Raw genomic sequence first — 72,089 nt, 5'->3', positions numbered from 1 at the left:
ATATGACCAGAAGGAAAAAAAAGATTGTTTTGAGGAGGGGAGGAGATTTGCATTTTTGATTAAAGCTTATGAGGACAAATTATAAAAAAATGCTCACAGATAAGTCATTTGTAAAAAAAATCTAAAATTTTGTTTCATGTGCTCACGTGAAACTTTCATTTGCTCACGCACGTCCGCATATGCAGATTTTTTTTCGTGTAGTTTCGCGTGTGCACGTGAAACTTTTGCGTGCGCACTTGAAACTTTCGCATGCGCACTTGAAACTATAATGCGATAGTTTCACGTGCGCACCCGAAACGAAACACAATAGTTTCATGTGTGCACGCAAAATTAAACTTAATTACATTTTTTCTCCATGTCCCCTTAGAGTCTCCCTTATTTTCATACCGACATTAACATATATTTTAAAATGTATTTCAGGGTCAACAAATACATTTCATTTTACAACCTATACTGCAAAAAAATATTTTTCCAGTATAAAATATAGAAGTATATTTTCGTAGTTGAAAATATATTTTAATTTAACCTTTTTAAACCTGTTATGTTTACAGGTTTGTCACATAAAAATGTTTTCTTCCAATGCGACCTGAATATAAATGCTTTAAAAATATTTATTTAAAAATATATTTTGCAATATACAAAATCAATTGGTAAAAAATATATGTTTGTAAATATATTTAAAAAAATATTTTAGCATTTTTTTTTTTTTGCTGCATGGGTTACCCTACATGATTACCTATTGTCTCTTTAGTGTCCTATTTAATTAAAGTTAAAAAGACCCAAAAGTTACTCTTTTTGTAACTTTTTAACGCCGAAAAAACACCTCTGTAACTAGCATTATGGTAGATCACCCAGAACCCCTCCGCAACATTCTAGCAGTCACTACTCCCCAACTTAAAATCACTTTGCTAACTCCCTACATATTTCTGCAAGGTATTTCAACACCAAAGCTGTTTCAGTTTTAATGCATTGGCCTATGACGCATTCCCCATTAAAACTGATGTTTGAATGAAAGCAAACATTATTATTATTATACATTTTTTCTGGGCACTAACGTGTCACTGTGATTTCTGCCATAACTTCCTGAAGCCTGATGCTTGTTTTCCTGTTAGCGATGGATAGTGCAGTGCACGTGTCAGCTGAGGAAGCATGCCTTTCCTTTTGATTAAGATTTCACTGTCAATTGCAGTGTGAAATGTGTAATTTGTGTCACTTTGGCTGTCTGTAATCCACATCTCTTAGAGGGATTTAAGTATTTAACACAAATAAACACGGCGGTCAATGACGAATAAAAAAGAGGACCGTTTATTCGCAACAAATGAAGATGACGGCGTCATGTACTTCTTAATCGAGTGTATAAATTGGTAACCACAGTGATGTCTCTTTTTCTATGTAGACTGTATTGAATTTTTGCCACACAGCAATTGTTGCCTAAATGACTTCATTAGGGATCGATAATAATGAATTATTTGAAAGAAAATGGAGCAAAAAAGTGCCAATCGGTCTTCTCTCCGTTTCATGCAATTGTCAGTCCAGTCGTTTTCATGTACATGTGAATCACTGTATCATTTCTTGCTTGCGTATTTCGTCTCGAACCTCTGGCAGTGTAATTTCATCTAATTAAAGATAAGGTGGCGTGTGAGCTATTGCTCCTGCGAAACGATAAGCTTGTGCCGCAGATAACCTGAGGAATTATTGTGTAACTCTCCACGGGCTTTGTGTGCGAAAAATCAAAATAAAGGAGGATTTACAATATAGCCCGAAGGGTAGAACGCAGAAGAGTTTAATCCTTTAATTATCGCAATTCAAACACCAACACACTTTAAATAAAGATGAAAACGTAACATGCATTGTGCGTAAATGGTTTGCGGCTATTTTTCTTAACGGCCACTTTAATTTAACCCGCGCATTCTCTTAACTCTCAACTCGGTTCATCTCGCCATCACGCCTGTCATCCAAGCAGACGTTTATTAGCAAGAGGTGGGGATCTTCGGCAACAGACAGCTGGTGATTAAACCATATTACGATTTTCATGGTTCATGATGCTGTGTAATTATAAATATGATCCATGTCCCTCGGTTGTAATTGATGCCTCTTGGTCGATTTCTGGCTTTCGATGTTGAAACAAGTTTTTCTTTCACCTTTTTCTGAAAACTAAGCATTTCCTGCAAAGGTAAACAGAAGGGTTACACAAAATGTAAGGAGATAAAGGGTCGAATTGTTCGAATCCATTTTTTGGCTTTACAATGTAAACATGGGCATTTGAGCGTATAACACCTTTGCACCTGTAATCATAACTACATTTTGATGGCAAGTTCCAGCTTATGGCGTAAGTACTCAACTCGATGATATCCATCAAAGACTTCATTCATTAATTTCCATAATAACGCGTGCCTGAATTAGCCGCCAGGACCGTCTAATTAGTTCGCGATCAGAAGCTTAACGCAAACGAAGCGTGGGACGATTTCTCAAAACGGCAGAATTCAAAGCCAATCATCCTCTGGCTTCGCACCAAGGGGTGTCGGGGAATAAAGTGCTTCCCTGTACCGTGCCGGCACCTGTCACTCCCTCCCGAGTTTCTCCCCGGATTAAGGTGACATCATCGCTTAGCAACCAAGTTTGGGATGTGGGGGGGAAGGCGGTGTTGCTAAATTAGAATGTGCTTTCCTTTAGTGCATGAATAATGCATGGTGCGAAGACGGACGTGAATTATTAAGGAGGTGGTAACGAGCTGAGCCAGGAGCCGAGTTTCAGAGGTAAAGGGTTGAGAACTCTACGCTCAAATGCACTGATGTGGGATCAGGAGGCATTTGGTCGTCTTCTTGGTCTTATTGAAAAATAAAGAAGGAGAATAATTTAAAAAAACTAGAATTAACTACACTGCCTGTTTAAAAAAAATGCTAAGGTGAGAGGTTGCTAAGGTGTTACTATATGGTTGACGTTGCCAAAAAGGTGTGACGATACATTTACGCATTTAACAGATTATTTTATCTTATTACGCGGTTTGTCGGAATGCTTAATTTTAACTGGCCAGTTGCGACATTTGCAGGTTTGTTATTAACCGCCTAAAACTAATAACACACGGTAACCCCATCCTGCAAATCATTTTGACAGGTACAAAAAACAATAATGTCTGCAATTATAAAAATTAAATATAAATATGTCTTTTAATAACATATATGACATTATATTAACAAATAATTAAACCAAATAGTGTTTTTATGACATTTAAACGTCTTATCTTAAAAGCGAAAGTAAACAAGTTTTCTTCACGGAAGGTCTGCATTCGTTAATAAATAGCAAATAAAATATTTTAAATGAATATTTAAAATCCTCACCTTACTAATGAGGTAAATAGCCATGTAATAAGCAGGATAATGTACAGGCAGACAGCTGTTATCGCGAAACATGCCCCTATAGTGTGATACAAGACCTTCGGCTTCGTGTCTGGTCGTGATCCTATTGTCTGGGCTTATTTCTGCGATAAAAACCAGCTGCATGTATACATTTTTCCTTAAGGGCTCAATATAGTTTTGCGTAGGTCCTACGGCGTATCCTAAATGGATATGTGTCGGTTTTCATATATACTTTTGCGTTGGCGTCCGTGCTGACGTGCAATTACAGATGCAGACCACTAGTAGGCAGTACCCATGTGTGTAACCAACTATGAAACAGGCAAAGAAGAAAAGGCTTGGCCAGTAAACCCACAAACAAAGAAGAAGAAACTGGTTTAGCTTAGCTCTTAGCCTTAAGTTTTTACCATCGCAATTTGAAATGCGTGAAGAAATGCAACGCACACGTTGTTACATTTTTGGCAAGGTGTGCATCAGGCTACGCACAGCCTATGCATAACCTACAGTGGTGTAACGAACGACTTTAAATTACATTTTGCATAGCAATATATGGTGCATTCAATCGATGTATATGTTTAATCAGTACGTGTATTCCCTAGGAAATTAACCCATGACCTTTGCAATGCTAACACAATCCTCTTCCGGCTAAGCTACAGAAACACAATTGAGCAACAGGAAGAATAAAAACCTGATTCGCAACAAGACAAGTCTGCTTCTGGTAACCAAGCAAAGGTTCACCGGTTTACGTCAGCAAGCCAACTCTTCTGAAACATAAAAATAGTTCTTGATATTCTTGAGTTTGCAGCCTACCACATTATATAAAACCGGCTGCTTCAAGGGCTGCTTCTTCATCAATGATGGTATATTTCTACCCTATGTTTTTCCTGTAATGGAAAGTCGGGCCATTAAATTAATGATTTAATGTGTTGATATGGAGAGATGGGCCTTGTCTATGCTATTAGTTTGATATGATCATTTACTGAGCTCCCTGCTCACAAAAATACATTGGAAGAGAGAAAGACACACACACACATATATAACATATTATAATAGTGAGTTGGCACGTAGCACTCAGCATTGATTTAACATTTAGCACTTGTTCTTACACAGGAAACAGATTATTTGAAGCTAATCTGAAGTTCAGTTCATACAGGAGTTCAACTACAATAACAATTCACTGTTTATTGCTAAGTTATAAAGTAGTTACACAACAGTCTGGCAAACTTTTTCACACTGTCTTATTTGATCTACAAACAAAAGCTGAATAGGAAAGAGCATTTTGACAACCATCCAACTTTGCGAAAATATAATCACGTCAGATTATTCGGCATGTGTGTCATAGTGTGAGGTATAAAACACAGGGTGAACACTGAGAAGGTTTTTCAGCACAACACGGCCTTGGGGGTCAACCTGACCCAATCAATTAGGATCCAACCGGGCAGAATAAAATCACAAGGTCAATTTTCAGCATAGGGGACCCACTTTTAGTTCAACCCAATGCTTTCACCTGGAAAACCCAAACCGCAATCCACGATGAAGTCGCAATTTTGTTTACACCTGCCTGAATGAAAAAGGTATTTGAGAATAAATTGCTTTTCGTAACCTTTTCATTGTGCTCTCTGCATTTTGTGCTGTTGAAATCCTCGTAATTGTGTGGTGCTTTGTGTGAACGGGCTACAGGCGGCAAAGCTGCAATCAAAACAGCTCTCGACGCAATTTAGTCTGTATAATATAAACCCTGAGAGAAGTGTTATTAAAATAGATATTAAAAGAATAACAGTGCAGCCATGTCGCTAGGTGGTTTTAGCGTTAGCTTTAGCAGCTGTGCGACAGGATGTTGTATGTTTTGTGACAGATGTTCAACCATTTTGCCCCATGTAACTAAAACGGGCTCTCTGGAAAGATTCCCACACAGATGATAATTATTCCTCATTTCAAAACCTTGCTGCAGAATAAACCCATCAATTAAAATCTCTCTTGCTTGAAATAAACTCGCACGATAGCATTGCTTAGCATTAGCTTTGGATTTTTTTCTGTGTAAATGGGCGGTCACACTATACTTTTTGTTTCATTGCCTTCAATATATACGGGAAACACAAGCTTGTGCGAAGATATTTAGCATTTTGCTACGTACCAAAGTTCAAGTCTGGTGATCTCGGCGTGATCTGTCTCTATACTAAAAAGCCAAGATTGATGGAAAATTTTTCAGAGGCCCCACTGACTTAGGAAGTAAGAATACTATGGGAGTCAATGGGAAAGAATTTGGGGAAAAAAAATCTGTTTTGGGTGACTATTCCTTTAAGAGCTCCTATTATCACACTGGTTACTTTTGGACTTATTTGTAAATGGTCTACTTCTGACGCAAACTGGATTTGAACCTGTAACTCCCATAGGAAACACCAACGCTAAACATGTCCTGACCACGTACGCCAACCGCTAGGTCAGAGCTCTGACAAGCATTTACGTTTGAACAAAACCGAACTGCGAGGGAGTTTGGAAGCGGCGACTGTTTGGCGCTCTGCATTCAGGCAGATCCGAGCATCGGTAGCCAGCAGAATTTGGCCTGCATTCCTTCACTATGGAGAACATCCATATCTCCCTGTGTGTTTCTTTGTCTTCAAACTCTTCCTCATTCCCACCAGTCGCTTAACAACACCCCTCAGTAGCTCTATAATCTGACACACGCGCTAACGAAATGATAAAATGGTCCAATATTCCGGCAGCGGCGGCGCATTGAGGAAATCCCCCACCGCAACCTGTCTGCATTTTTTTGTTTTATTGTTGTTATTTCAAAGTAATTCAGAGCACCGCTGACATCTGCAAATCCTGTTAGAGGTGAGGAGAAAACAATAACGTCTGTCACAAGCATCCAGATCTGCTGCTTGTTTTACTGCTGTGTTGTGAGACGCTGGGGATAGACATCATTGAGATGTTATTGAGAACATTATACCGAGCTTAATGACATCTCAGGAGTTTTACGCTGCCGTTCACGTTGAATATTTTCTGTTACTGCCTTTGTTTTACAATACATTTATCTTAACAAAAACACACATAAAGAATATTTAAAGAGTCTTGAACTTTGGTTGGAAATGGATTTGCTATATCATTAATAGCAATGAGACGCAATGGAGACTTACTGTAGGATTGGTTAACCCCCAAAATTAAAATTTGTAGTCATCTACACAACCTTATCTTGTTTCAAACTCGTATACATTTCTTTCTTCTGTGGAAGACAAAAATGATAATTTAATGTAAATTTGCTTTGGTTTATTGAATATATTATTAGAAAATTATAAGTAAAGATCAAATGACGGTGAGAAAATCATAGCTCATAAATCTCTTTTGGTGAAAAAATTATCTGGTCAAAAATTATCATCTCACACAGTCATCCCTCGAGCTTCAGGAGGAACCTAAACCATCTGTCCATCAATCTTAAACTCAAATGATCCAGTGTCCACATCAATCGGTGGTATTTTTTGTCAGTTTAAGCTGCACAAAAAGCTATAGACCTCCTGTTGCAGTCTAATGTGAAGCTACATAAAACTGCCTTGGCAGAAGGTTAAAGGGGAGGGGCTAAAAATATAAGGGCTTGGTGATGTCACCTGAAAAAAAAAATCATTTTACAGTCGATTCAGTTTTCGTCATGAGCTACAAAAGTGGATCTCTGAGCAATAAATGTATTTTCTATGTAATACTGTAGCTATATATGAAAAGTTTGGTTCCAAAACGCGATAACTTTTTTGTGCATTTCAAAAATACAGCTGAGTAGCACAATAAAACAAAATCTTTTGACAAAAAAAATTATCTAATTTTGGAACCAAACTCTTCATATGTGTAAGTATAAACTATGTATACATATCAATATGAGAGATTATTATAAAAAACTTTACTGTTTATGCACACTGCTGCAATTTCTATATTTAAAACTTAATCCGATTATGGAGGGGTTCGTCAATAATTGCGTAACGCAAACGAGTCAGCATGCGTTTTTTTACGTGCGTTAAGTATTTTGAGAGTCTCGTCGAGAAAGCAGCTCTCAAAATTCATACACCACGAGATATCCATTTAAAATAATTACACATTACCTCTGTCAAGGGACGAGCCATTATTTAAGAGAGGAATTTACAAATCCTTGGGAACTTTTGAAGATAATGTAAGCTGCATAAAATACAGTATTATACTGTAAATCAACTTAAATATACCGTATATCACACTGCGCAAGTGGTTTTTGGATATTTTATTACATAAATCTTACATTTTGTGGCTTTAAAGGGGACATATCATGAAAAACTGACTTTTTCCATGTTTAAGTGCTATAATTGGGTCACCAGTGCTGTTAGCAACCTAGAACATGTAAAAAAGATCAACCGAGTAACTTAGTTTTGGTAAACCATTATCATGTAAAAATAGGTCAATGATATTTGTCTCCCCTTGTGATGTCAGAAGGGGATAATAATGCCCCTTAACCTGCACTATACAAACACAGCACTGTTATTTAGTGCAGATATCAGCTCATTAGCATTTTAAAGGACACACCCAAAACCATTTTTGCTCACACCTACAAAGTGGCAATTTTAACATCATATAATAAATTATGATATTTTGAGCTCACATACATAGATTTATTTGACACTGAAGATTTATATGACATTTTTAAAAAGTCTTCTGAAATGGTCTCTATAACTAAAAGTCATTATTAGAGTTTAGAAATGAATAACATAATTTATCACTTAAAATGCTGTGTTGTTTCATTGGGTGGGTAAAATATGCAAAAACCCTACCAATGTTTTATATTAATCGAATGTGCATACCATGGGTTGAAACATCCCAGCATAGGATAATTTAAACCCAGCACTTAATGAATTATAAAATATTATGCAATTTAAAATGTGGGGTTGGTTGACCCAAATATGGATTGTGTTTTTTTTTATTTAGATGACACATCTAAAATCATCTGTTTTGTTGACCTGTTTTTGACTTTTTGTGGATAGACTGTGCCAAATTAATTATTTATGAAGAAATCCAATGTATTTGGGTCAACAATTTCTCTGCATTCATTCATGAAATATCGCCCGCTTTGTGAACTGCATTCTGGATTCATCCAGAAGTCTTCAGTGGTACAAACAACAATAATACACATACAACTCCGCTTTGCCTTCACATTTCTGATTGGTTTCATTCTCTTCATGGCCAACAGTTTTCGAAATCTCTAGTGTTTGCTTTAAATGCACAAAACGATTGATGACAGGGCATACGCACAATAGAAACATTTCTTTGGTTATTCACAAGAATGCTTTGTTAACACAATGCACTATGGGTATTTTTAAGAAACAAGGTCTCTGAGATATTTTTCTTCCATCTCTTTTGTTCGTCTTTTTCTCTCTTGTCCTTCAACTGTTAAGTTGAAATAAATTACTCGTTAGGCCAAAATCATATCAGAAAACAGGTTTAATTGTAATATACGCATGTCTGTTTCCAGCCGCAGTCTCACTATTGCAGTCGAATGCCAAACTATTGCAACTGAAAAGGAAATCAATGGTTTCCATTCAAATAGTAAATGAAGTACACGGTCCAGCGTGAATGACCTAATATTGACCTAACCTTACATAAGCCCCTTTCAAACAGATATTACGGAAAAACAAGGAAAATGCATGCAGGATTTGTCCAGGATCTTTTGATTTTTGTTTCATTCACTCTGCCAATGGTCGACTTATCTGACAAACACAGAAAGCATATGGACAGGTGAAGTTGAAACTTTTATGTAAAAGTTATTAAACAAAATATCCATATAAGCCCTCACTGTAGAGGAACAAATACCTCAGGCTCGATCGCTTTTAATTACGGAATATTTGGCCGTCTAATGAGCTGTTAAAAATTCCTTGGCTGGCTAAAGTTAGAGATGTAAATACAGTACGACTTCAAAGGAAATTTAGCATCAGTGATAATGAGAGATGTTTCAGTCGAGGTTTTAATAGGCAAACATCTAAGCCTGAACTGTCCTTCACTGACACAGTGACCTATAACCAGTTAATGAACATAAACTCAAATATTTTTTATATTGGGTTAAAGGCACATGTTAATACCGAGTGGCAACCTTCCGGTCTCTCTGATGAAGCCAATATAAAAATGAGTTAAACTGCAATTCATCGACTGCTGCTAGAGACTGGCCCCAAAAGGGAGTCAATCCCCATAGACCCACATGTTAAAATGCCAACTTTATACAAACTTGGTACAAAAAGTGTTTTTGGTCTATATAAATCATTTTGCCGTTTATGACAGCTGGGAGGAGGTGAATTTTTTTTATAACTCATCCATTTAAATGATATTAAACCTTACAATTCTGCATAATTAACACGGTTCCCACACCTAGTTAACTTCAAATTCAAGGACTTTCCAGGTCCAATACCCTCAAATTCAAGGACTAAATGTGGGGACACATTTCAAGTGAGAGCAAGGTTACATCGTGTTACCTTTTAAGATACATTGTTACAGTTCCCTTTCGAGGGAACTCACGCTGCGTCACTGCGGTGACACTTTGGGGACGCCTCCAGGGGTAAGTGCGTCTGAATGTGTATATCAAAATCAACCAATGGTGAGGCTTAACGACAAAGACAGGGTGACGCGGGAGTCAGGAAGTATATCGCTATCTGAAATATTGCCAAAGACGACGTTACAGGGACGCAGGAAGTATGGCAAGGGAGACATTTCACTCGAATATACGTCACCCCCAAGGGAAACCAAGACAATTGCTAATTCCGTTTCATGCCGACTTTAATTGACCTTGTCTTTACAGTAGCGAGGATGCTAATATACAGTAGCAGTGTCCTGTACAGGTGTGTGATCGAACAGCGGATGGATGTTTATCAATCTTTGCATCCTGTTGATAAAAGCAGAGATGCTTCAGAGAAGCTGGACGGATCGATAGGAAAACACAGCACTCCACACGATTCAACCAATCAATAAACAGATGTCAACTTGACTTGTATGCACCATTTTATAAAAACTACAGTAACACAGGAGAGTGGTTTAACTGAAAAATGGTTTATTATTAATGGTTACATACACTTAATAATGACAGATGATTTTTTTGCACTTCTTTCTCAAATACGTATTACAGATTTCCACTTAGTAAAATAAAAACTTTAGTACATTTCTTCTGTTTATATATATATATATATATATGTATACTGTAAAAGTGCTGGGTTATTTTCAACACAGTGTTGGGTCAAAAAGGGGAAATGGATAAATTGACATTATTGATATTGGCAAATATGCTTTACAATTTTAATAATATTTTTTTTGTCAGCGAATGAAAATTAGAATGTTTACAGTATGAGGATAATTGTGCTTCAATAAAATTCTGTAAAATAATGTCTCAACGAAGGTCAAAAATCTTTTTTAATTTAATTTTAAGGTAAATGTGACACAGACATCTTCTCAAAAGTTTTTGTGAGATTCACACCGAAACGGTCTACATAATTAAGATTTTTCCACTTACATAAAACACAAAAGCCAGAAACATAAATGTATCTTGACAGTGTAAAGGCTCCTGTTTATAATGTGCTGTAACAATTACAAAAAGTAACACTGGTTTACAGTTAAAACAAAAAAACATGGTTTTGCTTATAGTAATCAATACACCAAAAATCCATGGTTACTACACTTTTAAAACATGGTTAATGGGTTAGCTAAAACAAAGTGCTGTGTATCTCATAATGCTGAATAATAACATAATAACCACCTGAAAATAATGCCAGCGAGCCTCTGATGTCTCCCTTCAGTCCACCCATGAATGTGTATTGAATTCCAACCAAAATCCGACCAAAATCCAACGTCAGATTCTGACCAAAATCTGACCAAAATCCAACGTCAGATTTCAAACTAAAATCCAACGTCAAATTCTGACCAAATTCCAACCAAAATCCAACATCAGATTCAGACCAAAATCCAACGTCAGATTCCGACCAAAATCCAACGTCAGATTCTGACCAAAATCCAACCAAAATCCAATGTCAGATTCTGACCAAATCCGACCAAAATCCAACGTCTTTTCAAAAGTTTTTGTGAGATTTACGCCAAAACGGTCTACATAATTTAGATTTTTCCACTTACATAAAACACAAATGCTAGAAACATAAATGTATCTTGACAGTGTCAAGGCTCCTGTTTATAATTACAAAAATTAACCATGGTTTTACAGTAAAAACAAAAACCATTGTTTTGCTTATAATAATCAATACACCAAAAATCCATGGTTACTACACTTTTAAAACATGGTTAAGGGAAGCTCAAACAATGTGCTGTGTATCTCATAATGCTGTCTGACCACCTGAAAATAATGCCAGCGAGCCTCTGATGTCTCCCTTCAGTCTACCCATGAATGTGTATCGACCGCTGCTGGTTCAGAGTTACGCCCCTCATTCGGTGAGTCTGGTACCTGCCTGCTCGTGTGCACACAATCCAAGATGACAGATTAAGTGCGTTTCCTTTGTGCTGGTTAATACGACAGGTCAGATTCCTCTTCTGCAAGGAGCAGGCCGGTAAATGTTAGTGACCGTTTCAGAGACTGCACAGAACAGTGTGTTAAACTCAAATAATCAATCAACTTAAAGGTACAGTTTGTCGAAAATACTCAGGAATAAATTAAAAAAAGAATCAAATCTTTACTAACTGAATTGAACACAAAGGTGCACCATTAAAAATGTCTGTAACAGTATTACTGCCAGCTGTTTGCCAGTAACTTACTGTAAACTAAAAAAAAATCATTTTTGGTTCCCAGAATGCATTGCATGATGTTTTATTCTGTTAAAATAAGACTTGTTAATGTTTAATGTTCATTTAACTTTTAACAATCTGTAAATAACATAAATTTAAATCTACAGTAAGTTTACTGTAACTACAGCAAATTACCGTTACTCAGCAAAACTATTTTGGCCTTTTATGCTTCCAATACCAACATCATATTTTCTGGATTCTTCCACAGAGCCTCCATCCCTCAATCAAAGCTTAGACAGCTTCAATCTTACCAGAATTCAGTTAAAGAAAGCCAAAGAGCAGGTCAAACACAAAGCAAACACTTGTACGGACGCATTTGTCTGGACGCTTTGACAGTCGATGCCTGGGAGACTCCATCACCTTGACGGTTGGGCTTCACAGTAGAGGAGCTAATTGCTATGGGACTGGCATGCTTTCAGTATCCGTCAAAACATCCTACTCACTCCATCCGCCTCCAGCATCACCCGACGCTCTCTTCCGAGACCCTGATGAATAACCTTCAAAACAAGGCTGACGCCCATTTTTTGGCTTCAAAGCAGGGCACCTTAATAATGTCTCACAAGTTTTAAAAGTCCTTATCAAAACCTTCACTGAACTCACTGTGCATTCTATTTGCAAGCATGAAAAGTTTGTTAAAAAATGTTGGTTACCCTAAGTTATATATATTCAGTGTTTTGGAAATTAAAGTCATCTTGAATATTACAATTTATTCTATTAATTTGTTGTAAATAGCTTGTCAATTAAAAACTTTATTCATTATTCATGTGTGATTTTGCAGGTCATGAATTCCTGATGCCACACAAATCAAAAGATCGCACTGTAATTGAATTTTTTTAGCTCTTCGAAAAAAAACCTCAAGGAAATAAACTCGGGATCGTAATGACAAAAGCTGGATAAGATGGACGACAAACACGGCGAGTCTGTTCTGTCCTCTCATTCAGAAACAAGCCCACGCACCAGACTGCAGCATGGAGTCCCAGCATGGCGCATGTGCCCGTCAGACTGGGAAACACACTCTTCTTTTTATTAAAAAATACGTTCCCCTGCTGGTGCGCTAACAGACCTCCGTGATCTCACTTCCATCAGCTTCTGCGAGCGAGACATCCGGGTTTGTCAGGAGAACATAGCAAATGTTTCTCGGCTACGAGAGGCACCCCGAAGCACATTCTTTTCACCGGACGAAGTGAACTTTAGAGTGAGATTTATCTTCTCCAAATGATTGTTTTATATAATGATTTAAAAGAAATAACAACATATTAGCATTTGGTATGAATCAACAATTTATTTAAAGGGGTCATAGAACGTTTCTAAAAAGAAAATTATTTTGTGTATTTGGTGTTATGCAATGTGTTCACGCATTTAAGTTTAAGTTCCTTTATTTTGTACCCGTAGGTAAATTAGGTTTCAGTAAACAAATTCAGACAGTTCCTCATACATATAATAGAAAATAAAAACAACACTTAAAAGATAATTTTGAATATTTTTTTTTTTTTTTGAAAAGTTGGCCGCCAGCATTTTTTGTAATTTTCACAAAAGTTTCCAAAAAAAAACTTCCAGGAAAATTTTCTTCTAAAATTATATAAACAGACAAATATATCAAATGAAAGAACAGACCCTCTGCTTAATCATGCTATCTATTTTTTTTCTGCTTATAAACAATTAAATATGGGTATTTTTCTTGAAAATATTTTTTTAGCAAAAAAAGCTGAAATATTTGCATTTTTGTGAATTTTTTTGTTAGATATCAGATTCAGAACGATTATCAAAATATACACAGAGTTTAAAATTAATAAATAATGTTTTCATTTTTTTAAAATTAAAAACACCAAGCCAATGTTTTCTCTTAAATGACGAGATGTCTCGTCAATCGGCTGGGAAATAGTTAAAGGGGTCATATAATGCGATTTTATGTTTAACTTTGTCTTTGGAGTGTTAAAAGCTTTTCATGCATATAGAAGATTCGTAAAGATTAAAGTCTCAAACCCAAAGAGATATTCTTTCTAAAAGTGAAGGTTCATCCTAAAACACCTCATTTAAACAAATCTACATCACTGTGTGGATAGATTTGCATATTGCCGCCCAAATGTATATGCAAAAAAAGAAGACATAACGTTTATTCTCACTTCACTATTGTTGCCACCGCCGCAAAAATGTATCGTTCTGAAAAGCATGGTGTGCTCTGATTGGCAAGCTACCCTGTGTGTTGTGATTAGCCGAATACCTCAAGCGTCTGACAGAAATATGGTAAGGGGCGTAACCCTTACCATATTTGGAAAATCATCTTACAAAGCACAGCGTCTCCACAACATGGCGGCGGCGGCAACAATACGGGCGGTCTTTCTTTGTGCAGTGGTCTCCAACGTGGTGCATAGGGTCACAGGTGTTTGAGTTGCCTGGCAAAGCACATTTTATTAAAAGCCTCAATTTTAATATTTATTACATTTTTTATATTAGCTTGTCTTCTTTTATATATGTGTATATTTCAAACAATGATAAAACATACAGTATCAACAAGTCCCCGGCTATAGCGAGAATTAAAGATACGCCTTCTTTCTTTGTGCATACATTTGGGCGACATTATGCAAATTTTCCCACATAGTGATGTAGATATGAAGGGGCGTGTTTGAATGAGGCGTTTTAAGAAAAAATTGATCAACCTTCGCTCTTTGGGAGAGTTTATTGATCTTCCATATGCATGACCAGCTTTAAACACTCCAAAGACAAAGGAAAAAATGAAATTGCATCATACGACCCCTTTAAGATCCAATATTGACATCGTACAGTAACATTGCACCTCACATTGGTTCCTCCAGACCTGCTGGGGGCAGCAGAAAGACACATGTAGTTTTTTTATTTCTAGATTTATTTTTGGCGCTTTATTTTCTTTTAATATCTGAATGTAAGTGAGAAGAAAAACATTTAGATATTAATCTCCACATGTAATAGACATCGGTTATACTCATCTTTGGTAACTCCTTATAAGGCATCCTCAGTAAAACAGCAAATACTGTACAAAAACCTGAATGATGCAACTTGTATTGCAGAACATGGATTAAAACAGGCCGTATAATCATAAAACTACATCACTAAATGAATTTCTACATTCCTGCCCCAAAGCTCATGCGTGCAGGTCATCATCTACATTAATTACATTAACCACTCATGTAAAGATGTCCACGGCTTCACCCCCCGGCAGCCGAGCTTCCCCATAACCTTAAAGAGCTCGTATCGCAGTTATTATCTTTATTAATTTACTACTGATCCCAATTTTTAATACTAATTACCCCATGCAATATCTAGAAACCAAGGACAACAGCAAGATTTATCATTCACGGTGACTTTCTGATAGATCTGTCATTTACGAGTTAAGCGCATGCGTTGAATACCAATGAGGGGCTAATGATGCACCACTTCACTGTAGTCTTACAGATGATCGAACCCTGATGCCAATTGGGATGCGTACATATGCGGCCGAAAATATTTACTTGATTATTTTTTGCTTTAAAATCGTATAGTCACAGCAGCAATCTCACCGTTCTGCTTTTGATCAAGAGATGATATCAGATTTATTCGATAAAACCTTCTGATCTCAAACTCTATTAATGAAGACAGATACTTGCTATACAATCACATTTGGTACCAGCTAGATTAGAGAAAATCTCATTATCTTCACCCACATTTTACTTCTCAGACATTCACAGGTTGTATCCAACTGATTTAAAATGTAATTTAATTCGGTCTCGCTAAAAACCGTCTTCTGTGTTGTAATGAAATCTTATGATTTACTTTTCACAAGTCGCAGTGGTATTACTTTGTTAGAGCTTAGTAAGTTATATGTCATTTAAACTACTTACATCATAGGACAAATGGATTTCGTATAATTAAAAAAACAAATTTGAATTTGAATTTCGAAGTTAACGTGAAAGAAACTAAACCAAAAAATTGACAATATTTTTAGGCCTAATCAAACTGGCTGTACAATAGATTTTTAACTTGCTGTTTAATAAATTTAATTTGTGAGTTGCTCGCATGTATATATGTATATGTATGTATATGTATATGTATGTATATATATATATATATATATATATATATATATATATATATATATATATATATATATATATATATATATATATATATATATATATATATATATATATATATAAATAAATATATACACACACACACATGTATACCTACCCAGTCTCACATAGATGCGTATACGTATATATAAATAGCACGAAATGTAAAAATCGTGCAATACATACTCCAAATTCCCCTTATGATACACCAGTCCTTCCCATTCACTTAAACGGCACATCTTTTTTGTCATTTTATTTATTGGTTTCTCTTTTTTTTTTTCAGTTTTTTAAACAATTTTCTCTTGGGTTTAGGGTAAGATTTCAGATTTGCTTAAAGAGGTTATTTAATATACAGGTTTCTCCATGTTTTTGTCTATATTTAAGCCATTGTCGCTTGGAGTTGGGTTAGAATTGGGGTTCGCAAAAAAATAGCAAAAACCAATAAATAAAACGACAAAAAAGACGTGATTCAAACATGGATTCTTCTGATTGGACATCAGCGATGCATTTAACTCCCAAGCCCCGCCCCCTGAGCTGCAAAGGCTTGATAAAAGCTCAGACTGTCCTAACAGCCCTTTATCTTTAGCCATCTTTGTTGTCCTGATGTATTCTCTAAATAAACCAGTTCCTTTCCAGCTGATACCATCAGAAAAGATGGAACCAGCCAGATAGAGCAGATACCTCGCTGAAGCGAGCATCCCGGGACTCCGGCCAAATCATTCTTTCATCAAACTAAAGAAAAAACCTCATTCCTGGTAATGCTTACCCCTCCCTCCTCTCCCCCTCTCTTTATTTATCAACACAAATCCAGATGAACAGCAGCGTATTGAGACCGGAGGTCAGGCGCTGTCATGTTCGCGCCACTCGCCCGCATCGATACTAATTCCTGATTGGTCGATGGCCGGGGCTCGGGAGATCAGATGGGTCACGTTGATTCGAGGACTTGGAGAAATGCTCTTAGGCTGGAACATCAAACCTGCTTTTTTTCTAGGTACCTGCTGAAGAAAAGCCAGGGAGAGAGTCATACAAGGGTACGGGCCTTTTAACCTGCGTCACGGGGAGACGGAGAAAGACAAGCGGCGGATACCTGCAGTTCAGGGGATGGAGGTCTAATGCACTTTAAAAGCCAAAAAATAGCTCGGGAGAGATCTTTAGATGCCGCCGTCGGAAACATTCGTTTGACAGACGTTCACTATTTGTCAATTTGCACCGGTTTAAAAGTGATAAAGACACTGGCCACTCGTCTCGAGCGCACATTTACTTAACGTTCTCGGCAAACGTGGCATTTAGGCCTGACTGAGAGCCGGCCGGATTTGTTAATTGGATTGTAAACATTCGGACGTGAGCTTGCTAAACATCCAGCCACGCGGGCTCATCTCACACACCAGGCCTCTGGAAGGCAACTTAATTGCCGACTCCAAATGTTAATTGGATTTCATTAAGTGTAATTTGGGTAGTTTTAGTCGAGGGAATCTGTAATAAAGAAGGACGGTGAACACCACTGAGAAGCGGCTGTGATTATTTCGCAATTTGTGAGGTGGTCGGGTGCCAACCACCTCAATCGACCAACATTTAAAACCAGTTTCAGTTAGATACGATAGATCAAAACCAATTAAGAGGTAAACAAATGTTTAATATCAGACAGCATGGCCACACCATACTGTAGCAACCACCCTAACAATTCTTTGAAACACCCTAGTAACAAATATAAGCTGTGTCCCAATTCGAAGGATGTGACCTCCTCCAAAGGCCGCATTCTCAGAACGGTTGCGTCACCGCAGTGCAACTAAAGAATAGTAAGTGTTGGTTAGTTTAATCTACATCGACGTCTCTGCTGTGTCCCGCTAACAGGCGCCATTGGCACGTACAGCAGGTGATGCAAATTATGGATCCTCCAAAGACTAGATCGTCTAATTTCAGTTTTCTTCGTGAACTTCGCAGGCTGCGACCTTCAAAGACCAAGTGCTTGCCTTCTGAGGTTGTGTCCTCAGAAGGTTGCAGCCTTCGAATTAGGAGCTATAACCCCCGGTCCCAAATGGTGCACTTCACGTGGACTTCCGGTCTCATGTCCTTAAATTGTGCGTGCTGGCTTAGTCTACGAGTCCGTAGGGTGTCCAATCTGTCATTTTACACTCTGAAGTGAGCTCATCAGCGCCCCCTTTGCACCCTTAATGCGCTCTTCGGCGAATCCCACACTGCTGGAGCCTTCGCAAACTTTACGAACACAAAAGTCCTTGTGAAAGAGCAATGAGATGACGGATGGGAGGAGTTCACACTGATGGGCAACTACTATTCCAATTTCCATAATACGCCTCTGGTGCACCCTCGTGGACTCGTGTCAAGGGTCCCTAAGGTGATGATGTCATCAAAGTGTTGACTCAAGAAGTCCACAAGTCCGGAGTGTGCCATTTGGGACAGGGCCATAGACGATACTTTAAACTTTTACAACTGGATTTGTCTCTCTGCTGCCCCCAACAGCTCTGGAAGAGCTACGATGAGATACAATGGGATGACTGGCTCGAATCTCAATCTCTAAACAAAACCAGCAAAAGTCTGTCTATGCAGAATTAATGTGACTTTTTATCCACAGAATGGATAAAAAATTACTCACATTCTTTGTTTCTTTACACCACACAATGTAATATAGATATAAAAACAGGTAAGATACTCTCACATCCACATGTCTGTGTGGCCTCTATATCTCGACTGAGTCACAATCCACCTTGCCAACTCCTTGACGTCTCTCTTTTGTCTTCGTGACAGAATTATTGTAGCTTCACTAACAGCGCTGAAACGTTTGGCGACAAAGACAAATCAAGAAAAGTGGGAAGTTAAAACACTCGTCACCTCAGCCATATGAGGTACCACGTAATGGTATAAGAGTGTAAAGAACGAGTTTGTATGCCTTTCTGTATACCATATGATTTTACAACAGACGCATCTCTCTCTCTCTCTCTCTCTCTCTCTCTTTCTTTCTCTCTCTCTCTCTCTCTCTCTCTGTGCAAACATCACATTTGCTATTTAGAATCGATTTCAGACAGGTATTATTAGTATGAATTGTCCCAGTCCTATTTAAGTGTATTGTTTAAGTCAATATTGTGCCAAAAATTTGAATCACGTTGTTGTCTTTGTTATCGATTGACGTCACAAGGTCATGCAATTCTGCATCGTAAGACGTCGCTCTTTGAATTCCTCGGATGTCTTTCATGTGCGGTGAGTGCCAGACAGAAATCGAGAAATCACATTCACATCAGACGTCGACTTCATTCTCTCCTCTTCAAAGCAACAGAGCTCTATAAATAACAGCAGTGTACTACAAAGAACCAACATAGACTCCCGTTCCCATCTTTGACATCGACAAACACAGTCAATCTAGCATGGGCATACATACACGTCGCCTGTCCATTGAAATTAAAAGTCTCATTAATATCTCAAATGTTTCACTTAGACAGCAATCTAATGAGATTAGCTGTGGTACTTGGAGAAGCGTCAGGTACAACGCTGTTCAAAAACGAGCACACCACAATAAAATATGAACGACGTTAGGGAGACAATTTGGGGTGAATGTGTTTCCAAGCGTGAACTATATTAGCAAGTATGATTTTCTCAATTTCTCAGAAACTCCTGAACTGAATTGCCGGGTATTTGAAGTTGCTGCTAAATTAAACATCAAGAACAACTTGAGCTAGATTTTAACATCTTATGAAGAATGTGTTAGTGGTGCAAAATTAGCATGCTAGCATGTTGCAAATGGTTGGAGAAGCGTTGATATTGCGTTGAAAATGTGTTTACTAGACAAACCAATGATCCAAATCCCCCGAGATGATAATCTGTGGCCTAAATATGACTTAGGTCTTATCTTTAATGTAAATCTATCAGATTTTACTATGCACAGGGTAAAAGTCTGGCTGTTTGGCAACACAATCTCAATGAATTTATAATCTAATTACCGAAGATGGCCTTAAAAGCCAAAGATTATAAAGAGAAAGACACCATCTTAAAAGATACTGCAGATTGTGTTTGGTTGGTAAACTCAGGATGTTTGTGGACAACTCACAGACCAGAAGGTCCCGACATTCAAGTGTCAAAGTCTTGTGTTGTCCATGACCCATTTTCTCAAAGGCACAAACACTCCACAATAAACACTGAAAAAACAAAGAGTTTAGCCGAAGTTACAAAAATGTGAGAGTTCACTATTATTCATGAGGAACCAATGTATTGATGTACAATTTATTCAATTCTTCGTCTCTTCAAACAGTTCAGGACTTCAATAACATTGTTATCCTCACAATTACAGAACATTAGATACAATGACAGAAGACACGTGCCCTTCAGTTTTAACTGTGGAATAGCTGATGGAATCTGGCGTGATATCCGGGGCAGCTGCACCTAACCGACCTATTTGATCTGGTAATTGACTCAAGAGGTGATAAGAACGACAACAGAACGGGAGGAAAAGCATGGGGTGGATTTGAAATTAGAGGGATTTGGTTACTTGTAAGGCTCAGCTTGTTGTAACTTTCAGGTAAAACCTGCAGCAAAATAAATCATGTTGTAGGAATCATCACAGCTTTAAGATTTCTGCACCAAACATGGGACCAAAATTCATTTGTTGCAGAAAAGTAAACCAAAATCTATGTTATTTAAAAAGCTTTTAACTCTTTTCCTGCCATTGACGAGTTAACTTGACAAGAAAATGCTTCCCTGCCAATGACGAGTATTTCCTGCTTTCCACGATACAGCTATTATCCACCCAGTGGTGCTCTTCTGCCCTGGGGCAGAAAGTCTGGAAGGGAATGGTCTTTATCAAAATGGTCCTTATCTGCATCTGATCTTTATCAAAAGTCCTTCATAAAATGGAATTTAGTGCTCAAAATTTGGTGTTTTTGAAGAAACCTACCCATATTTGAGAGGTGATAAAAAGAGAATTAATGAAGGCAGGAAAAAACTTTTTTTTGTTTGAAAGCAGAGGGTCTGTTCTTTCATTTAAAAAACAATATTTATATATTTAAAGAAGAACAATTCCTGGAAGGCATTAAACTTTTGAGAAAATCATGAAAAATGCTGCCGTTGGCTGGCAACTTTTTTAAAACGCTGGCGGGAAAGAGTTAAGTAAAAGTGCCAGACTAAAATTTATGTTTAAACCAGCTTATCCCCCACTGGTTTTAGCTCATCTCTTTGGTAGGGATGTCCAGGAAAAAGTGTATTTTTAATGCAGCAATCTGTAATTGTTTGGCTCTCTATCGCCACCTCTGTTTGAAAAGTAAAATTGCAAGTTACTTTCTAAAATTGCATTTTCTTCAATATGGGTTGAAGTAAAATAAAGTCAAACTGACAATCATACTTTTATTTTTCAGTAAAAATTTCTAAACGACCCAAGAAAATAAGTCTAGTTTTAAGACCAAAAATATCAAATTAAGTGATTTTGTGCATAAAACAAGCAAAAAATAATAATAATAAAGAAAAAAAACTTTTCATGAATTTAGTTTTTAAGAAAAATTTTCAAGATTTTTTGCTTACCCCGTTGGGAGATTTTCTTGCTTGTTTTATGCACAAAATCACTTAAATTTAATATTTATCGGCTCGTTTTGCTCATCAAGAAAAAGCATCTTAATTTAAGCATCTTAAATTTTTAGATATTTTTACTGAAAACAAGACAAAAATATTAAGAATTTTTTTCTTTAAAATCATTTTTTTGCAGTGTGCACAAGAACACTATTTTTTATTTTAATGCGCACTAATTTTAAATTATTTTTTAACCAAAAAAGTAACCTTTTTTTCAGATTAATCAAAACTTCAATATTTATTTATTTATTTATTATGCATTTGGCAGACACTTTTATCCAAAGCGACTTACAGTGCATTACAAGGTACACATTTCTAATTACAGTACTGTAGTATGTGTGTTTCCTGGGTTCAAACCCATGACATTTTGTGCTGCTAACGCAATGCTCTACAGACTGAGCTATACAGGAAATATGTCGAAACAGAGAAGAAAGCTGTATCTGTAAAACATAAAAATTTCTTAAAATTAACATCATTACAACATTAGCATGAACTGTAAACACAAAAGGGTTACGTTCCATATCCAGATTTTCACCAGCTATGATATTAGCTAATGCAAAACTCCACCTGTTGGGATTATTTTCCGAATTAATGAAGAAAAACATTTGCATGATTCCGCGCCAGGCGTCCTTCCAGAATAGCCTGGAGTTAATTACACGACTGTGCTAACTGCCGAGCGCTTGACATCGCGCATTGTTTCAGGTAATGGATTCTAATTGGTCGTCATGACGATTTCAAAGAGCATCCCTCACATCCGAATGCTTTCATTGGTACTGATGAATGTCGTTTGACATGTTTCATTACAGTTTACTGCAGGTAAGAGTGTTTATGAGGACTCTTGTGGATTTGTCCTTGTCATGTGTTTATTTCATTGTAGTCGCACTGTGAGCCAAATCACAATTATGAAGCGGATTGTTCTGGTTATGAAATCTGATCTGATTAATTTGCCAAGTTTGCCAAATTGTTATTGTACATTTGTGCCAATCACTAGGGTCTCTTGTTGTAAGAATGTAGATCAGTGATTTAGAAAGAATGAATATGAGGTGGTGAATAACAGTGGTAAAAACAGCAGTGAAGGTTTATATGGGTGAACTGCATCATTAGGTTTTCTCAGTTATTGGGTCACAGATGTGATTTAGGATACGTCTCATCTTTAATGATCCTCGTGTGTATCGCTAAATTCTCAGTATTCAGAGAGAAAGAGAGAGTAGTAAGCGCAGGGCTGCTCGAGAACAAATTATCACTTGACTGTTCCCAGCACAGCCAGTCAGAGACACCAGCTGATGAGTCTCCATTTTAACACTTTTTTTTTAAACTCAGAGTGGAGAGGAAGCTCTTCTTGTCCGTCTCTCCATTTATCATATGTTGTTTTTCTGTTCATCTTTTCTTTCTGTCTGTTTATTGTACATCTGTCTGCTTATTTATCTGTGTCTTTCTGTCTGTCTGTCTGTGTGTGTGTTTATCATATATTGTATCTCTGTCTATCTATAAATCTCTCTATTGTACATTTTTCTGTCTGTCTACCCGTCTGTCCGTCCATCTATTTTATCCATCCATTCATCCATCCATCATTGTCTGTCTATCCTACTTTCTAGATCTATCTATCTATCTATCTATCTATCTATCTATCTATCTATCTATCTATCTATCTATCGTTCGTTCGTTGTCTGTCTATTTGCCGATCTATCTGTCTATCAAATATTGGTTGTCTATCTGTCTGTCTGTCTGTCTGTCTGTCTGTCTATCTATCTATCTATCTATCTATCTATCTATCTATCTATCTATCTATCCATCTATCGTTCGTTCGTTCGTTCATTTGTTTACTGTCTGTCTGCCTGCCCGCCCGTCCATCCATCTATCTTATCTATCCATCCATCCATCCATCCATCATTGTCTGTCTATCCTACATTCTATATCTGCCTGCCTGTTATTATATCTATCATACATTGTCTGTCTGTCTGTCTGTCTGTCTGTCTGTCTATCCATCTATCTATCTATCTATCTATCTATCTATCTATCTATCTATCTATCTATCTATCTATCTATCTATCTATCTATCGTTCGTTCGTTCGTTCGTTCGTTGTCTGTCTATTTGCCGATCTATCTGTCTATCAAATATTGGTTGTCTCTCTGTCTGTCTGTCTTATCTGTCTGTCTGTCTGTCTGTCTGTCTGTCTATCTATCTATCTATCTATCTATCTATCTATCTATCTATCTATCTATCTATCTATCGTTCGTTCGTTCGTTCGTTCGTTCGTTCGTTCGTTTGTTCGTTGTCTGTCTGTTTGCCGATCTATCTGTCTATCATATATTGGTTGTCCATCTGTCTGTCTCTCTTATCTATCTGTCTGTCTGTCTTATCTATATGTCTGTCTGTCTGTCCGTCTATCTGTCTATCTATCGTTCGTTCGTTCGTTCGTTCGTTCACTGTCTGTCTGCCTGTCAGCCCGTCCATCCATCTATCCTATCTATCCATCCATTTTTCCATCCAACATTGTCTGTCTATCTAGATCTGCCTGTTATTATATCTATCATACATTTTCTGTCTGTCTGTCTGTCTATCTATCCATCCATCTATCGTTCGTTCGTTGTCTGTCTGTCTGTTTGTCTGCTGATATATCTGTCTATTATATTGGTTGTCTATCTATCTGTCTGTCTTATCTATCTATCTATCTGTCTGTCTTATCTATCTATCTATCTGTCTGTCTATGCTGTCTGTCTGCCTGCCTGCCTGCCTATCCATCCCTCCATCGTTCGTTCGTTCGTTGTCTGCCCATCTATCTAACCTATGGTCTATGTCTTTATGTCTGTCTATCTAATGTGCATTGTCTATCTGTCTTTCTGTCTATCTATCATATATTGTCTGCCGATCGATCTGTCTATCATATATTGTCTGTCTAACTGTCTGTCAGTCTGTCAGTCAGTCAGTCAGTCAGTCAGTCAGTCATGCAGTCAGTCACTCAGTCAGTCACTCAGTCAGTCAGTCTTTCTTTAACTTGTCTGTTTGTCTGCGTGCATCATGTCTATATATCTATCATCTGTCTGTCTGTCTGTCTGTCTACTTAAGTTCTATGTCTGTCTATCTATCCTAAAAGAAATCCAAAGTAAATCAAAACTGTTATATAATTGCCTTTCCTTCATAATATAATACAATTCAACATTTTTTTCTTCTTTTTTTGTGCAATGAACCACATTAATAAGTTGGCACAATTCCATTTTTCTCCATGTAACTTATCCACGCATCCATCGAGTGAAACTTTTCTACTTTTCAGAATGGTTTGCCATCTTGCACTTGTTCAGCGCTGTGAAAGTCTTCTGAAAGGCCATCGCTTTGGATTCGTCCTTCACACCTTCACCCTGCCCTCTAATTTATGACTTGCTGTTGCACCAATTAGCGGTGTGGGCCGCGCGGCGTCGTGCAGGTGGCCCGGCTCATGTGCGCGCTGAAGAGAAGAACACGTTAATGACTGTCTCACTGCACTGTGGAGATGACATCGACGTCGTGGGAGTTCACGCAGCACCGAGAAAACATGCATGCCGAGAAGGATCCAAGGGACTGAGAGGAGGTCTGGGCTGAAGGCCTGGTCGTTCCATTGGTGATTCAAGAACCAGTTAACCTTTGGCAGGGTTTGGGGTGTACATTACGTCATACAGGATGTACGTTATAGATTACATATGTGTGTTCTTCAAGAAAAAGCTCATATTGAATAACATGCAATTACTGGTGACGCAGATACAATTATGCATTTCATATTTGACATAGACTTGTTTGGTGATGCCACTTGCTGTGCTTTTTGTAATCTAATGGAATACCGTTTACACATTTTCGCATGTAATTTCATGGTCCAATATGATAAAAAGTGAAAAAAAACCTCAGCAACATGACCTCATACTCCCATCGTCAACAATACCGTCAGTCCATCTCTCCTGTGCTGACTTCAGCAGAATCTAAAAAGTCCAGCTGTGTTGAAAGCAGAAGACCCACAGGTAAACACACACACACGCAGGTTTCAATCTGAACCCCAAGACCTGCCCTTAATGAACCCCGCCGACGAACCGAGGAGGAACACTTGAGCGAAAGCGAACTTCTCCTCCCCGTCAGCCCCTCGATTCGAGACTCGATCTCTTGCATTTTTAACGAGTTGGAAATGTTATCATCTGTCATGGTGGTATCTCTCCTCCGGGCATCGAGCTGACGAAGTGTTTAATATTGGAAATGTAATATTAAAAACCGCTAGGTTTGGAAGTATCCATTAAACCCGAGAGAACGACTGCTGTCACGCCTGGCAAAGCCACTTAACCGGCGAATTCATAAAACAGACACATCGACTCGCCGATTCTCAATCAAACTCCGAGACTTCAACAGAGGAGCAGAGCTTCATTACGACGTATGAAAATGTTAACATTAAAAGTGCTTTTCCCTACAGGTGCAAGATGGGTTTAGTAGATCAAGTTAAACATATCAAGAACAACAGTAGAAAATTGGCAATCTGATTGTTACATTTATACAGCGGTAAAGACGATCTTTTTTTACTTATAATGTCAAAGTTTGGGTTCTGATGCCGGTCTTATTATGTTATAAACAGGGCTGTCACAGCAAAAAAAAAAATGTAATTAATTACATTATGTGACAATTAATTAATCTAATTAATCGCACATAAATATTTGAATGTAAATGGAGAAGTTACAAAAAAATTATGAAATAAACAGTGCTTTTCATGTTTTTTCAGGTTGGTTTGTGATTTAAAGTAGCCTACAGAAATTGAATTGAAGTAATCAAATGTAAAATAATCAGACTGATCCCACCGAAAGTCGTGTTATAGGTTCTTAATTTATTCGTGTCCATGGCACAAAATCGTGTCATTGACATGAAAAACTATTTATAGAAATTGTGACATGAAAAAGACATTCGTGCTCAAGGCACAAAAAGCAGAATTTTGTGCCATGGACACAAATAAATTAATCATTAATTTGTGACTATAACACGACAAAGTTATTTAAACATACATTTTTTATGTTATTATTAAAGAACCACACTTTTTAATCTATAATCTACATTACATAAATTGAAGACTATTACATATCTATCACCACTGACTATATAAGCACCAGTAACAGATCAGCACTGGTTTGGGTGCTGTGCACAAACTCTGAAGTCTTATCTCTCGCTTTCAGCAAATCCCAACTGTCTCTGCGATCGTTTCTGACCGCTAGCATGGGACGGGATGACATGCTAGCATTTGTCGCTGGCTAGCCGGACCTCAGGAACAATGGCTGTTCTCATCCTCAGAGGTCCGAAGACGCCCCAAGCATGGCCCGCGGCAGCTCGCGTTGGCACCCGTGTGAGGATGAGAGCCTATCGGTGGAGGCAGACATGAAGGGACAATTCCTACGGTCCCCACAGAGGGACATACGGCACAAAAACAGAGCTTGAGTTCTGAAGACCTTTGAAGATGGTTCAGGTTATCTGAAATGAAAAAAAACACCAAATTTGCGGATTTTGGATGACCTGTTGCTTTGTTTGCAACAGCAGCTTCTTCATGATTAATAGCTTCATTTTTTAACACTTTTGAAGAAACTTCAAGTGACCCTCGATAACACTTGCTGGCAATCTAGTTACAGCAAAGTTCACACAAAGTTCTTTGACTTTCACGAACACATTAACCAACACTCACCAAATATTATCCAGCTGCACCATGATGCATTATGGGTAAGGATCGGCCATTCCCCCATCTGACGGACCAACAGCAGGAGCCACACAGGGAAGGTCGTGAAAACTCAACCATCCTCTCAAGCACCAAATAATTTTTTATGGCTGCGATATATCATAAGCGGCTCATATTTCTCCTCCAGCCATCTGGAACGTTTCAGGACTTAGAAAGACGGCAGAACATCTGGCGTGTAGCGGCAGTTTATGCAATTAAGCTTTGAATAATTGTGACCCCAAATCATCTGGGAAGTCAGACTGCGACCGTCCGAAAAATCTCACAGTTTTCACTGATATGGTCAGGGCAAGATTGCAGAGGTTCATCTTTATGCTATATACACTGCAAAAAATTATAGTATTTTTGTCTTGTTTTCAGTAAAAATATCTGAAAATATTCTTAAATTAAGATGCTTTGTATTGATGAGCAAAACGACCCAAGAAAATAAGTCTAGTTTTTAGACCAAAAATATCAAATTTAAGTGATTTTGTGCATAAAACAAGCAAAAAATCTGCAAATTTTTCTTGAATTTTCTTGAATTTAGTGTTTCAGAAAAAAATCACGATTTTTTTGCTTACCCCATTGGCAGATTTTTTGCAACAAAAATACTAAAAAGTTTTTTTTGAAAATCATTTTTTGCAGTGTAATGGCAATTTGTACACTGCAAAAAATGTCTTTCTTACTTAGTATTTTTGTCTTGTTTTCAGTACAATTTTAATTAAAAATGGTTTTTGTTGAAGACCAAAATTACCTAAGAAAATAAGTCTAGTTTAAAAAACAAAACAAAAAAAATTTAGTAAATTTGTGTTTAAAACGAGCAAAAATATCTGCCAATGGGGTGAGAAAAAAAATCTTGAAATAAGTTTACTTTTTTCTTAAACACTTAATTCAAGAAAACATTTCTCACCCGATTCGCAGATATTTTTTTCTTGTTTTAAGCATGAATATTATTACACTTAAAATTGTATAGTTTTGCTCTACAAACTAGACTTATTTTCTTAGGTCATTTTGCTCATCAAGAAAATAAATCTTGATTTAAGAATTTTTTGATATTTGGGCTAAAAATAAGACCAAAATACTAAGTCATGTTTTGCAGTGTATGCATTTTACAAGGTGGCTAATTCGTATTAATTTGTATGATCCATATTTGTACGATTTTGCCCATGTGACAGTAAGATTTGGGGCGGGGTGTTGTTATTGTTTTTTTATGATGATTGTATATTTTTGTACGATTCACTTCATACAAATTCATGCGAATTAGCCAACTTGTAAAATACTTACAAAATTTTGTGACCTCATGCTGTTCATTATTCGCATTTTCACATTTAGACTCGTAAGAGATGACACAAAGTTTGAATACATGACTCCGCCTTTAAGGATGCTTTGTGTATGTGCTGCTGGGATTGCAAATCAGTGGTTGAATTGAGGAGGGGCTGGGGTGGTCCCGGACCCCCTATAAAGCACAAAAATATAAATTGGGGGATCCCCTGGTTTTTATTCAAATTAAAATACTACACAAATTGAAAATTCTTATGCTGCACTGTATTAAAGCAATGCTGTCCATTATTTGTCCCAATTTCACAATAAACTAATCTAAAATATTTCTTTCTAAAAAAATTTAACTTTCAAGTGCACCTCAAGCTGGTTTCTGTAGGAATTGACAGATTGTTGAATTTATATTTAGGATGGGGTTCAGGCTTTTAAAATTTCACAATAAATTAAGTAAAAAATGGTTAGGGTTTGAGTTAAGGGTAATTTGGGGTTTCTTTGTTTAAAACTGAACAAAAAATGTTGATCCAGCATCACATCTTACTTTGTCAAATCACAGTGACCTTATAATGAAGGGGGGCTTGGCCCCCTTGTGAACCCCCTTATAATCTTTCACATAATTTGAACACTGTTGCATATTACAATCTTATATAATGAGGATTTTGAGGATTGTCGCCGCCACAAACCAAATTCCCAGTGTTCATAGCTCAGAGTGACTCACCATCACCATTAAAATTTAAAAGCACTCAGCTTAAGAATTTCATTGCCGATAACAGCGGTTGTCAATAAAACACAAAGACTTGACTTTCTTTTCAGTTCACAGACTGTGAGACCCTTAAACGAAACAGAAATTCAAATATTATTTTCTATGCATCCCACAATCCCCAGCTTCGACATCCACAGGGGTGATAGACAGCACAGTAGGTACCATAAAGAAATCGTCTGAATGAACAAAGGGCAACTGGTCACCACAACCTCTTCAAACACAAAACCCTAAAGAGAAATAAGATAAAGAGAGAGAGAGTAAATTTGTCTTTCGTCTACAATGTCTTGAACGACAGCAGATTTTATTTACCTAAATCTCTCATAATGAAAGCTTTAGTGATTGGAGCTTTAATTCAGCCAATTGTGCACCTAATGAGGTCATTTACAGCTCAAATGAAGCACATCTTCACAAATACAGATTGTGAACGGTCCAACGCCTCAAATCCATGAGCTAATGAAAACTACATGGAGTACTGTAGGTCAAGCTCAACAAAACATCCAGTACATTTTTCACTCCCTTTACTACAGTTAAAAAAAACATGATTACTGTAGTAAAATCATGGTACTAATCAATACGCCAAAAAAAAACTGGTAAATTTTTGTAATGCCCAAACTGCCAATGTTGGACTACAATGAGTTTTATTGGTCACACAACCATACATTGTAAGACATACTGTATAGTCAAATGCTTGGTACGACTTTTCCCCCTTGTTATTATAGGAAATTATATAAAAATTAAAAATTAATTACAAATTAAAAAAATCGAAAGAAATCAAGCAGTTTTGGAAAATACTATGGGAGTAAATGACAATCCAATAAATAAATAAACAAACAAATAAATAAATAAATTATGTATTATTATATATATGTGTGTTTAAATATAATGCCACGTTGCAAAAAGAAAATCTAGCATCCCTTTCCTCTTGTATCGTTTTGCTCTCATGAGATGCACACTTTTGTGTATCCATTGTTATGTATATACAGAACATAATGTTGCATGTGGGGTTATAAGGTTATTGTGCATTTTTATGCTTGAATATCAAAGTTTTATTCGTTTCATCTTTCAGGCGGCTCGCTCAGGTGCTCGCAAGCGCTCAGGAGCTTCGGTTAATGAATGCGTGACTCAAAATTAAAATTCTGTTACATTACGTTCAGGTCACAGCAAAGCAGCGCTTCATAAATAAAACATACAGCGCTGTTTCCATGGCAACGGCTTTCTGACATCAACACCGTCGTGTACAAGATATAAGTATACAATAATAAAGTACAATGCCAATTAAATCCTAATATATAGCTTACTTCAGCATTCAAAATTATCATCCTGAATAAATATTTTATTTAAATAATCTCTGCATTTTTATTTGAACTTTTTGAATGTTTTCTCATCTGCAATACGTCATATAGACATTTAGAAGATGTCTGTAGATGTTTTTACACAGGAGATCTCCAGATATGGGAGTACCTGTGCCATCCGGGTTGGTTGTAATAAAAGACAGAAATGATTTGCATGTTAAAATTGTGAGGGAGGCTCACCAAAAAGCCAATAATTTTTTCCCATTTGGACTTTTGGATTATTGCAAAAAAATTAGGTAAAAGTTTATGGCACTTACACGCTTTGTCCAAGACAATCTTTACATCTTTTATGAATTTTGAAATCTAAATGCATTTAGTAGAAATGTAAAGCTAACCTTAGGCTACAAGCGAACTACACCAGCTGTCTCTCGACTTCAACGTCATCACCACCAGGCTTCCGACAGCTCTTTCAAACTTTATTAAACACATCATTACAAAACTTGATTTGGTATTTTGATGTACCGTACCACGCAAGACCATTCAACAGTTGCCATGGACACTACACAGTACCGCTGTGAATATATTCAGTTAACCAGCTGTTAACATGTTGACAGCAGCTCAGTGAGAGTTTACGTCTGCTTGTGTTACGTCTGTAACACAAAAAATGCATGTACTTAAAAATGCATGTCATCTATCTGCCCTCAAAACACTTTCTAGGTAGACTTCTGGTTAACTTTTGTAAAAGAAGCTAAAGAAGTGAAAAAAAATCCTACTCCCCCATAAAAGCCCTCAGGCAGATTTTCAATAATCCATTACTGTGTGCATAACTTCTTAACGTCTATAAAAGCTCTTCAGACTCTCTATCAATGCGAAAGAGTGAAAGACGTAAGAGACTACATTTGCTTTGACGCTGATGAATTCAGAACAGCTCAATTTGCCTGATTATAAAAATGTATATTCAAAACATTGAAACTTGATTGTATGATGAAGATTCTTTACAAGGTCAATAGTCTTATTGAAGATCAAGTGGGCTGCCAATCTCTAAAGCAAAGACGCAGCCAGACACTCACTAGATAATGAATATTTACCACAAACCCAAGGTAAAGCCATACAAATACTCTTCTCAAGCCCAAACAAAGCTTTCGCTAACAACCAAATGTAAATTTATTGAAAGGAACATCCAGTCCACTACTATAGCTATACTTCACAGTAAATACAGATAAAGACCATTTCAACTGTATCTGTGTATCTATATCTGTCAGACTTCTTAAATTCTCAAATATTTTTCAGTGCAAAATTGTTGATAATGAGGTAAAGCTGCAGCGGAGAGCTAAATGTTAAGCACTTGTGTTTCAAAAGCAAGGAAAAGCTGAAGCTTTTTCTCCTCATTCGCCCTGTCACGGCATGGACTTAATTACGACGGTTTTCACCCAGCCGTCAGACCGATGCATGCTCGGGATGCTGATCTGGGATCTGCACTTGGCACGGGAAAACTCGCACTGACAGACCGCATGGCTTGAAGCTGGTTCAATGGCCTGCGGCTCTCGCACCTCTGACGGGAATCCTAACACAACCCGGAAACATCAGCCACTGAAAGTGACCTTCGTACAGAGAAGAAGCAGAGTACGCTTTACTGAGATTATCACGGTTGATGAGAGAAAAGAGGAATGATTCATTTAGTGCTATTACTGGTAATCCTTTAACTTCTGTGATGAACTATTCCTTTATCTTTTGGGGTGGACTATTCCATTAACTTTTGTTGTGAACCATTCATTTAGCTTTTGGTTTAAACTAATCCTTTAACTTTTGTGGGTGAACTATTCCATTAACTTGTGTTGTGAACCATTCATTTAACTTTTGGGGTGAACTATTCATTTAACTGTTTGGGTGAACTATTCCTTTAAGTTTTCGGGTGAACTATTCATTTAACTTTTGGGGTGAACTATTCATTTAGCTTTTGGTTTGAACTAATCCATTAACTTTTGTTGTGAACTATTCATTTAACTTTTGGGGTGAACTATTCATTTAACTGTTTGGGTGAACTATTCATTTAGCTTTTGGGGCGAACTATTCCTTTAATTTTTTAGGGGAACTATTTCTTTAACTTTTGTGGGTGAACAACTAATTTAACTTTTGGGATGATCTATCTCTTTAACTTTTGGGATGAACTATCTCTTTAACTTTTGGGGTAAACTTCTCTTTAACTTTTAAGGGAACTATTCCTTTAACTTTTGGGGTGAACCATTTCTTTAACTTTTGGGGTGAACCATTTCTTTAACTTTTGGAGTGAACTATTCCTTTAACTTTTAACTTTTGGAGTGAACTATTCCTTTAACTTTTGTGGGTGAACTATTCCATTAACTTTTGTTGTGAACTATTCATTTAACTTTTGGGGTGAACTATTCATTTAACTGTTTGGGTGAACTATTCATTTAGCTTTTGGGGCGAACTATTCCTTTAATTTTTTAGGGGAACTATTTCTTTAACTTTTGTGGGTGAACAACTAATTTAACTTTTGGGATGATCTATCTCTTTAACTTTTGGGATGAACTATCTCTTTAACTTTTGGGGTAAACTTCTCTTTAACTTTTAAGGGAACTATTCCTTTAACTTTTGGGGTGAACCATTTCTTTAACTTTTGGGGTGAACCATTTCTTTAACTTTTGGAGTGAACTATTCCTTTAACTTTTAACTTTTGGAGTGAACTATTCCTTTAACTTTTGTGGGTGAACTATTCCTTTAACTTTTGTGGGTGAACTATTCCTTTAACTTTTGGGGTAACCTACGCCTTTAACTTTTGGGATGAACTATCTCTTTAACTTTTGGGGTGAACTATTCTTTAACTTTTAGGGGAACTATTCCTTTAACTTTGGGAGTAAACTATTCCTTTAACTTTTGGGGTGAACTATTCTTTAACTTTTAGGGGAACTATTCCTTTAGCTTTGGGAGTAAACTATTCCTTCAACTTTTTGGATGAACTACCTCTTTAACTTTTGGGGTGAACTATTATTTAACTTTTATGGGAACTATTCCTTTAACTTTGGGAGTAAACTATTCCTTTAACTTTTGGGGTGAACCATTTCTTTAACTTTTGGGGTGAACCATTTCTTTAACTTTTGGGGTAAACTATTCCTTTAACTTTTGAGGATGAACTATTCCTTTAACTTTTAACTTTTGGAGTGAACTATTCCTTTAGTTTTTGGGGGTGAACTATTCCTTTAACTTTTGTGGGTGAAATATTCCTTTAACATTTGTGGGTGAACTATTCCTTTAACTTTTGGGGTAACCTACGCCTTTAACTTTTGGGATGAACTATCTCTTTAACTTTTGGGGTGAACTATTCCTTTAACTTTTGTGGGTGAACTATTCCTTTAACTTTGGGAGTAAACTATTCCTTTAACTTTTGGGGTGAACTATTCTTTAACTTTTAGGGGAACTATTCCTTTAGCTTTGGGAGTAAACTATTCCTTCAACTTTTTGGATGAACTACCTCTTTAACTTTTGGGGTGAACTATTATTTAACTTTTATGGGAACTATTCCTTTAACTTTGGGAGTAAACTATTCCTTTAACTTTTGGGGTGAACCATTTCTTTAACTTTTGGGGTGAACCATTTCTTTAACTTTTGGGGTAAACTATTCCTTTAACTTTTGAGGATGAACTATTCCTTTAACTTTTAACTTTTGGAGTGAACTATTCCTTTAGTTTTTGGGGGTGAACTATTCCTTTAACTTTTGTGGGTGAAATATTCCTTTAACATTTGTGGGTGAACTATTCCTTTAACTTTTGGGGTAACCTACGCCTTTAACTTTTGGGATGAACTATCTCTTTAACTTTTGGGGTGAACTATTCCTTTAACTTTTGTGGGTGAACTATTCCTTTAACTTTGGGAGTAAACTATTCCTTTAACTTTTGGGGTGAACTATTCTTTAACTTTTAGGGGAACTATTCCTTTAGCTTTGGGAGTAAACTATTCCTTCAACTTTTTGGATGAACTACCTCTTTAACTTTTGGGGTGAACTATTATTTAACTTTTATGGGAACTATTCCTTTAACTTTGGGAGTAAACTATTCCTTTAACTTTTGGGGTGAACCATTTCTTTAACTTTTGGGGTGAACCATTTCTTTAACTTTTGGGGTAAACTATTCCTTTAACTTTTGAGGATGAACTATTCCTTTAACTTTTAACTTTTGGAGTGAACTATTCCTTTAGTTTTTGGGGGTGAACTATTCCTTTAACTTTTGTGGGTGAAATATTCCTTTAACTTTTGTGGGTGAACTATTCCTTTAACTTTTGGGGTAACCTACGCCTTTAACTTTTGGGATGAACTATCTCTTTAACTTTTGGGGTGAACTATTCCTTTAACTTTTGTGGGTGAAATATTCCTTTAACTTTTGGGGTAACCTACGCCTTTATCTTTGGGGATGAACTATTCCTTAAAGTTTTCGGATGAACTATTCCTTTAACTTTGGGAATGAACTATTCCTTTAACTTTTAGGGTGAACTATTCCTTGAAGTTTCTGGGTGAACTATTCCTTTAACTTTGGGAATGAACTATTCCTTTAAATTTTGGGAATGAACTATTCCTTTAACGTTTGAGGTGAACTATTCCTTTAAATTTTGGTCCGAACTATCTCGTTAACATTTGGGTGGAACTATTATTTTAAATTTTGAGGTGAACTATTCCTTTAAATTTTGGTCCGAACTATCTCTTTAACATTTGGGTGGAACTATTATTTTAAATTTTGAGGTGAACTATTCCTTTAAATTTTGGTCTGAACTATCTCTTTAACTTTTGGGATGATACATCTCTTTAACATTTGAGGGGAACTATTATTTTAACTTTTTGGGTGAACTACTCCTTTAACTTTTGGGGGTGAACTATTCCTTTAACTTTTGGGGTGAACGGTCTCTTTAACATTTGGGAGGAACTATTCCTTTAACGTTTGGGGTGAACCATTCATTCAATTTTTGAGGTGAATTTTTTCTTAAACCTTTGACAGCCCCATTAAACAATCAAATAGCCGAAAGTCACTTCCAGTTGTTTTCAATGCTTTTTAGGATATTTGACTTCACAAACAACTCTAAGGTAGAAATAATGTGGTGAGCTGTGTCTTACCGCACTAGAACGGTACTCCATCATGACCTGTACCGGGTGTCCGAGAGGGTTAATCTCATGAACACTTGAAAGGAAGGAAAGGAACGTTACTGTACTTCCGTCTGTAAGCGAACGTGTCAACCAGGTTCCATTACCCCTCTGACGGTCGTATCTATGAAATATAAAAAGCTTTAATGCATGGCTCTGCCCACAGGCAGCACAAAGACCCCAAGCACAGAGAAGTACAAGAGCTCGATTGTTAATGGTGCTGTTAAAAGCTGAGCGTGACCCACTTCAATGTGATACATGAACCGGACATTAAAACTAGACAAATACACACAGACCTACAGATCTCTATCACTCTCTCTCTCTCTCTCTCTCTCTCTCTCTCTCTCTCTCTCTCTCTCTCTCTCTCTCTCAATCTGTCTCTCCCCTTATGAAAATTACCTACAAAATGAAACATATACAGTATAATTAAACCATGGTTACCACAAAAATGTAAGGGTTCCTCTCTCTCTCTCTCTCTCTCTCTCTCTCTCTCTCTCTCTATCTCTCTCTCTCTCTTTACTTTTCTTCAGATGAAGACTTTATTTTAAAGCAGTTAACACTTATCTGTGTTTCTATTACCTGACTGCCTCACGCTGGTCGACGTAATTGCTGTGAAAACACGTTTAGTGTTCCCCTTGAAACTCAACCGTGCTATCCACTATTTCCTTTATAACCAAAGGTGACAACCGCTCATTTGCATACATGTTTATTTAAATGAATAAATCAACACTGAAGTATGTACAATACCCAGCCATTGTGTGATTATTGCTGACAATGTTTGCATTTTAAAGAACGCAAACAAAGGATTATGGGGACAGGGTTTAGATCAATCCAGGACTAGACTTTAGGACATGTAAGTAGTTTTTACAAACAAACCTTACAAAAAACAAGACTGGTGTGCATCTTGAGACAAAACAATCGCGATGAAATATGTTAAGATGTGTCAGTACAAGATGTTTTTAAGTTAAGGCAGTTCTTAGTCTGGGACGAGGATAAGCCCTGTCTGGGAAACCGCCCCAATGTGTATTTTAGAAAACAGGTGCCAGAAAATGTTTACATGCACGAATATCCTTAAAATGGCATCAGCTCACCTAAAGGATGCTGGGAAATAATTGCGTGACGCATCGCCCAAATGTTGACACAAATGTCCGGGTGTACTGTATCTCTAATGAATAAACAGTGTTGAGTTTATCTTCAGCTGTCTGCTATTATCGTCCATGTCTTACTAACAACCTGAGGTGCCACCATCTTCAGTGTTTGTTGACAGCAGCATCTCACCAAATCACACCCATACAGTACGCTGTAGGTGACGTGTTGTGCCAAGAATGGGAAATTGTTAATGTTAAACTTAGTGCCAAACTTTGAAACGAAAAGCAACTTTGGAGAAACGGGTGGACATCTTTAGGAAGTGCAGGAAAAGAAGACAAATCAGCGTTGTGCTTTTAAATATTAAAGTGTAATATTAGTCTCCTGTTTATTTATTAATTTCCAATTAATATCATTAATAAAATCAGACTTTTTCCATGTTTAAGTGCTATAATTTGGTCTCCAGTGCTTTTTTCAATCTAGAAAATGTGAAAAAGATCAACCCAGTAAACCGTTCTCTGCAAAAATAGGTCATTAAAATTTGGCTCCCCTTGTGATGTCAGAAGGGGATAATACTGCCCCTTAATCTGCACTCTATCCAACCACAGAGATCAGCTCATTTGCATATTAAACGAACACCCGCAACAGCAAAACAATCACCGTAACCATATCCTAAACAACATTTGCCTTGTTTAAGCCAAACTTGCTTGCTGGGTATTTCTGTAAATTTAGGAGAAACATTAAAGGCACTTCAGTGCCACCAATTAAACCTCCATAAAGTGTCTCGAGCTACAAATGTGTGCATTCGGGCTGTTTGTTTCTCCCACAGATCATGTTTAGTAATGATACCCGGGTGTCAAGCTATGGCCAAGTATTTCATCAGAATCAGCAGAAATCAAAGCTTCAGGGATGACCAGCAGGCAGACGGATTCACGGGCTTTGATGTAGAGAAGCCCAGGGGCTGCCATGACGCGGACGGCCGAGCCACTCGTTGAAATGTGTTTGAAGTGCTTTAAAGCATTTTCTGCAGGGAGCTTTCAGAGTCTTTAAAAGTGTGTACAGAATTTATAGAAATGTAAATGAATGCATTTAATAAACCCCGCCCCCGTGTCCACCCTTTTAATATCTTAATATGCATAAAAGTCTAACGCAGTTAATTTACGGCGGTGTTTATCACGCAGCGGGCCGTGACGGGGGAAGCGCCGATGGCAACGGCACTGCATTACCCAAATAGCCAAATGACTCAGCTCAATTCTCTACAGAGACCTTCCCTTGATGCAGCGGGGCAGGAGGGGGATCGGCCATTGGCGGTGTCACACTTGCATAAACTATTAAATGAGTTTTCGTAACGAGTGCGACGGTACGTCGGACATCAGCCAAGTGCAGGGTAGATTCATTCACAAAATGAAACACTCTTTCACTAAATTAAATTACTGCAGGAGAGGAATTATGAGGGCGCCGTGCACCGTACCAACCCACTGCTGGAAAGCAATACAGCTAAAAGCCTTTCAGTGGATTAATGCATGTGTCTGAAAGTAAAAACCACCCCACCAGACCACACACACACACACACACGTACGCGCACACAAACGCATCAGTGTACCTTTAGGTCTAGTGCTTAGAAATGGCAGCATCTCGATGGCATGGTAATTCATGTTTTTCTCATATCTATGGCATGCAAGTCCTTTTTTTAGCTAAAAAAACATTTTCTTTATTGTTAAAGAAACATTCAGCTACATTGCAAGCTACAGTAACACGCAGCTCAATTATACCGAATTTTGTAAAGGGATAGTTCAGCCAAAAATAAAAATTCAGTCATCATTTTGTAATCCTCATGTTGTTGTAAACCTGTTTAAATTTCTTTTGTCTGTTGAACACAAATGATGATATTTTGATAAATGAGGGTAAGCACACAGTTGGCGGTACCCAATGAATTCCAACATATTTGTTTTTCCTACTATGGAAGTCAATGGATACCATCAGTGTGTGCTTACCATCATTTATCAAAATATCTTTATTTGTGCTCATCAGAAAAAAGAAAACGACATATATATATATCATCAGGGTGGGACGATAAGTGGAGTTGAGTCTCATTCGCATAGCAGTGGTAGGAAAAGACCCAGGGATGTCATGTATATCGAAAAGAGCAGTGGTCCAAGCACGGAGCCTTGGGGCACCCCGGTATCGAGACATTGGGGTTCGGAGACGTCACCTCTCCAGGATACCCTAAATGACCTACCTGAGAGGTAAGACTTGAACCATATAGAAGTGCTGTGTCAGAGACACCCATAGCCATGAGGGTCGACAGGAGGATGTGGTGATTGACAGTGTCAAAAGCGGCAGATAGATCCAGTAAGATCAGCACAGAAGATTTGGAGGCTGCTCTTGGACTCCCTTTTCCAAAGTGTTTCTCAAAAATATTACACCCTACCTTTAAGTTATGTCAACTTATCACGTCAAAACTTAAAATAGTAGGTTGAATTAACTTGCAAAACCAAGTTATTTTAAGTTAATGCTGCATTTTTGAGTGTGACTCAATGGCTAAATCATGCGAGTCTTGGATCTTTTAAAATAAAACTTTTAATATTTAAGAGAGTTTAACAAGCCGTGAAGTTGAAGAAGTTAAACAAACCAAAATCTTTTTCTTTTCAAAAGACTTCAGATGCCTAAAGATGGAAAACGAGACAGACGTTTGTGTGCAATCATTTCTGCTTTAATAACCAGCGCGGGTACGGCAGCTGTTCTCTGCGAGATGCGTAATACAAGGACAAAACGATTCAAAGATCAATTTTTGCTTAACAACCTGTGAACAATGAGAGTAATTTTATATCTAAAGGTAAAAATATCCAGCTTTTGTGTTGGTAAGTTGTTTAGGCAGTGAAAGAGAAACATTTCTCTAATAAACAGACGTACAGTACATGAACGACGTAATGACGGCGAAACTTAAATAGACTGTTTCGATGCAGATCGGACGATTACGTGGCCTTCAAAAATTCTGTCTAGAAAAACACTTTGTGTTGTTTTTGAATTGAAAAATATTTTCTTTCATCAAAAAAGCTATATTTTTTGTTTGCTAGTGACAAAGGCAAGATATATTGTTCGTGACAGCTCATTGAAATCGCAGGTCTGGGGGAAAGATGAATGTTTGGAGTTAGCCAGACATCATCAAAGCGACCCATGAATATCAGAATAATGATAACTTGAACCGTCTGACGATCTTTAGTCTTTTGGCACACAAAGATGCTGTCGGAAACTTAAAGTCTTCAGCACTTAGACATTTTACAATAATTTTTTTATTTAAAAAAAAATCTAAAAATCTAAGGTTGTGTTAAAACAGGCAGGATTTTGGAGATAAACCATGATAAACTCATATCAAGTTAAGCAGATCTGGGGCACCATTCACTTCCATAACAGAAAAAAATAATAACTATTAATAATAATAATAATAATAATAATAATAAATTAAACTGATAATAATACATATTTGTGTAATAATAATCTTTATAATATGTATATTATGTAATAATAGTATGTACAATAATAATAGCAATAATAATTCTAGGTGCATAATAATAATAATGCTGCATTATTTTAACCCATGGTTGGATAAAATATGTTCAAAACCCAATTTTTAGGGTAAATTAACATAGAAAATGTCCATATTTGATCCATACATGGGAAAAAACAACCCATGCATTAAGCTTGCATAAGAAAATATAATTTTACAACCCTAACAAAGCTATTCTCACCATCAAAACCTCTTTATCTGTGATTAGCGTAGAAACAAAAGGATGAAGTATTTCAAATTAGCAATTATTACAATAGTCGCTCCATTTCGAAACTTTCCCGAACGCGTTTTTAAAAACTTTCTTGAGTAATTACAGATAATTGTTGCAATCACAGTCAGTTCGGCACCTGCATTATCTACGCAGGGTGATTTCAAAATCTGCAATATTGCTTTGGAGATGGATGGGAAAAAATAGATTAAATAAACGTTGCAATACGGAGAACGTCTTTGTTATGCTCTGTACCTGTGTACTTGCATAATTACACAGCGAACGGCGAGAATCATCGTGGAAAATGAGGGCCATGTAATCGCTACCCCAATCACAAGCGACATAATTGCTCTGACAATCAGGGCGGCACTTTTTGGGAAGCACGGAAGAGAGAAAAAAGCCCGGCGTGACGGCTCAGAAAGTATTTGCATGAAATTGAGTCTCTCTTCTGTGCGCGTTCTCGAAGCCAGTTTGGGTTAAATTGCTTCAAATTATACGTTTCCCGAAGCAATTAGATTATATTGTATGTTACGTAACTTTGGCTACATGAAAACAAATATTTGTAAACTTAATTATCAAGGTTTGCCGATGTTTGCTCGTAAAAGCCTATCTTGTTAAGTGCAGAACCGACTACTTAACAGCGCTGTGAGCAGGCCTACTGTAAAGATTTAATGGGTTAAATTTTATCTTTCTCTCTGGTCAGATCTTAAATCTTACTTCTTTACTTACTGTATAACCGAAGGTAACACTAACAAAAGATTTTTCAATGTCTACTGTTTGATTTCTTTTTATCCTCCTCTTCTCCTGGCGAGGTGTTTCCCATCTGCCGCGGGGAACACTGTGTTTGTATATACATTTGGAAATCTGTTTCGCGCACCTGCTGTTCTGTTCCTGACAGCGTGTCTGTGAATCTTGTTGTCTAATATAGTGGCAGCATTATATCTGTATTTCAGGATCTTCAGAGGTTTGATGTAAAACAAAGCGTACGGTTTTGCCAAAATTTACAATGAACTTGTATAAAGTGATGTGTATCAAAACAAAATTGATATCTTGTGGTAAATAGCACGTGGTTGTATGTGATCGGATATTTGAAAAGTGAGGTGTGATGTTGTTGGTTAAAAGAGATCAGAACTAAAATTATAGTAAAAACAAACAATTTAATCAATATAGTTTAATAAAAAACAGGAATCTAGAAGCAGTTTAGGAAATACGTTCAAAGAGATGTGGCCAATGACTGAATTTTGGTTCATTGGGTCGTTGCAGACCAGAGTGATCAGTGTGGTGTGAAAAGAAACCAAAACCGCTAAAAAAGCTACAATGTATAATTTTTTGCTTTTGGTCAGGACCAAATGAACCGAAATAAGATGTGAAAACATCCTAAATGTTTAATGACATAAACAAAATTGATGCGATTTTGTGCGAAAAATATAAATATTTAAAACTTTACAAAAAAATAACAAGCTTCCGGTAATGACTAGCCTGATCTCATGAGAATTCGTACATATTTTACGAGTTAGCTAATTCGTATGAATTTGTAAGCATGTACGCATTAATCGTGCAAACATGTACAATTATTCAGTTCTTTCTAGAAAAACGCAAGAGTTTTTTTGTAATTGTTGCGGGAAAAAAAACTTGATCTTGCGGCACGTTTTCATAAAAAATGTGATGGAATATGCGGTATATTTACGCAATTTTATGCGATGAAATTGCAAGAACTTGCAAAAATAATGGGAACTTGCAAAAATTGCGGGAACTTGCAAAAACTGTTTGCAGCTTTTCAGTGACGTCACTTCATAATGTTCCCATGGCAACAGGGAACATGGTTGCCCTTGTGTGAAGTAAATGCAAAATTTTTCAACTTTCTGCTAAGATATATGTGATTTTTGCTACGAAATTTAGGGATTATGAAATCATGCAAGCCTGCATATTTTGCACATGGAAATCTGCAATTTATGCTGCGAAAGTGCGGCGTATTCGAAAAAATTGCGGACTTTGGCTGATTATGCGTTGAATCATGTGATCGCATAATCACGTTTTTCTGGAGGGACTGAATTATCAAAAAAAAACAATGACCTCACCCCTAATTCAAACGTCACAGGGGTTGAAGCAAATCGTACAAGTAGTCGTACCAATTAATATGATTTAGCCACCTCTAAAAATTAGTAAGAATTGGCATGGGATAGAGCTGGGTATGACTAACGCACCAGCGTATGACGTAGGACATAGTGTCTTGTCTCTCTCATCTCATTTTCACGACGTCTCGTACGCTATGTCCTACTCTCTTGTGAACGCACGTCGGTTGTTACGGGAAGCTAGTTATTTTAGTTGGTAAAGGTTGATTTGTTTGACAAAATCGCATCGTTTGCACTTAGTAAATTTTTATTAACCCCCACTGGAGCCTTGTGGATTACTTCTGTTTCTGTGCGTTCACACCAGACGCGGAATAGACGACAAAAACAGTAGTTGGACACTTATACATTTTGAGTTTACTTGCTTTATTCGCGTGTGAAAGTGAAATTCTAGTCATTCGAGACATTCATATTGTAAATTCGGGTCATGGGAGGGGCTTATATATCAAATTGAGTAAACTTACCAGATTGTTCGACCTCCTCACTTTCTTCCAAACAAGATCCTTTTAATATTAAGTCTCGTGTAGCGATGATAATTGTCCTCCATTGCTGTTTTGTTTTTCTGCTTCCGCTCGCTTCCTGTAATCACGTCACTGCTAAAGCAAGCTCCTGATTGGTTAACATGGTGTGAAAATCCGCCAAAGTTCAACTCGTGTGGAACGCGCCATTCACGGTTACCGCGCCGGAGGATGCCTATTGGCGTCTTTGCAATGTCTTAACATGTAAATCACTCACGCTTGCTGCCTCTTCCGCATCTGGTGTGAACGCACCATGAAGGATGGATGGACTTTTGGGGTTTCAAATGAGAAGCACCATTCACTACCATTATAAAGTTGGAACAGCCAGGACATTTTCTAATATATCTACGATTGTAAAAAAAATTATTATATACAGCAAGGATGGCTTGAGGGTAAGTAAATCATGGAGTAATAAAATTTTTTGGCTGAACTATCCCTTTAAGATTTCTGCACCATACTCCATATACAGTACATTTTAATAGCCAGCTAGCATTTACCGTACCTTGTTTGGCAGTTGTGTGAAACGATGCCTGTTTGAAACAGCAGACACGGCCCCGTCTTCTTCCACTTGAGCACTTGGGTGACGTCCCCAGTCAAGTGTGACTAATAAGAGCCCATCAGCAGCGATTACAGACGAATTTGCCAGCCAGATCCCCTCCAGTTTTCTACTGGCACCGCACTACAGAAGCTGGCGAAGGGCCACAGTCATCCCCAGCCTCCTTTCTGTCGACCCCTGCAGGAACATTTTTGGGAGACAGGAAAGCACGTGGAGAACAGAGATGCTGTTATGGAAGGAAACACGTGGGAACTTAAAAAATGTAAAGGATATTTGCCCCAAAAAATTTTAAAGGTCTAAAACCACATTACTTTTTTTATATGAATTCATACCTGAACTTACCGTATATATTCTGGCCTGGTGCATGATGGGTTTTTCAATTTTCAAGGATAAAGTTCACCCAAAAATTAAAATCATCTGTCATTATTTACTCACTCTCATGTTGGTGTAAACCTGTATGAGAAGATATTTTGATAAATGAGGGTAACCACACAGTTGACGGTACCCATTGACTTCCATAGTAGGAAAAACAAATACTATGGCAGTCACTGAGAATTGCATGATGACATGATTTTCATTTTGGGGTGAACTATCCCTTTAAACCCTTAATCTCAAGCTGGTTTGCTCTTCTAAATCAGTCTAGCTTGTCTAGATGCCCCAAATCCTTAAAATACCAACAAACGATTTTGCCTCATCCTGGCAAACCAGTTAAGATTGGTTTTTAGCCATTTATCTGTAGGGGTGTCACTAAACCCTGGGCATCAGCATGAGCAACAGTTTTGTTAAGTGACATTTACAAATCAAATGAAAGCTACATAGTGCTTTATGATTAATGCATACTGTTTTGGTAAAGTGTATTTTATCTCTCAATGTCATGCTATTCTGTCATGTCAATTATCACCACATACACACACACACAGAGAGCGAGGGAGAGAATTGTGGGTAATTTATGTAAAACTTACAGATGGTCAGTTTGCCAGTGTGTTTCCTCTTGACAGTAAAATTGACACAGTAAAAGCCTAGTATTTCAACCTCGCACTGACCGGCGCTCTGCTAGCCCAACGCAGTATGCATACCAATAGGACGGTTTGCATGGAAATGACCTGTGAATAATTCACTAACATGACGGGAATGAATTCTTGCTAAGCTTACTTCATCCCACAGCTCACAGTAGCTAACATGACGCGGCTTGCATCAGTGATTACATCGTCGCCTGGATTTTCAGATACAGGCCGACATTCCTGAACCGAAAAAATTAAAGGGATAGCTCACCCAAAAATAAAAAATCTGTCATCATTTACTCAAGATATTTTGAGGAAAGTTTGTAACCAAACCGTTCGTGAGCCCTATTCACTTCCATAGTAGGAAAAAATAATAAGTTTGCTTACGAACATTTCTCAAAATATCTTCCTTTGTGTTCATCAGAAAAAAGAATTATATAGGATGTACATTCACAGGGGGCGAAAGCGTTAACTCTTGATGGAAGGCTTGTCTGAAGCGTGGCCAACAGCCAATCACAGTGGCCGCAACACATGCTCCAGTCTTACATAAACGTAATTGGCTGGCTCTTACTAGGTTATTTGCATAAGGCAATCTGATTGGCTGACGCACACGTTGCTGCTTGAAAAGTTGAGAAATGTTGACGGATCCACAATTCAGTTCGTCAATGCATGACGTCACCCATTAAAACGAAATGAGAAGCGTTAACGCTTACGCCCTGTGTGAATGTTCCATGAGAGTAAGTAAATGATGACAGAAATTTCATTTTTGGGTGAACTATCCCTTTAAAGAGGTGGGGTGGTGATGGCGCAGTGGATAAGATACACCCCCTTGGTGTGAGAGACCCGGGTTCGAATCCACTGTGACACACCATTGTGTCCCTGAGCAAGACACTTAACCCCTAGTTGCTCCAGAGGCGTGCGACCTCTGACATATAGCAATTGTAAGTCACTTTGGATAAAAGCGTCAGCTAAATAAATAAATGTTAAGTGTCAGGTTCAATGCAAACTGGTAACGATAACGTGAACAATTTCATCTCACTGTGCTATTTTTAAACGCCAAACTGACCGGGTTTATGTTTGTTTTGTTTTTAACATCTTGTGTGTGTTGTGAACATGTCTATGCATGGGGCCTACCCACCTAAAGTAATGTTTTTTGTGATTTACTGTTTTCTACATTACATAAACCCATCTTATATCCCAGAATGCAGACGACTCCGGGCTGGATATGCACCAGAACTGCACCGGAGCTGCCGACTTTGGCACAGATATCGTGCGGATCCGGCCCAGAGTCGTCTACTTTCTGGGATATGTAAAGAATTTTTTTTGGAAAAAATTATCTTGATATCTTTAATATTGACTGAATAATGGCCTGTCAAAGATTTAAATCAATGATTGATGCTAATCAGAATCAGACTCAGAATCTTTAATAATTTAATAATGTAATAATTTTACCTACTGAGCAATTATTGCTTTTTAAAACACTCTTATTATTTAAAAAAGAGACACTTACAAAAATTATCCATAGTTTTACTACAATTAAAAAAACAAGGTTCCTGTAGTAAAAACATGGTAATCACAAAATAACCATGGTTTTGACAACCATGGTTTTCTAAAATAAACCATGATTAGTGTTGTACACACATGGTTTTGCTAATAGTAATCAATAAACCAAAAAACATGATTACTACACTTTTACTACAAAAAACATGTTTAATTTTCATAAGGGGATATTGTGCAGTTTTGATGAGAAATAAATGAGTAGCAAAAGAAAAAAGTGAAAGTAATGAAATGCAGAGGAGATCACACTTGTTAATTAATTTGTCTGTTGAGCCGTCGCAGTCAGACGGGTCGCAGGCTAAAGCGCTAAAGCTAAGCTGCAGAAACCTCGTAATTACATGCCTCTCTGCTCGCCGGCCATCACTTATTCTTTTTAATTACTTCATTTCCATTTGTGTCCAGGCTAAAACACAAGCTAAAATTGCTAGCTCACAACGTGTCACCCGTGCGCATCTGGATGTTATGATAATTTGCGGTTTGCAGTGAATGGCGTCTATTATTTAGCCGTGTGCGTTGTGGTACACATCCAAAGGTCGAGCTTGATGTTTATGGTGGGATTTATTTGATTTTTATATTTTTTAAATATTGTTATAGGGTGGCTTAAGTTTATAGAATAATATTTTGCTCTCTCTATGTCACATGCATATGCACATATTTAATGATAAACTCCCCAATCTCTTATTCGAGAAAACAGAGAAAAACTAAGCAGCATATTTATTACAAGAGTAGATGGGAATTTTTCGCTTATGTTTACAAAAACGTGGATAACAAGACCCTGAGCATATTTTATTGACGCACCATATTGATTTCTTAAAAAATCTAAAACAGCGCCCTGAGCTCTTGTTTGCCGTTTTGCCGCACTTTTCAGACCTCCCCTACACCTGACACCCGTTCTCCGCTGGCTCCTCGTTCTCCTGCTATTCGGAGTCCCAGCATGGAGACCCAATCCTCTGCTCGCGTGGAGGCGTCATTTTGTTGAGAGCGAGCCGACATTGACCTTCAGTTTTCATCCTACCAATTTTCGCTGTACTTTCAAGGAAGCATGAATCTAATTTAGGCCTGGGAGCCTTGCAGTGCGAGTCTTTGATCTACAGCTTTTGACGTGTACAAAGAGAGAGAGAGAAAATAGTCATACTTCTTAATGTCCGCAGAGTACCTGTAAAATCTACAACCATGGTGTGTATAGAATATATTGGGGTATATGTTTTGCATTATAAATGCGATCTTTGTACAAACTCTCAGCTGTGACTCTATCTGTGAGGGTAACGCCCACTTTTTACCATCCAATCATTCCCTAATGTTAACCTCTGGTTCAGGTTAAATTTTATGAACATCAACTTATATCAGACTTATGTGCAGCAGTATGTCGTTTTTTATCTAGTATATAGATAGTATCTGAGCCTTTGATATCATGAAAGAGATCTTTAGTCACAGAAGTGCGCTGAATTGTGTTTAAGCAGTAATGCGGTAGGCAGCAGGGGGAAACGACACCCCACACAGAATACAAAACACACGCCGTAATGCATCTCAGACAAATAGCTGCTCCGTCCTGCCTGGGGTTGAACGGGGACCTTTAAAAATTCAAGCCTGCCTCGTGTTGTAATGTAGAGTGGGGTTATCGGTGAATGATGCAGCCTCCTGGGTCTTAAATATGTGTGCTAGGGCCTTAAGACATCTAAGATGGATTCAATGCAGAAAACAGGACGGTATTATAAATTCTACCTGACATAGAGTTAAAGAAAGTTAAGATTGATGCCAGTTATCAGATATTCCAAACTAGAGGTCGGTAGAGGAGACTCAACACAACCAAAGTCAACCAGTACAGACACATTTCTGACGAAATCAAACCTAGACACACTGATTCACACTGTAACAATAGTGTTTCTAAAATCATCTATGAATGTTGCTAATGTTAAAGCTTCTCTTAATCAGACAGACTTGATTCATCTGAACCGAATTTATCTGCACCTAAATTATCAGCATGTGATTCATAAGAACTTAATTCATCTGCTTTTGATTCATCTGCACCCGATTCATTTATCAGCACACAATTCAGTACATGATTCATAAGAACTTGATTCATCGTGCACCTGATTCATAAGAACTTGATTTACCTGCAGCTAAACTATAGGCACATGATTCAGAAGAACTTGATTCATCTGCAGCTGATTTATCAGCACACGATTCATCGTTACATGATTCATGGTACTTGTTTCATATGCAGCTGATTTATCAGCACACAATTCATTGTTACATGATTCATGAGAACTTGATTCATCTGAAGCTGATTTATCAGCACACGATTCATCAGTATGATTCATAAGAACTTGATTCATTTGCACCTGATTTATCAGCACACTGTTCATCAGTAGATGATTCATAAGAACTTGATTCATCATGCACCTGATTCATAAGAACTTGATTTACCTGCTGCTAAACTATCAGTACATGATTCAAAATAACTTGATTCATCTGCAGCTGATTTATCAGCACACGATTCATTGTTACATGATTCATGAGAACTTGATTCATCTTCAGCTGATTTATCAGCACAATTCATCAGTACATGATTCATGAGAACTTGATTCATCTAAAGCTGATTTATCAGCACACGATTCATCAGTAAATAATTTATAAGAACTTGATTCTTCTGAAGCTGATTTATCGGCGCACGATTAATCAGTACATGATTCATAAGAACTTGATTTATCAGCACACGATTCATCGTTACATGATTCATGAGAACTTGATTCATCTTCAGCTGTTTTATCAGCACACGATTCATCAGTACATGATTCATAAGAAATTGATTCATCTGCAGCTGGTTTATCAGTACACGATTCATCGGTACATGATTCATAAGAACTTGATTCACCTGAAGCTTTATTATCAACATCATCAGTACATGACTTGATTTATTTGCACCTGATTTATCAGCATACGATTCATCAGCACATGATTCATAAAAACTTGAATCATCTGAAGCTGATTTATCAGCACACGATTCATCAGCACATGATTCATAAGAACTTGATTCATCTGAAGCTGATTTATCAGCACACAATTCATCAATACCTGATTTATAAGAACTTGATTCATCTGAAGCTGATTTATCAGCACATGATACATCAGTATGATTCATAAGAACTTGATTAATCTGAAGCTGCTTTGTCAGCACATGATTATCAGTAGGCTATGATTCATAAGAACTTGATTAATTTGCACCTGATTTATCAGCACACGATTCATTAGTACATGATTCATAAGAACATGATTCATCTGCAGCTGATTTATTAGCACACGATTCATCAGTACATGATTCATAAGAACTTGATTCACCTGCAGCTTTATTATCAACATCATCAGTACATGATTCATAATAACTTGATTCATTTGCACATGATATATTAGCACATGATTAATCGATACATGATTCATAAAAACTTGATTCATCTGAAGCTGATTTATCAGCACACGATTCATCAGCAAATGATTCATGAGAACTCGATTCATCTGCACCTGATTCACAAGCACATGAGTCATCTGCACCTGATTTAGTAGCAACTGTTTTCTTTCTAAATCATCAGTATATGATTCATCAGTGCCTTGTTTATCTGCACATGACTCATTATACACCTGATTCATAAGAACCCGATTCACCTGCAGCTATATTATCAGCACATGATTCATCTGTACATGATTCACAACAATTTTATTCACCTGCAGCTATATTATTAGCACATCATTCATCGGTATATGATTTATTGCTATTTGATTCATCTGCACCTGATTCAAGCAAATATGTCGGCACCTGATTCATGAAGCACATGAGTCATCGGCACCTGATTTATTTACACCTAAATCATCAGTACTCGATTCATCAGTCCCTGTTTTGTCTGCACATGATTCATAAGAACTTGATTCATCTGCACCTGATTCGCAACTGATTCATCATCGGTGTATGATTCATCCACGCCTGATCCAAAGCATTTAAATGTGCAGTGCTCTGGGTCCAGTTTTGAACCACTGTGCTACAGTAGACCACCTAAAATCCAGCATGGCCTGATACGCTAAACCAGCAAAGAATAACAAGACCTGTTTTTTTCTGGTTGACAGAAAACTTTTCCCAAGTTCGTTTTTCTACCCAGAAGTCAGCTTGTTAACGTTTGTCTAATTAAGTAAAGATTTTCTTCATCTATTGAGGAGGCTGTTCTTCTGTTATTGCTGGTATTTTGTGCCAAACCACCTACCCAAACAACGTGTCATCATTTAAAAGCAATGAAGCAAAAGCTTTTATCTGGCAGAAATGTTTCCTCGCCGTTTTCCTGCCACTCAGCACGCCAACAAAGCCCCGGTCGACTCCTTCTGCTGCCAGACTGGATTGATATGTCTTTCAGATGGACGAGTCCATGACAGCCGTTCTCCCTTAGGTGCGCCAGAGAGTCCAAAGGCAAAGATTAAAAGGGCTTTTTGAGTGGCTGTCCACATCTCCACTTCACAAAGAGGGAAAAAATCACTTTAATGCACACGCGGACACACACCTGTGGGACTCGAGCGGCCCAGCGTGCTTCACAATCCACACCGGCCAGCTTGCATACGACGACGACGACGTGCAAACCCTTTCAGGTGTGAGCTGAGGACGGCGGTGGGCTTTTCACACCAGATTCGCTCAAGGTCTTGTTCTCTTGAGAGACTTTTGTACTATAGAGAGCTTACAGCAAAAAATGTGAGAAACAAGTGAGGTTAGGATCTCATGGGAGTTTCTGAAACGATGCGCCTGGATACGTTTTTCGGTTTTGTACAATGCCTACACCTAATGTTCTCTTATACATACAAACATGCATATATACGTCATAAATATATGAAATAACGTACATTTTTGTTTTACCTGACAGTGATGTTTCCAATCTGAATTCAAATCCTCAGCTAGCATCCTGTTAACTTAGGAATACATCAGGTTAAGGAAGTTAAATTGGCTGTGAACGTACACTACATTCAGCTACACTTCTGTTTGATCCTTGAGCGCCTCTTGAATTCTGCCTAAGTGCTACAAAACCAAAAGAAGGTCAGTTTGAAGTTCACGATTGATAGACTGAATCTCACACCTAAAGCTTTTCCATGCCTCTGTCTACATGCGTCTCCATTAAAGTCACTCCATCCAAATTTTATTAGTGTTTCCTGTGGAGTCGAACCTTCCTGCACCCAGCGTCTCGCAGCAGGACTGAACATTTGGAGATATCTGCTCTAATGAGAATAATGGATATCGGGTCTGGAGTCACAGATCCGCGCTGCTTACCGCTGCTCACCGTGATTACGATGTTGTTTACTAAAGAGAAGTATAATGAAAAACACTTAGAGCGTTTAGATACCATCATGTTGTCTTTGAATAGGTGGAGGTTTCTGCTGGGTATCAGCTATGGATAATTGATAAACAGGCCGGGGAGCATCAACCTCACAGGTGTAATGAACTTCCAGAACGTTTAAAGAGGCCAATACAGGCAAGTGGTATAAAATTACAATTGGAGTTGTTTACTGCTTCATACACAATAAAAAGTAAAAGTTGGATTAACTTTTCTCACTTTAAGTAATAATATTTTAGGTGTTACTAATTGAAGTAATTAAAAAAATTAAATTAAGTGAAAAAATGTAAGTTAACAAATGTCAGATTTTAGGCTTTGCCAATTGAAGTAATTATTCAATTTGATCCAAATTTTACTTTTTACAGTGTCATATATGGGCATAGATTCAACATTCCGTCCATGTATTTAGTTTTAAGTTAGATTTAAGGTGCACACACATCTGTAAAAACTTTGCAGTGGTGGCCGGTGACATTTTTTAAGGTGCACGATGCGAAGCTTGTCACATGTTTTTCCGTCCCTCCAGAAAAACGTGATCGCATGATTTAACGCATAATCAGCCAAAGTCTGCATATTTATGCGGGGGGGGGGGGGGGCATGAAGTGATGTGATTATGTAATGTGAACATCATTGAAAAGCTTTTTTTTTGCAAGTTTCTGCAGTTTTGGCAAGTTCCCGCAATTTTTGCAAACATTTTTTAAGAAAACGTGCCACAAGATCAAGGATTTTTCCCCGCAAAAAAAATCACAAAAAACACTATTTTCTGAAAGGACAAGTATTTAGCCCATCATGTGTGTGGCTCATGTCAAAATATGTGTTTAGCACGTCATGTGAACCCACTGTATGTGCATCACGCAACATTTCAAAATACGTGCCTGCTACAGACGCTTCAAAGGGGTTTTGCGAGTATTTTGTGAAAGTGTGCATCTTTTACCATAAACCCTTTCGACGTGTGCTTTTTTGATATGAAGCATGATACACATAGGTTGACAAGACGCAACAAACACATATTTTGACATGACAAATTAACACACGACTTTCCGAACACATTTGAATTCCCGTCCCTCGGAAGATTAGTCACCGGCCGCTACTGGTGAAATGGGAACAGCGCAACTGTCACTTGCCTAATCAGGTCAGTGCTGCGTCGTCACAAACGACTATTTCACATGCTATTGTTATTGTCATGAAAAATTTGATTAATGTTTTCGTGTAATTGACACGATTTTACGCTGTTTTGCTCTTCTGGAGCACAAAGTTTTTTTTTTGTGCCACCCAGCATGAATTTCTATAAATGGTTTTTCGTGTCTATCATTTTATATTTTGTTTTCTTAGGCCGGTGACACACTGGATGCGTGGCGTAAGCGTCTCAGCTGCGTGGCGTGTCCGTTTTTAATTCAGCTCCCATGTTAACAGGTTAGAGCTTGCAGACTGCCTGCGTGAGATGCGTGTCTTAGGCGCGGCTCGAGCCGCACGGAAAACGCGCGCATGCTAGAAATATAACTAACACCTATTTTTCACCCGACCCGCAAGAATGTTGGAAGCGTTTCCAGGCAAAATAGAATAGGAAAATGTGTTTATATGTCATTTTGTACACAAATGCATATTAATTAATGACATTTTGTCTATAGCTTAAAATGTAATCTTAAAAATAAATAAATGTTGATTTTCAAATATTGCACCTGTCAATCATAGTCTATTTTGCCGTCAATACTTTCGTCCTTTATCAGTAGGCTTTATATTTATGCCTGGTCTGTCTGCGGCATTCATCTATGTCACCTACAGCAGCAGCAGCGCGCCAGCCCCGTGTCAGGCACGGTTCTGGTGTGTAAAGACACAGAAAACGCGACGCAGCCGCCACCTAAATGCAACAGAAACGCCCCGCTCACGCCACGCAGCCAGTGTGTCACAGGTATTATTGTTTTTTCCTATTTGAAAATCATTGTCGCTTGGGGTTAGGTTTAGATTTGGGGTTTGGGTTAGGATGTACTTTTGTGTATTGGTTTCTAAATGTTTTTCGTCCGCTTTTAAAACTATTTTCACCTGGAGTTAGGGTTAGAGTTGGGGTTAGGAAGTCGCAGATAGTGTTTCTAAGCCAAACCCCAAGTGACAATGGTAAAAAATAAGGAAAAAATTATGAGAAAACTAAATATAAAATGACACGATAAAGAAAGTCGTGGCACAGACACGAAAAACCATTTATAGAAATTCGTGCTGGGTGGCACGAAAAACAGCGGAAAATCGTTTCAATAACACGAAACATTAATCAAATTTTTCGTGAATATAACACGAGTTTCCGTGAGATTGGGTTGAAGAAAACACGAAACAGATTAACTCACATGCTGTTTAAAAATGTTGTGTGTATGCCCAATCGAAACGCGTGCCCTGAAACCTGAATCTTAATGCTTCAAACAGCGCACAAACGGTAAGTTCATGTTATCTTGCGCTTAAACGCACATATTTACGCAAAACTATTTAAACTATTTTACAGTATAAGACTATATGCATGCAGTATTATTTTACATTTCATTATGCTTCTGACCAACCTGAAAAAACAAGGGACGGTTTCCCAGACAGGGCTTAAGCCTACTCCATGACTAACTTAAATGTAAGTGTTGTCTTGATCGAAAACAACTTGCTCTGATATATCTTAAAATATATCAGTGTGAGTGTTGTGTTTTAAGATGCTCGTCAGTAGTGTTTATTTATAAATTAAGCTTTTAAAAATGACTTAAATATCCTTATTTGACTAAGGCCTAGTCTTGGTTTAAGCTAATCCCGGTCGGGGAAACCACCCCAAAAAGCATTGTTTATTTGTATGCTTGTTATATTATAATTATGTGGGCTATTGCTCATAATTTGTTATATTATTTGTTGAATTATATTATTTGTTTTCTATACTGACCATTTACTTGTCTTTAGAAACAAATTCATCTTGAATAAAAGTAAAAAAATAAAATTGGTCCCATTTTTTTATAAATTTTATTGGTAGACCACTGCATGAAGAATTTATTAGGTATAATATGTCACAGGTGACTTTATTTTGCTTTACTATATGCATATACATGTCCCTGTCCCCATCACTTTTAAGATGCCGGCTACACCTCTGATGTCATTCAGTGCTATCATGGTTAACATAGCTTTGTTTGCCGCTCTTGTTGACTCTAAAATGTTTTAAATGCAAAGCCTTCAAAGACTTCAAAGTCGCTCTAGATGAAAGCGTCTGCGAGATGAAAATTTCTAAATATTTCAAACCCAAACTACTTTAATGTGACATTAAGGTGAAAAAATAAGGACGGTGCATGTGAACTGTGTAGTAAAATATTCAAGATAATAAAATAACAGATAATAACAAAGTAGTTCATCATTTCTACTCCACCAGCAAAAATGTTCGTTAAACTGGTTTATTAAACATTACGTCGTTGGCCGAACAAAGCAAAAAAAGAATAAAAATCACAGGGTTACAAGTTTTTTGGTATCAAAATCAGCCTAAGAATGGCTTATGTGTCATTGTGTCTGCTAATTAAGCTTTCTAGTAAATATAAAATTTTTTACACATCGCACATGGTAGGTAAACATGCACATTTTCTTATCGCTTGCATTTGCATTCATGAGCTACTGTAAATTAAAAACATAAATTATTCGAGCCAGACAAGCTGCATTGACCGCCATTCATAATGAAACCCCCCATAAAACAGGCCAACGATATCCACGGCCCATAAAAAAACCTGCTGCCCCTACAACAGACATTACAACAATCATTTACAAACTTGCTCCGTTACATAAAAACCAGAAGAGAATGCGATCACTTTTTAGGTCCTCGCTTATAAAACTACACATAAAAGACGATCCTCTTACCGTCGCCTCGTGCTGTCTGAACTGGGGAGTTGTCAAATCTCACAATAACAGATTTAATAACGTATGCAGGCCGTAAAACAGCAGAGCGTGTATTTCATCCTGACAGGGACGTAATCTGCCCGATTGATTTTCTGAATCGTCTGCCACAAATTGCGGGGAACCGTGTGGTACGTAGGAGCGGTGACATTCGACATGCGCTCGTAAATCTGACCCCGCTTGCCACATCTGAACGGACGAGATTCCCAAAATACTAAAAGATTTATTGCATACAGCATTCTGGGTTGTCGAGTTTATGTTAAAGTTTATGATTCGTTATTATTTGGGGTTGAAATAAAACAATGGGGGATTTTAATATGTTAGCCGTATTTTTACAGATTTTTTACTGTAATTGAAAAACTCAACCTAGCAAATCAAAGTTGACAATTTACCTCTTGACCTTATTGTCATGTGAATTATCAGTGCACAATTTTACCTCATTATCAAAATCTCATAAAATTTCAAATACTTTACCTAACTTTTCTTTACGTGGGTCAAATGACGTCTAACAGCTTAAATTATAAATCATTATTATAAACTTATAAACTTATCGGAGTATAACAAGACACTGCCGTTTTATATACTTGCTCAATAACTGATTTTTATTTATTTTTGACAACAAAAAGTTAGTATTGCAGCTTTAAAGGAAAAAATATGGTCAGGTGACATTTTACAAGCATGGCCGTAGCTACCATTGAGGACACCGAGGTCATGTCCTCGGTAGTTTTTTCTTGAAGTTTCGTTTCATTTTAATGTGAAAATAGCCGACGAGACAATCCATGCATCTACGGACCATCACGTGCAGTGATGGAAATAACGGCGTTATATATAAACGTCATTTCCTTACTGCGTTACTGACATTAAAATGCTGCGCATTAGTATAATTAATCTCACTGAAGCGAGTAAACTCTCATCAGACAGGCAATGTTTTTGTGTGTTGAGGAGTTGGAAACACATAACTTATGATGATTGGCCTGTTTATGTTAGAGGGGGTGGGACAACCACATAATCAATGATGATTGGCTGAATTTCCATCGTTAGCCAACCAGAAGCAGGAATAGCTCATACATGCACATGCACAGTCCGAGTGTTGCCAACTTGTTGATGACTTAGCAACTTAAAAAAGCGAAAAAGGACAAATCTAGCGATCTTTTCTGTCGTGGTTGGAGACTGACACGAGAGTATCATTCTCTACACTCAACGAGCAGTGGGTTCTGCTTCTGCTAGACACTAACAGACATCGCGGTCCTCACGTGCAGTCTGCCCGAGTCCCTCACACCCGCAACGACAGAGCGATGGCAAGTACAACAAGCTCAAAGGTAGCGGTCGCAAACACAAAGTATAATAAGCACTGCTTCTATACAAGAATAGTATGCAAGAAAGGCAAGAATGTTTATGTAACATGCAACGTAAGAAAGATTCTCTCCGCGTCTGTAATTCTAATCTAATAAAGCAAATAAAAATGAAAAGGCTGTAACAAACTTAACTATCATTTGGAAAGCCAGCAAAAGATGAGCAGAGAAGGAGGGAAGGTGAGAAAGTTAAAGGTTATGCAGCAAATAGCCTACAATATGGGATGCAATACGGCTACCAATGAGATTAAAACCTACACTACTGCTCAAAAGTTTAAGGTCACTTAACTAAAATGTTAACTATTCTCTTAAAAATCATTAAATCTGAAGGCTTATGGTTAAATGCTTGAAATTACTTTTGTAGACAAAATATAGCTGTGCCAATTTCAGATTAAGTTTTGTTATTAGAAACCAAAAAATATATTTTTTGAAATAGATGACTTACACTGAATATTAAAGAAAAAGCAGCCACTAAGAGCCCATATTACATATAAACTCCTTCTATACTCTTAAAAATTCATCCTTAATTGAAAATTTAAGAAGCTTCTTGAAAAAATGACACAGTTTTGCAGTTTCTAGGCAAAGGGTGACTTGCACTTCAGATGATGAAATGTAACCATTGATTTATTTTGGATGCTTTTAGTCACCAACAAAATTCTCACAGACACAGTTACATTTTTGCTATGTCGTAGTTTGGACATGTTTATTATTATTCTGTAATATGGAAAAAATGTAAATAATAAAAAAAATGTCCTCGGTATTTGAAAAATCCTGGCTACGGCCTTGTTTACAAGACTTTTATAAGATGTCAAATAAATCTTTGGTGTCTCCAGAGTACATAAGTGAAGTTCAAGCGCAAAATTTCATATAGATAATTTATAATATCATGTTAAAATTGACACTTTGTAGGTGTGAGCAAAAATGTGCCATTTTGGGTGTGTCCTTTAAAATGCAAATGAGCTGATCTCTGCACATTTTCTAGGTTAAAGGTGCAGTGTGTAAATTTTAGCGGCATCTAGTGGTGAGGTTTCAAATTGCGCCCAACGGCTCAGTCCACAGCTCATCCCTCGCTTTTGAAATGCATAGAGAAGCTACACTAGGACATAGGACAAACACGTCATCGTCAGAGACAACTTAGAGGCTGTTTACACTTGGCATTAACATGCGTTTTCGTTCATCGGATCACAAGTGGACGACGTTAATGCCAGGTGTAAACGGTGTTCAAAACGTTTTGAGCTCATCCACTTTCGACCACTTTCAACCACATCCATAGGTAGTCGAAACCACTTTCGATCGGATCGCTTTGGAGTTGCGGAACGCATATGTGGTTGAATGTGTTCGAACAGCCACACGCGACCGCCTTCTCTGCGCCCATTTATCTAATCTGAGGTATTAAACACAAGTTTTACGTCTTTTTTTGACTTCTGGCGTGAACATACGGTGAACAGCGCTATTTTTAGCCTTGCATTGATAAAACTAAAGCGGCTGATTTCTGTAGTTTCGTTTTGAAAGCGTGTGAAAGTTGCGTGATCCTATTTCATCAATTGCGCTGAAAATTCAGAGAAAGCTCTTCCATACACACGTACAAAACTCTGTGCAGCATGTTTACTTGCTAAACAAGCAGCGAACTCCGACATAATATTAGTTTGCGTCCATATAAAGTCATAATTACTCGGGTTTGAATGACAGCAGAGAGACTCGCCCACCGTCTCACAGACCACCCCCTCACAGTATTCAGGACAGAAGCTGTCGAAAGTGGACAAAAGAGACGGATTTAAATACCAGGTGTAAACGTAATGTGTCTATCTCATCCACCTGTGATCCGATCAATGAAAACACATCTTAATACCAAATGTAAACAGCCCCTTGGTAAAGGAAGTTTGTCCATTAAGGGCTTCTGTAGAAAAACAGTGGAACAAAATGGCGACTTCCATGTAAGGGGACCTTCGGTGTATATAGATAAAAATGGCGTATTTTAAGGTAATTAAAACATAATAGTTCATTATGTAAGGTCTTTATACACCACATCATATAGTTATGTATATTATATTGCATTTCTGTCAAGGGAATCTTCTAAAAGTTACACACTGCACCTTTAATTTACACAATTAAAACACTTAAACATGGATAAAGTCAGATTTTCATGATATGTCTTCTTTAAAAACTACTAATAGTATTAACCTCAAAATAAAAATTGCTGCAATAAAGTACAAATCTTTAGAAATTGGCATGTATTTGCTTCTACTGTACAAGAAACTGAAATTTTTAAGATGCTTCAAAGACACAATCTGGTTTTCCTGTATGTGTCTCAACTCTCAAAATGCTTTTGAGATTTGAAGAGAGTTGATGCGAAGGCCTGACTGACCACATTCGAGAGAGGAGTTAAGGACGGCGAGTGCTTTGCGAGGTGTTGGCAATGTAACGCGAACACAGATGGAGGTAGGAATGCTGGCATGTTGCTAACCACCCACCAGCGTGAAACCACACAGAAGATACTTAACCCTCCATCATCTAGGCTGGAACGCATCATTCATACATTGCCTGTGTAGGGACTTATTTTGGTTCTGTGTTTTTCCAAGCGAAACGCATGATAGCAAAGTGCAGAGTCACTGTGATACATTCACCTAGAATAAATTAAGCATGCTGTATTGATAACCAGTGGCAAACCATGGTTTTAACAAGCTTTCTGGTGCAAAAATTGTACCAATCATGTTTTTTTATTGCTTTAACTGTAAAAACTTACTTCACACTGCAAAAAATGATTTTCAAGAAAAAAAATCTTAGTATTTTTGTCTTGTTTTCAGTAAAATATCTAAAAATTCTTAAATTAAGATGCTTTTTCTTGATGAGCAAAATGACCCAAGAAAATAAGTCTAGTTTTTAGAAAAAAAATATTAAATAAAGCGATTCTGTGCATAAAACAAGCAAAAAAATCTGCCAATGGGGTAAGCAAAAAAAATCTTTAAAAAAAATTTTAAACACTAAATTCAAGAAAAATTGACTTACCCAATTGACAGATTTTTTTTGCTTGTTTTATGCATAAATTCACTTAAAAGTGATATTTTTGGTTTTTAAAAACTAGACTTTTTTCTTGGGTCGTTTTGCTCATCAAAAAAGCATCTTAATTTAATATTTTTTTTATATTTTAACTGAAAACAAGACAAAAATACTAAGACATTTTTTCTTGAAAATAATTTTTTTGCAGTGTTCACAATGCAAAAAAATTTCTTTCTAACTTAATATTTTGTCTTGTTTTCAGTAAAAATATCTGAAAATTCTTAAATTAAGATGCTTTTTTTAAGGAAAAAATGACCTAAACAATAAGTCTAGTTCATATACAAAAAATATACATTTTAAGTGAATGTTTGCTCAAAACAAGCAAAAATATCTGCCAATGGGGTGAGAATAAAAAAAAATAAGTTTTCATTTTTCTTAAACACTTAAATTTATGCAAAATGTTCTCACCCCATTGGCATATATTTTTACTTGTTTTAAGCACAAATTTACTGTGTAAAATTGTTTATTTTTTGTCTAAAAACTAGACTTATTTTCTTAGGTCATTTTGCTCATCAAGAAAATACATCTTACAGTGCAATTGTTTTTTTAACTAAATTTAAAAAATAAAAATAATTTTTTTTTTTTAAGTTTAACCAACTTTTCACTTTTTACAATGTACAGTAGTAAAACTTTGGTTAAGTTTGTAAGAGATCTTAAGGGAAAAATGTAACAATTTTTGTAAAAACTACACCAGATTGTAAATTCGTAATGGTTTTGGAAACATGCTTCATTTACATCAATGTCTTTTTCTGTCTCGTAGATTTCTGGGAGATGTTCAGTTCAAACATGTTCAAGACAGCTGTCGTAAAATTTGCACAATTATTTCCTCATCTCCTTCGAAAACAGTGAGATGAGACGACTTTATCCCGTATCACCGAGAGACGGAAAGAGGAAAGCGAAATAAAGTGGATGTTCCTCAAGATGGTGTTTGGGTAGTGAGAACAGCTAAGATGAGACCATCTGCGTCCCACCTCCTGTTTCGTCCTCCTGAGGAACGACTCCATGACGACGGCACCCGCCACGCAAGACTGGGAAATGAATATTGAAAACATTTGGCAATTGCTCGTAATTGGGGCTAAAGACAACAAGTCATAGATACTCGGTGGATTGGTCACAGACTCTCTCTCTTTATCTCTCTATGAGGTTGCCGTTCCCCAGGCTGGCATTCTGCTGAACCCAGGTTGTGGGATAATCTTGTGTGCAACAACAGATTTGGTTTCCATTACGTGCACATTAGTCATGGTGTATTTACAGGCTAACTGCCATGTAGCCCCAGATCAGGCGGCGGTTTGTGCCAGCAAATCAGTGTGTGGAGACCCAAATTGTTAATGTACTCGCGCAAGCGTCAGAAACCTTAATGGAAGTAATTGAAGTTCATGTTTACTCACACGGCAATGAATACCGCGGTAAGACTGGGAATAAGAAGGCAGTGCCTTGTAAAAATTCATTAAGAGGTTTATCAGAAACGATGATGGTAAACTATGATTTGTATAGGCTAATACAGTTTGACTCCGCCCACGTGATCTTGATTGCATCAGCAATTTTTAACAGCGACTAAGAACGATACAAATTTATTAGAAAGTACTTTGGTGACACTTTACACTAAGATTCTGGTTACATTAGTTAAAGTCGTCATAAAATTAGAATTAAAAACTTATAAAAAATATATATTTATTAGGGATGCACCGATACCACTTTTTTGGAATACGAGTACGAGTACGAGTACTTGCATTTCAGTACTTGCCGATACCGATACCGAGTACTTAATAAAAAAAACATGATTTAAATTTACAGGTAACAGTTTTAGTCATATAATTTAACAAAAAAACAAAGGACTTGTTTTCCAGTTTGTTGTAAACTCTGCCTCTTTGGACAACACGAGGCATTAACCCCTTACACGCCGCTCAAACATAGACATTTCTCAAACCGTGGTATCGATTCCAGGTATAGGGGGACTTTTAACGAGTACGAGTACTTTAGAAAATGTGGTATCGAGGCCGATACCCGATACCAGTATCGGTATCGGTGCATCCCTAATATTTATAATATTGTGGTATTTTTGACAAATGACAATATTTTTTTGTTTCCCTTATAATCTGTAATCAAAAATGCTCCTTGAATTGATCTTTCTTAACTTTTGGTCAAGAAGAATAAATCGAGGGCGGGGCCCAGGTAAACATCGCTGCGATTAGCAATTAGCTAAGGTGTCCCGCCCACCTTTTTCTCATTTCGACAGGGAAAATAAGACAATTGCTTCTTCCATTTAATGGTGACTTTTAACTAAGCTAGCATTTACCAACACTTATAGCATTTATTCATCTTAGTTTAGGTTCATTTCAGTATTTACAAATACATTTATTAAATCAAACTTATTTCGTTATTTTTACCACATTGGAAAATATTTTTTGTTTAAGAAAATAAAGCAAATGTATCTATTGACTTGAGACTTTTTAGATATTTTGACTGGAAAACAAGACAAAAGTACTGAAATTTACTTTTCGCAGTGCATGAAAAACATTAAAAAAACGCATGGATATTAACTCTTTTCCCGCCAATGACAAGTAATCTCATCAATTAAGAGAAAACATTCCCCTGCCAATGACGCTTTCCTGATGAGTTTTTACGGTAATATGTAATTCCACTAATGGCGCTCTTACCCAATTTATAAAAAACTGCAAAAACTAATTTTACAAATTTTAAACTCCGTGTATGTTTTGATCATCGCTCTGAATCTGATCTTTAACAAAATTCCTTTACAAAAATGAAATTATTTCAGTTTTTTGCTCAAATTTTTATATTTTTTAAGAAACCCTGCTCATATTTAAGAGGTTATAAAAAGAGATCAAATAAACATAAGATAAAACAGGTTTTTTTTGTTTTGTTTGTTCGAAAGCAGGGTTCTTTTATTTGATATACACTGCAAAAAATGATTTTCAAGAAAAAAATTCTTAGTATTTTTGTCTTGTTTTCAGTAAAAATATCTAAAAATTCTTAAATTAAGATGTTTTTTCTTGATGACCAAAACGACCCAAGAAAATAAGTCTAGTTTATAGACCAAAAATATCAAATTTAAGTGATCTTGTGCATAAAACAAGCAAAATAATCTGCCAATGGGGTTAGCAAAAGAATCTTAAACAAAAAAAATTTCTGAAACACTAAATTCAAGAAAAATTCAAGAATATCGTGCTTACCCCCATTTTGTTGCTTGTTTTATGCACAAAATCACTTAAATGGGATCTTTTTGGTCTAAAAACTACACTTATTTTCTTGGGTCGTTTTGGTCAGCAAGAAAAAGCATCTTAATTTAAGAATTTTTTGATATTTTTACTGAAAACAAGACGAGAAGAGCTGGAGAATTTGCATATTTTCAAAAAAGTGGAATGTCCCTTTAATAATAATAAGCACAAGAAGAGGAATAATATTAATTTGTTAACTGTATCTGAGAAAATGGTTGCCAACCAAAAACCAACAGACACGGAAGAACGCAACAGAAGACGTCTGTCAGATGTTCATGAAGGATGCACGGGACCATCGGCAGTCCAGCCAGAGATGACTTAACCACCACACGGTAGAGAACATTGCCGATCCGAAAGCCACATGGTTTGGAGACAATGACTTAATCTTGAAAATGAGCTGTGTAATTACACATTACTGTGTATGAAGACCAAGACTATACTGAAGCTGAAGAATGCAGTGGCTCACTGTGAATTAACACAGCGTTCAGAGTCATAATTAACAGCTGGGTGACAGGACTAAAGTCACACGTCCTGTTATAGAAAAGAGAGGCGTTCATGAGAATTATAGAGTAACATGATGGATAGATTCAACCCAAGCCAAGAGAGAGAGAGAGACGCTGCAATCTACAGTAAAATCTTCTGATTGGCTTAAACTGAGCTCCTGGCTAGGAGTCAGAGAGACAGGTGTGATGTCTCAGGACACCAATTTCAGTGAATTTTCTCATAATATAGGGACAGCTTATTCCAAAAACTACGTCATACAGCACCTTGTTTGTCAGTGATCATTAGCAGCGTTCTGGTCAGTTTGGAAGCTGTGAGAGTGTCTGGAGGGTCATTGGTTGGGGTCACCTTCTCCCTGAGGCAGATGTCAGGATGAAACTCTTAATATTCCACCCTGTGGACACATAACACAGACACATGGGCTGCGTATGAGCTTTGTGCATTATTGCAGTCGATAATGTTGAGCAATTAGGGTTTAATGGGGTGGATTTCAGTGTCAAATACGCTTGTGTGATGCGAGGTTGATGATGCTTTTTTCGTCCTGGAAGATAGACGCAGGAGGTCAAAGCTTTTTAGATGGAGAAACTCTACAGTGTGTTTGTGAATGTGGGGAAATGTGTATTTGACTTTATTATATTGTTATAAGAGGAGTACTGTTGTTGTGCTATTACGTGCTAGTATCTGTATTCGTTTATACAAATAACTGTATAAACAAATACAAATAGACAAATATATAGACAGATAGGCGGACGAATAGACAGACAAATAGACAGAAACAGACGGAAAGACAGATATAAATAGTCAGGTGGGCGGATGGACAGACAGATACAGACAGACACACAAATGGATAGACGAATGAACGGACAGATAGACAGACAAACAGACAGACAGACAGAAAGATAGATAGATATCTAGAGACACATACAGATAAATGGATGGACAGACAGACAGATGGACAGATAGATAGACAGACAGACAGATAGATAGATAGATAAATAGACGGATAAACAGATAGACAGCTAGACAGAGATAAATAGATAGGTAGACAGATATACAGACAAATGGATAGACAGATAGATATGGATGGACAGACAGACAGACAGAGAGATAAATAGATATGATAGATAGACAGAGAGATATCTAGAAACACATACAGATAAATGGATGGACGGACAGACAGACAGACAGACAGACAGACAGACAGACAGACAGACAGACAGATAGATAGACAGATAAACAGATAGACAGCTAGACAGAGATAAATAGATAGGTAGACAGATATACAGACAAATGGATAGACAGATAGATATGGATGGACAGACAGACAGACAGACAGACAGAGAGATAAATAGATATGATCGTCAGACAGAGAGATATCTAGAGACACATATAGATAAATGGATGGACAGACGGACAGACAAATAGATAGATAGATGGACGGACAGATAGACAGATAGGCGGACAAAGACAGATAGATACGGACTGACAGACAGATAGAAAGACAGACAGACAGATAGGTAGATAGATAGGTAGACAGATATACAGACAAATGGATAGACAGATAGATATGGATGGACAGACAGACAGACAGGTAGACAGACAGATAGATAAATAGATATGATAGATAGACAGAGATGGACAGACAGATAGATAGATAGATAGATAGATAGATAGATAGATAGATAGATAGATAGATAGATAGATAGATAGATAGATAGATAGATAGATAGATAGATAGATAGATAGATAGATAGATAGATAGATAGATTGATGGATGGACGTACAGATAGACAGAAAAATAGATAGGCGGACAGATGGATAGACAGATAGATACAGACTGATAGACAGATAGAGAGACAGACAGATAAACAGATAGACAGCTGGACAGAGATAAATAGATAGGTAGACAGATATAAAGACAGATGGATAGACAGATAGACATAGACAGACAGACAGACAGATAGATAGATAGATAGATAGACAGGCAGAAAAACAGATAGATAGATAGATATGCAGGCACATAGATACAGACAAATGGATAGATAGAGAGACAGACAGACAGATAGATGAATAAATAGGCAGACGGATGGACAGACAGATAGATATCTAGAGAGACAGATAAACGGATGGACAGACAGACAGACAGATATATAAATATATAGACAGATGGATAAACAGATAGATATGGATTGGCAAACAGATAGAGAGACAGACATATAAATGGATAGACAGACAGACAGAGTTAAATAGATAGATAGACAGAGAAGATAGATAAATGGACGGACAGACGAAGAAACAGACAGATAGATAGACGGACAGATAGATAGATAGATAAATAGATAGCCAGACAGATGGATAGACCAATAGATACGGATGGAAAGACAGAGAGACAAACAGAAGAACAGATGGACAGACAGATGGAGATAAATAGATATACAGACAAATGGATGTATAGACAGATAAATACGGATGAATGGACAGGCAGATTGATAGAGAAAAAGACAGATAAATGGATGGAAAGACAGAAAGACAGATAAATAAATAGGCAGAAAGATAGACAGACAAATAGATATGGACGGATGGATGGACAGACAGACAAATACAGACAGAAAACATACATCAATAGATGGATGAATGGATGGATAGGAAGGTAGATAAGTAAGTAGGTAGACAGACAGACAGATAGATATTTTATTTCATACATTGGCACATATTTTAAGATTCTGATTCTTGTGATTCTTCTTGAAATAAGAATTATGGGACACATTACGGGGACAAATTATCAGAGATAACATTTCTTCTTAGAGTTCTCATATCTACTGTACACTTCATTCACTCTACACCTGACTACACCGTGAGCAATCGACTCTTACATCCCAATCATTCACTGCTGCCGGGAACAGCTGGACAATATATGTCTGTCCTTTTTAATATATGATCTAATAACTGCTAAGTACAGGTCAGCCCACTGACTGATAAAATCACATTTCTTCAATTCCTCCCACGCTTCAGCTCGGCCCGGCTTGGCCAGGTCTCGCTGGGATATTGGAATTTGAGCGGCACGCATTGGCTGTACTGTAGAGCAATAACGTCTGTCACGTACAGAGCAGAACACCACTCATCGATCCACGCTGGATCAACACGGCAGTTCAATTGTACGGAAAATATTGATAAAACCTGACACGCAGGGCTGGAGGCCTGACACGCCTCGATCAATAACCGAATTTCATACCACTACATTTTGATGTGTGGGTTTACCTGTGTGAGAGAATGCGGACAATACAAAAAACTGCAAGTAACAGTAAATTGTATTTTAAACCATAGAGTTTATATCAGTATGTGTGATCCCTTCACCCTGGCAAAGTCCTCTGGGAAATGTACAGCTTCTCCTTTGTGCCATTTTGTGTTTGTTTTGGAAACCTTAGATGGGGAGAACACAAATTGCTGAGCGGCTGCAAACGCCCAGTATTGCACGCATTGATGGCTCTGTATGCAAAACCTACGTCTTTTAAAAACTTAGAAAAGGTGTTGATTGAAGACTCAATATGATGGTTAAAGGATCTGGATATGGTAAAATCAGACTTAATGCTTGAACTCTTGATCAAATCTTTGTTTTTTTTAAAGACACTTGTGCGTGTGACTGACAATTTAATCGTACGGTACGGCACCAAAGAGTTACTTTACATACACGTCAATCTTTACACGAGTCTTAAAAACAATGAAGGTTAACAAAACTTAAGCCCACAGCCAAAGTCTATTCTGTACTTAAAGTACAGATACAGATATAAAATGTTTATAAAAACTGCTTTTTAAAGTCCCCAACAGGAAGTACGATCGACTGATGTGTTTCAGAGTGAAATAAATGATAAAACAAGTAAAATCGAGGGCGTGGCTTGTGTTTTCCATTGTGAATTGATTGGATATAGAAAAGTGGGCGTTTAATTTAAACTCTCAGCAGATTGATAGTTGGAGGGGGGCAGGGTTTACGAAAACTCTGCCCAAAAAAATCAAAGGCCCTGTCCCAAATGGCACAATTCAGACTTGTGGACTTCCTCAGAGTCCACACTTTGATGACATCATGTAGTGCAGATCTTAGGGACCCTTGACGTTAATCCATTAGGGTGGACCAGAGTCGTATTTTGCCCCTGTCCCAAATGGCGCAGTTCATGTGGACTTTTGGTCTTGTGGCCTTAAATTGTGCTGTCCCACCTGTCATTTTCGCTCTTCAAAGTGTGCTCATCAGCGTCCATTTGCCCCCTTGATGCGGTCTTCGGCAAAGCCCGCACTGCAGCAGGCTTCAAGCACTTTACCAACCCAGAAGTCCTTGCGAAAGAGTAATCAGACCAATCAGACGATGGAGGGGAGGAGTTCACACTGACGGGGAACTTCTCTTCCTATTTCCGGCATGATGCTTGAGTCTGTCCCAAATACGACTCTGGTGCACCCACATGGACTCTGATCAAGGGTCCCTAAAGTCTGCACTACATGATGTTATCAAAGTGTGGACTCTGACCACAAGTCCGGGGTGTGCCATTTGGGATAGGGCCTATGAGGACATCATGTAGTGCAGACCTTAGGGACCCTTGACCACGAGGATGCACCGGAATCGAATTTCGGCCCTGTCCCAAATGGCGCAGTTCATGTGGACTTTCGTTCTCGTGGCCTTAAATTGTGCATACTCGCTTAGTCTACAAGTTCGTAGGGTGTCCCATCTGTCATTTTTACGCTTCGAAGTGTGCTCATGACCGCCCCCCTTTTCCCCCTTCATGCGGTCTTCAGCGAAGCCCGCACTGCAGCAGGCTTCATGCACTTTACCAACCTAGAAGTCCTTGCGAAAGAGTAATCAGACGATGGAGGGAAGGAGTTCAAACTGACGAGCAACTTCTCTTACTATTTCCGCCGTGATGCTCGAGACTGTCCCCAAATACAACTCCGGTGCACCCACGTGGACTTGCATCAAGGGTCCCAAAAGTCTGCACTACATGATGTTATTAAAGTGTGGACCACAAGTCCTGAGTGTGCCATTTGGGACAGGGCCTATGATGACATCATGTAGGGCAGACCTTAGGGACGCTTGACGTGAGTCCACGAGGGTGCACCAGAGTCGTATTTTGGCCCTGTTCATGTGGACTTTCGGTCTTGTGGCCTTAAATTGTGCATACTCGCTTAGTCTACAAGTTCGTAGGGTGTCCCATCTGTCATTTTTACGCTTCTAAGTGTGCTCATCAGCACCCCCATTGCACCCTTGATGCGGTCTTGAAGTAGTGAAGCAGTGAAGCACTTTACCAACCCAGAAGTCCTTGCAAAAAAGAATCCGACCAATCGCTGAAGACGGCATCACGGGTGCAAAGGGGGCGCTAGAGAACACACTTCAGAGCTTAAAAATTACAGATGGGACACCCTACAAACTCGTAGACTAAGCGAGCATGCACAAATTTACCTAAGACCTAAAGTCCACATGAAGTGCGCCATTCGGGACAGGACCAAACTGATGTCATCACTGATGTCATTTTAATTTTAATTAAAGTTTATGAGGGCATGTGATTTTTTTCCAACAATGACCCACACATATAAATTGTTAATAATGAACACTGCAGTATTCAATAAAAAATAAGAATTGTCAGTTTTGATTTCATGGGGACTTTAAAACAATTTTTGAGAGAGGTGGAAAACAACTTCTTTTTAAACAAACTAAGTAGCGTTGAAGTAACATGGTAACAAGTACAAGATAATTTTTTTCAAATTCCTAGTGACGCTTTTTAAAGCTGCAATCTGTAACTTTAGCCTCTCTATCGCCACCTCTGTTTGAAATTTAAAATTGCAGGTCGCTTATTTTTACGTATAACTAATATTTCCAGTTAAATCCAACTCGACACCTAAACTTATGTTCATTAATTAATCATTAATATCAGTCCCTCCAGAAAAACGCGATCGCATGATTCAATGCATAATCAGCTAAAGTCATTTTTGAAATATGCCGAACTTTCACCACATAAATTGCTTATTTTTGCTCGCAAAATTTGCAGGGCTTGCATGATTTCATAATCCCAGCATTTTCATAGCAAAAAATCATATTTATCTTAGCAGAAAGTAGAAAATTTTGCATTTATTTCACACATGCGCAGCCATGTCCCCTGTTGTCATGGGATTGTTAGGAAGTGACGTATTACGTGATGTGAACATCAATGAAAAGCTGCAAAAGCTGCAAACAGTTAAAAAATTTTTAAGAAAATGTGCCGCACAATCAAGGATCTTTGCCAGCAACAATCACAAAAAAACTCTGCATTTTTCTGGACGGACTGTAATATAAGCTGGACAATTTTGAACACTGTTGATGTGCTTGCTCAATTTTTGATTTTGTTTACTTTTAACCAAAAAAACTTACGGATTGAAGCTTTAAATGACCAATTGAAAGACAAACTAGGCACTGTTATGAGTTACTGAGTTCATGAGTCTCTATCTGTGCATATTATCCGACAACATTTGCTAACTATCATGACATCAAGACGGCCAGGTCGCCCTCCACACAGCCTTGATCCGAGCACGCCGCTATTTGCAGAGGCCCCGACGACTGCCACCCTGCAAAGGCGCATCGGCGGGTGCCAAGTTTGAACCTGCCCTCGAGACCCACACCATCTACCCGCACACCAGGTGGCCTGGACAATTGCCAGTCTTACGATGATACAACCAGCACCCGGGAGGCCGAGCGAGATCGTGTCAGAAATATCTTCCCTTGCAGTGCAAAAGCCACAAAGTCTCTCCGCCACCAAACACGACTGCAATAAAAACTCCACTAATTAGTCCCTTAATGATTTTCAGACTTGGCTTACATGCCGGTACAAGTAAATCATAAATAAATGAGAAGATGCAAAGTTAAAGGATGCAGGGATCTCGTGGTCAAGCGACACAGCAGCATCTACTGGTGGACGGTGGAGTGATGCATTCATACATCACGTAGGAACGAGCAAGACACAAGCACCAATTATTTGGGACAAATGGGAAATATTTAAAGCCAACATGAAAACAAAATGAGCCTTAATTGCAAATGCATTCCTGGCTTTATTGTTTCAAATATGAAAAATCAAAATGTTTTTATATCTCCGCCTCTTTATGGCACTTAAACCATTCCCTTGTGACCCATTGCCAAAGACAAACATTTCTCTATCCAATCCTTTCCAAGTGGATTAAATCAATCTCTAGGTTTTTTGTTTCAACCTAAGCTTGGGTAAAATATGCCAAACAAAATGAAACTAGAAAATGATTTGACCCAACCATGGGTAGTAACAACCCATCATTTATTTTTAGAGTATATGTTGGCCTTTAATAAAAAGTGCAATAGCTTTGAATATTGCAGTGATTTAAAGTTAAAATAAGAAAGGGTCAAATCTTGGTCATCTTGGGACTGTTGTGGATGGCTCTCCTGTTAAACAAACCATCAATTCTTATTTTATGCCACAACATAAACACAGCCGGTAATCATCTGTAACTAAGTCCAAACACAGTCAGGGTTATTTGATCCTTCAGCTGAGTGCTGACATAAAGAGCAGCTATCCAGGTCTCTCGAAAGGCCGGCCTCGGGAATGAGATTGTGTTCTGTGGTGGATGGGGTCAGGACGGTACAACAGATCTGGGATCAGAAACAACAGCCTTGATGCCAGCAATAATCATGGGGGGAACCAAAGCAGCTCAACAGGAAGAAGTGCATGTCAGCCAGCATGTAAAACACAGTGTGGATGGATCAGCTGGGTGAATTTTGATTCGTGCTTAGCATCGGCTGGCAAAGAATATAACACGGGTACTACATGCACATCACAAAGCGAGAAACAGGTGCTAAAGGGACCGATTTCTTAGGTCATAAGAGTACAGAAGCATTTGATTCTTTGTGCAATAATATCACATGAATTTAAGTTTTGTTTCAGAGAAAAGGAGTTGTTAAACTACAGTGGGAGGTTTGATGGGCTCAGACAGGGGTGTAATTATATTCTCACTCAAACGCACACAAACAAAAGAGAGAAATGAATGTTAAATAATCACGATAGTCATTTACAACCCAAACATGATAGGAGCAACATTTGAAAACACTGCACAGTGAGTCAGGCCTGAACAGATTACAATT

The sequence above is a fragment of the Paramisgurnus dabryanus genome, chromosome 24 (assembly GCF_030506205.2).
Source record: "Paramisgurnus dabryanus chromosome 24, PD_genome_1.1, whole genome shotgun sequence".
Classification (NCBI taxonomy): Eukaryota; Metazoa; Chordata; class Actinopteri; order Cypriniformes; family Cobitidae; genus Paramisgurnus; species Paramisgurnus dabryanus.
Note: the sequence above shows the minus strand (reverse complement) of the source record.